Below are 72,089 nucleotides of genomic sequence, written 5' to 3'. Positions count from 1 at the left end.
GTCTGCCATTTTGTTTGGATTTGCTCCTCTTTTAACACCCCCGCTGCAGTGTCCATTTTCTAAGTCAGAGGGGAAATTAAAATTGTTCCTGGGTCTTGTTGCTGCTTTTGAACCTATTGCTAGGTGTGTAAGTCAAGTGCAGTTTGATTCACTCTTTGACTGTCCCCTCTTCCTCTGGGGAAACTCTTTGCTTCTTGCTGGATGCCTCTTCCAGTTAACCTGACTGAGATCAGGAACTCACTCTGCAGGATATTACAAAGGAGAACCTAAGTCCTGAATGAAACATTGTATTGTGTCTTTGGTTTCCCTCGCAATAAATGTTACACACAGCCTGTACTATTCTCAGAAGGAGAATTATATTTTTTCCGAGAAATATCTTCTTTTCCTGTCACGTGTTCTTTAATGGGTGTACATTCATTTGTAGCTCTTTCTATAAGTGACATCCTGACACTTGGCTTGCAGAAACTGTTCAGTAATGTAGTTAATGGTAGTTTGAACATGCTCAAGCTGCAGCCAGGCTTCTCCCAGATAAAGTACAAAAAAGAGGGATGATTATACAAGACACTTGGTGAATAAAATAAATTCTGACTGGCGTAGTGTCTTGAGTGTAATGCTATTGAGTATTTGACCTCATCAGAATTCATTGAATGCGTTGTAGCCTTATAATACACAGCCACTCATATTGTATAAAGAAAGATAAACTTTCCATCTCAAACCACCAACATAGAAACTGTCGCACTGTTTGAGGACATAGAGACCTAATAATCCAGTGCTTGAAATGAGTAGTTGATCCTTGGGAAAAAAAAAATCATCATCTTTTGCACAGTCATTCAGTTGTTTGATTCTTAATAGAAATCCAGCAGGATTTGTGGCTTTGGTAGTGTTGGGAATATTTATTTTAAGTCTTTATGTTTTCAAATTGTTGTGACAGCATTTTCATCAACTGAACTTAATGCATTCCCACAGTCTGTCGTAATTTATTGCACAAGACAATCCAAGCATTTTTTATTCAAACTTTGCTTTTAGCTGCAACAATATATCTGATTATTTAAAACAAAATTGCAAAGAAATATTGTAATCTACATGTATTGGTACCAATATGAACTCATCAAATATTGTAATGGTTTAGCTATTGGGATGATGTTGGATTCTCAGTAAATGATGAAAAGAAAGAATGAAACATTTGCATTCATATAGCACCTTATCATGTCTTTCAAAAACAAATTGCTTCGCAGTATGGAGTACTGCTTGGTCCGGACATTAGGGGAGCTCTTTGCCTTCTTCAAATACAGCCATGGGGTCTTTCACCAGAGCAGGCAGATGGGGCTTTGGTTCTGATCTTCGTATTATAGAAAGGATATAGAGGCATTGGAGAAAGTGCAAAGAAGTTTCACAAGGATGATACCAGAACTGAGAGGATATACTTAACAGTAAAGGCTGAACAGGCTGGGGCCCTTTTCTCTAGAAAAGTGAAGGCTGAGGGGTGACCTGATAGAGGTCTTCAAGATAATGAAAGAGTTTGATAGGGAAGACGTAGAAAAAATGTTTCCACTTGTGGGTAGTCCAAAACTAAAGGTCATAAATATAAAATCGTCGCTAATAAATCCAATAGGGAATTCAGGAGAAACTTCTTTACCCAAAGAGTGGTAAGAATGTGGATTGGGCTGCCACAAAGAGCAGTTGAGGCAGATAGCATAGATGCATTTAAGGGGAAGCTAGATAAGCACATGAGGGGAAAAGGAATAGAAGGTTATCCTGATAGGGTTAGATGAAGTAGAGAGGGAGGAGGCTCAGCATAAATGCTGGCATCGACCAGTTGGGCCAAATGGCCTGTTTCTTTGCTGTAGCTTTGATGTAACTTGATGTAAAGTTTCATCCAAAGGACACCTCCACCAACAATTCTGCCTTCTCTCAATATTGCATAAGAGTGCGAGCCTAAATTATGTGCTCAAGTCGTGGATGGGGTTTGAACCCATAATCTTCTGAGTCTGAGAAAACCTGTCTGAGCTCACACATGAAGACTGGTTACTTGAATGACATACCGGAAATGCCATCAGCATCCGTGAAGCTGAAACCTTGCACTAGTCAGTACCTTCAAAGGCAGAGGAGAGAAAAGGAATGAAAACTGGAAAAATAAAAAATATTTAAATATAAGAAAAAGAAAGTACTGGGATTCTGAAACAAAACCAGAAAATTTTGGAAACATGCAACAGGCCAATCAGTATCTATGGAGAGAATAGACCAGTTAATGTTTCAGGCTGCAGCCCTTCATTCGAATATCGGTGCTCTGGCCTGAAAGGTTAACTTCTCTCCACAGAGATGGAAACACCTGCTGTGTTTTTTCAACATTGTCTGTCTTTCCCCCCAAATATTTTAATATTTTGACTTTTACTTATTCATAGAAATGCATCTAAACTCTTGCTAAACATGTGGATCTTGTTATTGTAACTTTGATATTCAAATATTACTGATGTAAATACTTTATAATTTATATAAAAAAACTATTTTCCCCCCAATGTTATTTGATGGGGGTAGAATACATGGATTTGAAATAACAATTACCTTAATTATTGAGTATAACCTGTCATCTTTTTCAAAAAAATGTATTCATGCAGAGAGACTGAAGAGATTTTAAATGATGTAAGCAGTCAAAAAAGAGTTCAGCTATATGGAGGGTATACGCCTAAGTACGGCTTAGATTAATAAAACCATTAAATCATATAAATCAAAATGTAAATTTCTACATCACAACAGACTCCAGTGTTGTAAACTATATAAATAAATACACACTTGGCCCAACTCCAATTTAATTTCCTCAATTTATGGTTTTATTCCAGTAGTTTATACGGTTTAAATATATTTCTGAAAGCTCTGAACAGGGAGCAACTGCTCTCAGCTGTCTGGAATGACATTTAAAAAATGTATTTACTTTTTTTCCGTGCATAATGTCTGGAGTCAGAGACTCAAAAATGGTTTATGTGCACAAAATGTGCTGTAATAATGAATTTAGAAGCAAAAAGCTAAGTGTCATTACTCAGAAGTAGAATTAGTATAGATTTTCTGCTCTCTAAATTATGTAGAAGTCCATAAAACTTAAACACCCACACTCTATAGGAGGAGGACAAGCAAACATTTCTAAAAACCTTTTTGGTTGCATCAATCACATTTGAATAACTTAAAAGAACTAATGCCATTATGCAGCTGGAAGAGTTTCACATTAAATTTGGATTGTGGTTAAGCATACTTAAGTATCAACAGACTTCTTGTGCACCATTTTCTGTACTTTATTGGAATTCTTAAAAAGCAAGTTTGATCGAAGAAATGAAACATGATATTTTTACTTTTTTTACTATTAAGCTGCTTTGATATTAATGCTGTGTTACTTTGGATTGGGGAAGACGAGCATGTATGAGCCAGCTCCCAGCATTCACTCTTCTCAATCTGGCTGCCGTATCCCAGTGGCAAACGTGCGCACCTGGTTTTCTGACTTCTTGAATGTGCTGCTAGGATAAGGACGCTGGATTTAACAGTTTACGTGTTGGCTCCTGGATGCCACTCTTCCGGAACCTGATTTAAAATAGTGGCAATGTAATCGTAGCTTTAGATCTTAGTAGAAGCAGAAGATGCTGGAAATACACTGCAAATCCTTTTGCTTCGATAAAGAGACTCCACCCAAAATATAAATTTGTCTATTCCCTTTTTAATGCTTATTGATCTGTTATGTATTTCCAGCATTTTCTGATCTTGTTTCAGATATCCAACATTTGCAGTTATTTTTGCTTACTATGAAAAATCCTTCCTCAATTGGAATGGATCTGAATAAGCTCAATATGATATTTGAATTTGCCCAGTTTGTGACTTCAAAAAAAGTCCCCATGGAACAAAATTTTTACTTACTACCTTAGACGGCAAATGCTGCTGGGGGAAGTGGTGTCTGCCAGCGTTATATATGTCCAGTCTGTCATTGAGCTGCCTGTCTACAGACAGGCTGAGCTGTCATCCTGCCTATAGTAATTGGCGTTTAGATTTACTGGCTTGTCACAGAACATCTGTTGATGTTGGTGCTAATCTCAGACAGACTGGCAAAGTTACAATTGAAATTTTGCCGTAATTATACATGTGTGAGATTCATGCATATGCAGTGGTGTCAAAATTGTGTTTACATCTTTGGGGAAAATGAAGAAAACGCATCCATGTGGAATTCTCAGCTGCTACTAAATGTGCCTTTCACTATACATGGACCATATTTAGCACCACAGAAACTGGCACAATTAATGAGCTGATTCTATTGGAAGAGACGGAGTATGATAAAAAGGGTTAACAGCTCCTGACCTACAAATGCCATTGGAATAGACCTAGGGCTAGGTTGTCAAATCTTACTTGTGAATTGGGCAATGATGCATTATGTAAGGATCATAAAGATGGGAGATAATAGTGGGAAAAAGTTAGAATTTGCTCAGTAATATCAGCTCAAGTGGTATGATTATCTGGCTTCATGATAATGCTTGTCTTTTTTAACCTCAGGAGGAATTGAATAGACTGGAGAACACTCTGGAGCAAGTGCATGATGCAAAATATGTCGTTCAAAAGTGAGTACCTTAGAGATTGAAGCTACATATTCTAATAAATGCAAAATGTACAAAAAAAATGAAGATTTGCAAGAAAAGTTATTTACTGGAAATTATTAAAATCACAAAAGAAAGAATGCCCTGTCAATTCTCAGTAAATATCTGCAACAGATAGTTTGGCACTGAGTCACACAGACTGGGAAGGCGTCAAGTTCAGTCTTAGATTCGAGTTGAGTACAGCTGGCTTGGTGATGGGACACTATAATTGAAGGGGAAAACAAGACTACAACAACAATTTGCATTTATATAGCACCTTTAACATAGTAAAATGTCCCAAGGTGCTTCACGTGAGTCATTATCAAACAAAATCTGACACCGAGCAAGATACGAGAACAGGTGACCAAAAGTTTGGTCAAAGAAGTAGGTTTTAAGGAGCGTCTTAAAGGAAGATAGAGAGGTAGAGAGGCAAAGAGGTTTAGGGAGGTAATTCCAGAACTTAGGACCTAGGTAGCTGAAGGCACGGCCACCAATGATGGAGCGATTAAAATCAGGGATGTGCAAGAGGCAAGAATTGGAGGAGCGCAGAGATCTCGGATGGCTGTAGGGCTGGAGGAGGTTACAGAGATCGGGAGGGGCGAGGCCATGGAGGGATTTGAAAACAAGGATGAGAATTTTAAAATTGAGGTGTTCCTGGACCGGGAGCCTATGTAGGTCAGCGAGCACAGGGGTGATGGGAGAACTGGACTTGGTGCGAGTTAGGATACGAGCAGCATAGTTTTGGATGAGCCCAAGTTTATGGAGGGTGAAAGATGGGAGGCCGGCCAGGAGATCATTGAAATAGTCAAGTCTAGAGGTAACAAGGGCGTGGATGAGGGTTTCAGCAGTAGATGAGCTGAGGTGGGAGCGGAGACAGGCGATGTTACAGAGGTGGACGTAGGTTACCTGTTGATGGAGCAAATATGTGGTCGGAAGCTCATTTCAGGGTCAAATAGGACGCCAAGGTTGCGTCTGGGCAGGTTCAGCCTCAGACAGTGGCCAGGAAGAGGAAGGGAATCGATGGCGAGGGAACGGAGTTTGTGGCAGGGATCGAAGATGGTGGCTTCGGTCTTCTCAATATTTAGTTGGAGGAAATGTTTGCTCATCCAGTATTGGATGTCAGACAAGCTGTGTGACAAATCAGAGACAGTGGAGGGGTCGAGGGAGGTGATGATGAGGTGAGGTGAGGTGAGGTAGATCTGGGGTGCCGTCAATGTACGTGTGGAACTTGACATGTTTTCGGATGATGTGGCCCGGGGGCAGCATGTAAATGAGAAATAGGAAGCAGAGGGGAAAACAGATGGGGCACGGAGCGTAGGAAAGATTAAAAAAAAGGAAAGTAACAAATAACACATTAGAAGGTTGATTTAAAAAAGAGTAAGATTGCAAAATGGGCAGGTTTAAATTGTATGTACATAAATGCTCAAAGTATTCTGAATAACATTGGTGAGCTAGAGGCAGATAATGCGATGGGGACGCATGATAAAATAACATTACAAAGACATTATTGAGCCTATGGCAGGATTGGGAACGAAACATTGCTGATCACAAAATGTTCAGGAGCAAGAGAATAGGAAGAAAAGAAGGCAGGGTGTCAGTGTTAATCAAAGACTCCATTATAGCACTGGACCATGAGGTTCATATAGCGGATGGTGCAAAAGCTGAATCTATTTGGTGAGAGTTAAAGAATACAGCAGGAATTATTACTCTTCTATGAGTTAATTGTAGACCGAACCATGGCAGTGAGAGAGGAAGAGACATAGAAACAGCTTTGAGAAATATGCAGAAGTAACAGAGCTGTAATGGTGAATTTAATTATCCAAAGATACATTGTGGTAAAAGGAATGTAACTGAAAAAGATGGGCAGGGGTTTCTACACTGTATCCAGGACTGCTTTCCAGATCAGAATATTTTTAGTTTAGCAAGGAAGGAGACAGTGCTGGATTTAGTTGTAGGAAATAAAGTGCTGCGAGCAGGTAATGTAAGGGTAGGGGAACAGCCAGGAAAGATCGAATATAACATCATTAGAATGAATATAAAAAGTGAGGGAGCAACCACATATAATGTGGAAAGAAAAGGGATGAGGTCCTGTGGTCAGAGTTTTAGGAGCTAGTGAGGAAGTTAACATAGAAACATAGAAAATAGGAGCAAGAGTAGACCATTCGGCCCTTGAGGCCTGTTCCGCCATTCAAAGTGATCATGGCTGATCGTCTAACTCAGTACCCTGTTCCCGCTTTTTCCCCATATCCCTGTCAATTTTATATGTCTCCTTTTTGGATCTAATACTATCCCTAATTTCTTTTGTAAGCCACAGTTGAGCCACCTTTCCTGTTTTATTTTTGCGCTAGACAGGAATGAATAATTGTTACAATTCTTGCACACGTTCTTTAAATATTAGCCATTGCCTCTCCACCGTCATCCCTTTTAGTAAAGTTCCCCAATCTATCCTAGCCAACTCACACCTCATACTTCTGTAATTTCCTTTATTTAGATTCAGGACCCTAGTTTCGGATTCAACTACTTCACTCTCCATCTTAATGAGGAATTCTATCATGTTATGGTTGCTCTTCCCTAAGGGACCCCACATAACAAGATTGTTAATTAATCCTTTCTCATTGCACACTACCCAGTCTAGGATCGCCTGTTCTCTAATTGGTTCCTCAACGTATTGGTCTAGAAATCCATCACGTACAAACTCCAGGAATTCCTCCCCCACAGCATTATTGCTAATTTGGTTTGACCAATCTATATGTAAATTAAAGTCATCCATGATTATCGTTGTACCCTTCTTGCATGCGTCTCTAATTTCCTATTTAATGCCCTCCCCTCCATTTCCACTACTGTTTGGGGCCCTATAAACAACCCCCACCAACGTTTTCTGCCCCTTGGTGTTTCTTAGCTCCACCCATACAGATTCCACATCGTGATTTTCCGAGCCAATATCCTTCCTTACTATTGGATTGATTTGCTCCTTTACTAACAACGCTACCCCACCTCCTTTCCCTTTTTGCCTGTCCTTCCTAAATATTGAATACCCCTGGCTGTTTAGTTCCCATCCTTGGTCACTCTGCAGCCATGTCTCCGTAATCGCAACTATATCATACCCGTTAATATCTATCTGCGCTGTTAATTCATCTACCTTGTTGCGAATGCTCTGCGCATTAAGAGGCAATGCCTTTAGACTTGTCTTTTTAAGATTGCTAGTCATCTTAATATTATTTTGCACCTCTGGCCCTATTTGTTTTTCACCCTTGTTTTCTCTGCCTTCCACTATTGCTTCTTCCCTTACTGGCTTTTGTTTCTATCCTTGTTTCCCCCTCCTCTGTCTCCCAGCTCAGGTTCCCATCCCCCTGCCATTCTAGTTTAAACCTTCCCCAACAGCACTAGCAAACACCCCCACGAGGACATTGGTCCCGATCCTGCTCGGGTGTAACCCGTCCCGCTTGTACAGGTCCCACCTTTCCCAGAACCGGTCCCAATATCCCAGGAATCTAAATCCCTCCCTCCTACACCACCCCTACAGCCATGCATTCATCCGGTCTATTCTCCTGTTCCTATACTCACTAGCACGTGGCACTGGTAGTAATCCTGAGATCACTACCTTTGAGGTCCTGCTTTTTAATTTATCTCCTAACTCCTTAAATTCACCTTGCAGGACCTCATCCCTTTTTTTTTACCTATGTCGTTGGTACCGATATGGACCACGACTACTGGCTGTTCACCCTCCCCCTCCATAATGCCCTGCAGCCGCTCCGTGACATCCTTGACCCTAGCACCAGGGAGGCAACATACCATCCTGGAGTCACGTTTGCGGCCGCAGAAACGCCTATCTGTTCCCCTTACAATTGAATCCCCCATCAATATAGCCCTGCCACTCTTATTCCTCCTCTCCTGTGCAGCAGAGTCACCCGTGGTGCCCCGAACTTGGCTCTTATTGCTTTCCCCTGATAAGCCATCTCCCCCAACAGTATCCAAAGCGGTATATCTGTTTGAGAGGGAGATGGCCCCAGGGGACTCCTGCTCTACCTGCCTAGTCCTTTTACGCTGCCTGGCGGTCACCCATTTCCTTTCTGCCTGCGTAATCTTTACCTGCGGTGTGACCGTCTCACTCAACGTGCTATCCACGATAGTCTCAGTGTCGCGAATGCTCCACAGTGAATCCACCCGCAGCTCCAGCTCCAAAATACGGTTAGTCAGTAGCTGCAACTGGACACACTTCCTGCACACATGGTCGCCAGGGACACTGGTAATGTCCATGACTTCCCACATAGTGCAGGACGAGCATATCACGGGTGCGAGCTGTGCTGCCATGACTTGCCTTAGATTTACTCTGCGTTCACCTCTCAGACTCTCCTCTCGCTCTCGGTCTCTCCTTTTATACTGTGCTCACCTCTCGGACTCTCCTGCCTCACCTGTGATGTCGCACAGTATTTTCCTCTTGTTGCAGGTCTGCTGCTGTTTTTATCCCCACGCTCAGTCTTCTGCTGCTCAGGTCCGCCGCCGCTCAAACTCTCAGCTGTCCACTCAGTGCTCCGTTGCACTCAGAAAAGCATGACCTCAAAGGTAGTAATCTCTGGATTACTCCCAGTGCCATATACTAGTGAGTACAGAAATAGGAACATAAGGCAGGTTATTGCGTGGCTGGAGACATACTGCAAGAGGGGTCAGATTCTTGGGGCATTGTGAACAGTTCTGGGGCAGGAGGGACCTATTCAAGACGGACGGTTTGCACCCCAACAGAGCTGGGACCAATGTCCTCGCGGGGAGGTTCACTAGTGCTGTGGGGGAGGATTTAAACTAATTTGTCAGGGGGATGGGCACCAGGATGGAGCATTAGAAAGGAGAAACAAAGAATCGGGAGAGACAGATAGCACTAGAGTAAGAAATAGAACAGAATTAGGTGGGATCAGACCAAGAGAGAATACGAGAAGATCTAAGATAGATTTAGAGTGCATGTGTGTAAATGCACGAAGTGTGGTAAATAAGGTTGGTGCGATGCAGGCGCAAATAGCCACATGGGAATATGATGTAGTGGCGATAACGGAGACCTGGCTCAAAAAAGGGCAAGATCGGGTACTAAATATACCTGAATACAAGGTGTCCAGGAAAGATAGGGAAGGAAAAAAGTGTGTGTGGTGGGGGGGGGGGGGGGGGTGGGTGGCAGTATTGATTAAGGAGAATATTGCAGAGCTGGAGAGAGAGGATGTCCTTGAGGGGTCAAGGACAGAATCTATTTGGTTAGAGTTAAGAAACAATAGAGGTGCCATTATACTACTTGTTGTATTCTATAGGCCACCAACTAGTGAGAAGGATATAGACTGGCAGCTAACATAGAAGGAAATCCAAAAGTCTTCCAAAGGCATATAAATAGTAAACGGGTAGCCAGAGGAGGGGTGGGGCCAATTATAGACCAAAAAGGAGATCTACGCATGGAGGCAGAGGGCATGGCTGAGGTACTGAATGAATACTTTGCATCTGTCTTTACCAAGGAAGAAGATGCTGCCAAAGTGATAGAAAAAGAGGAGGTAGTTGAAATACTGGATTGGCTAAAAATTGATAAAGAGGAGGTACTAGAAAGACTGGCTGTACTTAAAGTAGATAAGTCACCCGGTCCAGTTGGGAGGCATCCTAGGTTGCTGAGGGAAGTAAGCATGGAAATTGCAGAGGTGCTGGTCATGATCTTCCAAACATCCTTAGATATGGGGGTGGTGCCAGAGGACTGGAGAATTGCAAATGTTACACCCTTGTTCAAAAATGGGTAAAAGGATAAACCTGGCAACTACAGGCCAGTCAGTTTAACCACGGTGGTGGGGAAGCTTTTAGGAACAATAATCTGCAACAAAATGAATAGTCACTTAGGCAAGCGTGGATTAATAACGGAAAGCCAGCATGGATTTGTTAAAGGCAAATCGTGTTTAACTAACTAGATTGAGTTTTTTGATAAGGTAACAGAGAGGGTTAATGAGGGCAATGTGGTTGATATTGTGTATATGGACTTTCAAAAGGCATTTGATAAAGTACCACATAATAGGCTTGTCAGCAAAATTGAAGCCCATGGAATAAAAGGGGCAGTGGCAGCATGATTACGAAATTGGCTAAGTGACAGAAAGCAGAGGGTTGTGGTGAACGGTTGTTTTTCGGATTTGAGGAAGGTATACAGTGGTGTTCCGCAGGGGTCGGTACTAGGACCACTGCTTTTTTTGATATATTTTAATGACTTGGACTTGGGTGTACAGAGCACAATTTCAAAATTTGCAGATGACACATAACTTGGAAGTGTTGTAAACAGTGAGGAGGATGGTAATAGACTTCAAGAGGACATAGACAGGCTGGTGGAATGGCGGACACATGGCAGGTGAAATTTAATGCAGAGAAGTGCGAAGTGATACATTTTGGCAGGAAGAATGAGGAGAGGCAATATAAACTAAATGGTACAATTCTAAAGGGGGTGCAGGAACAGAGAGATCTGGGGGTATATGTGCACAAATCTTTGAAGGTGGCAAGACAGGTTGAGAAAGCTGTTAAAAAAGCATACGGGATCCTGGGCTTTGAGGCATAGAGTACAAAAGCAAGGAAGTTATGTTGAATCTTTATAAAATACTGGTTCGGCCACAGCTGGAGTATTGTGTTCAATTCTGGGAGGATGTCAAGGCCTTAGAGAGGGTGCAGAAAAGATTTACTAGAATGGTACCAGGGATGAGGGACTTCAGTTATGTGGAGAGACCGGAGAAGCTGGGGTTGTTCTCCTTAGAGCAGAGAAGGTTAAGAGGAGATTTGATAGAGGTGTTCAAAATTATGAATGTTTTTGATATAGTGAATAAGGAAAAACTGTTTCTAGTGGCAGAAGGGTCGGTAACCAGAGGACACAGATTTAAGGTGATTGCAAAAGAACCAAAGGCGACATGAGGAAAAACTTCTTTAAGCAGCGAGTAGTTATGATCCGGAATGCGCTGCCTGAAAGGGTGGTGGAAGCAGATTCAATCATGGCTTTCAAAAAGGAATTGGATACTTGAAGGGAAAAGGTTTGCAGGGCTACGGGAAAGAGTGGGGGAATGGGACTAACTGGATTGCTCTTACAAAGAGCCTGCATGGGCTAGATGGGTCGTTTGGCCTCCTATGCTGTAACCATTCTATGATTCTTATGGTACTTGACTGAAAAAACAAAACAAATTTCAATCAAATTCCAAATAAATTGGAAAGGAAAATTGGCTGTTAAGACAATGGACAAACAATGGGAAACTTTCAAACAGGACATCATTAAGATACAAACTAATCATATTCCCAGAAGAAGCAAAAGCTGGAGTTCCTTGGATGAATGGAGAAATTAAAATTAAAATGAATCAACAAGAGACATTTGACAACTCTAGGGCTAATGATACAGAAAACAAATCAAGTGGAACATAGAAAATGTGGAGGGGAAGCAAAAAATATGACTAAGGCAAAGAAAGGATATGGAAAATGACTATCAGGTGACAAAGGAAATTGTAGAAAATCTTATAAACACATGAAATGTAAAAGAATCATTAAAGAAAAGGTAAGAACAATTAGAGACCAAAAAGGAAAGCTTCTCATGAAGGATGAATGAATGGCAAAGATACTAAATGAGTACTTGCTTCAGTTTTCACAGAAGAATGTGATAATAGGAATGAAAGGACATAAGACTAAGAAATGGAGTAATTAGATAGCATGACCATAGATGAGGAAGTAGTGTGAATGAAGTAGGTAGAACTCTAGATTTAAAAAGCAGGGGACCTGATGGCAAGTATGCTAGAAACCTGAGAGAAGTCAGAGAGAAGATAACAGAGGCTCTGATTGTAGCGCAGTTTGGTTGACGGGTGTGAATTTCTGAGAAGTGCCATGAGCCAGGTGTGCAGGGGGCAGCCCGGGTTCCCAAACAGTTAGCCTCCGACTTGCAGAGCGGCAAGAGTGGGAGAAATATTGGCTAGGACTATTAATGTGCGATACGGGGTTACGGGGGTGGGGGAGCAGGGATTGTTCATTTGCTGTTCAGTGAGCTGCTGCCAAAGAGCTCTGTCTGTAGGCTGGAGTTGGGGCCTTCCCATTGTCACCTTTGTCATCTTAATCATCTGGTTGAAGGTCCTGAACCAGGGGTGGCAGGGTGAAAGAATGGGGAGGATGGATGATTGGCACATTAAAGCTTACACAAACCCACATAATGTGCTGGTGGTAATCACACATCAGCTATACATTAATGTTATGGAAGCCTTTACAGTTCATGAAGAAAGTGGGATTGTTTGCAGAAGCCCTCAGGGTAATGTGTATGCAGTCAATGATGCCCTGGATTTGGGGGAAGCCTGAAATGTATGTGAAACCAAGAATCCTATCCTGCTGTTTCCAGTTGTTCATGGGGGAATATGATGAACTTGATTGTTTTAGCAGAGATGGCATCAGTCACTTGCTTAATGGAAGCACGAGCTGCAGATTGACTGATGTTGCTGATATCCCTTATTGCAGTCTGGAAGGAGCCAGGGACAAAAAAAATTGACACTGGGTTCTGGGTCTTGTTGCAAGATAACACAGGCTGACTGATTCCATAATGACATTGGAGTTCTAAATATATTGTAGGATCCAATTTTTATATATATATATATGTATATCTACGCATGGGGGCTCCTCCCTGTTTCCGGTGGGACTACTGGCCAACTAAATCAAGGGCCACTTGAAAATCACATTGGGCAGGGTTTGGGCTGTAAATCAGCGTGTATGTTGCTATTTTTAACCCATTACTGGCCATTCACACTGAAAAACGTGAAGGATGGGAGGCAAAAATTGGGGCCCAACTGTTCATAGTCTATGGAAAGGAAATATCTGCCTGGGTTCCCACAAGTGATTGTTATCTATTGACTAGAACTAGAAAGTGCTTGGATTGATATCAGGTAAGAACATGATTGGGGTTGCCTGTGACGCCTCTCCTGGTCAAGTAGCCTGCCAACACTATCTAGGCTCATGGAGAATGATTATTTCGATGAGGTGCCCATGGATCCACACTGCAACATAAATCACCACTTTGAGGAGAGGAGAATTAGATTTTTAAAAGACCACAAAACCTGCATGGCATCATTAAGTGCGGAGAATGTAATAAGTTTCATTGTTAAAATAAATATGTAATTTTTTTTTAGCAGCCAACAACTTCCAATGGACTTTGAAAACAATATTGATAAGTGTCAAATCAGCAGAGGGGTGCCAGAGTCCAAAGTGATAATGTAAGTAACAAGATTGGGTATAATTACCATGATTTGTTTGAGTGTTGTGTGGCAAAATTTAGAATATTAGTTAGTCTATGTACTTTTAATAGGAAGACCTATTGGAGCAAAAAAAATCTTTCTTCATTCTTTGTTATTAAGCCAACGTCATAAAAAATTTGTATATTGCTTCTTGTTGGCAATAGCATCTCTGTTGGTGCCAAAAATGAAAGTAGTTAGCCCATCTCCAACGGCATGCTTGCATTAGATAAGAATGCCAAAAGTTTACCAGAGCTGCCTCTTTTGTGTGGCATGGATAAGAGAATACATAAAGCTGATTTGGACTATTGTATCAATACGGCATCAGTCCCAGTCTAAAAATTGTGCCCTAAATTCAACAGCTTTCATTTGAGTTCATAGGAAATTAATTAATGCCTAAATAAATCTTCCTTTTGAAAAATATCCCATTGATAGAGTTTCAATACTCAGTGTGTTCTTTATCTATAATAGTGGCCCTTTTTAATTTGGAACTGGGCGGGATAAATAAGGAGAAAATAAGTGTACAGGGAAATGCTTTTTATCTAAAGTATTTTCCGTCTTCCAATCTCATCTTCAAATCTCTCCATGGCCTTTCCCACTCTATCTTTGCAAATTCCTTCAGCCTTGTGTCATCTTCCACAATCTTTGGTCCTCCAATTCTGGGCATCAATACTTTTCGGCCCTTCTTTCACCTCTGTTGAAAGATAGTCCAGATGCCTCTGCCCAATTCTCTGGAATTCTCTCCCTAAACAGCTTCGCCTCTCTATTTCTCCTTAGAGCAGAAAAGGCGAAGAGGAGATTTGATAGAAGTGTTCAAAATCATGAAGGCTTTAGATATAGTGAATAAAGAGAAACTGTTCCCATTGATAGAAAGGTCGAGAACCAGAGGACACAAATTTAAGGTAGAATCATAGAATCATAGAAGTTTACAACATGGAAACAGGCCCTTCGGCCCAACATGTCCATGTCGCCCAGTTTATACCACTAAGCTAGTCCCAATTGCCTGCACTTGGCCCATATCCCTCTATACCCATCTTACCCATGTAACTGTCCAAATGCTTTTTAAAAGACAAAATTGTACCCGCCTCTACTACTGCCTCTGGCAGCTCGTTCCAGACACTCACCACCCTTTGCGTGAAAAAAAAAATTGCCCCTCTGGACCCTTTTGTATCTCTCCCCTCTCACCTTAAATCTATGCCCCCTCGTTATAGACTCCCCTACCTTTGGGAAAAGATTTTGACTATCTACCTTATCTATGCCCCTCATTATTTTATAGACTTCTATAAGATCACCCCTAAACCTATAAGATCACCCCTAAACCTCCTACTCTCCAGGGAAAAAAAGTCTCAGTCTATCCAACCTCTCCCTATAAGTCAAACGATCAAGTCCCGGTAGCATCCTAGTAAATCTTTTCTGCACTCTTTCTAGTTTAATAATATCCTTTCTATAATAGGGTGACCAGAACTGTACACAGTATTCCAAGTGTGGCCTTACTAATGTCTTGTACAACTTCAACAAGACATCCCAACTCCTGTATTCATTGTTCTGACCAATGAAAGCAAGCATGCTGAATGCCTTCTTCACCACCCTATCCACCTGTGACTCCACTTTCAAGGAGCTATGAACCTGTACTCCTAGATCTCTTTGTTCTATAACTGTCCCCAACGCCCTACCATTAACGGAGTAGGTCCTGGCCCGATTCGATCTACCAAAATGCATCACCTCACACTTATCCAAATTAAACTCCATCTGCCATTCATCGGCCCACTGGCCCAATTTATCAAGATCCCGTTGCAATCCTAGATAACCTTCTTCACTGTCCACAATGCCACCAATCTTGGTGTCATCTGCAAACTTACTAACCATGCCTCCTAAATTCTCATCCAAATCATTAATATAAATAACAAATAACAGCGGACCCAGCACCGATCCCTGAGGCACACCGCTGGTCACAGGCCTCCAATTTGAAAAACAACCCTCTACAACCACCCTCTGTCTTCTGTCGTCAATCCAATTTTGTATCCAATTGGCTACCTCACCTTGGATCCCGTGAGATTTAACCTTATGTAACAACCTACCATGCGGTACCTTGTCAAAGGCGTTGCTAAAGTCCATGTAGACCACGTCTACTGCACAGCCCTCATCTATCTTCTTGGTTACCCCTTCAAAAAACTCAATCAAATTCGTGAGACATGATTTTCCTCTCACAAAACCATGCTGACTGTTCCTAATCAGTCCCTGCCCCTCCAAATGCCTGTAGATCCTGTCTCTCAGAATACCCTCTAACAACTTACCCACTACAGATGTCAGGCTCACCGGTCTGTAGTTCCCAGGCTTTTCCCTGCCGCCCTTCTTAAACAAAGGCACAACATTTGCTACCCTCCAATCTTCAGGCACCTCACCTGTAGTTGTCGATGATTCAAATATCTCTGCTAGGGGACCCGCAATTTCCTCCCTAACCTCCCATAATGTCCTGGGATACATTTCATCAGGTCCCGGAGATTTATCTACCTTGATGCGCTTTAAGACTTCCAGCACCTCCCTCTCTGTAATATGTGCACTCCTCAAGACATCACTATTTATTTCCCCAAGTTCCCTAACATCCATGCCTTTCTCAACCGTAAATACCGATGTGAAATATTCATTTAGGATCTCACCCCTCTCTTGTGGTTCCGCACATAGATGACCTTGTTGATCCTTAAGAGGCCCTACTCTCTTTTGTCCTTTGTTTATTTGTAGAAGCTCAAGGTGATCGGCTAAAGAACCAAAGGTGACATGAGGAAAAACTTTTTTATGTAGTGAGTAGTTATGTTCTGGAATGGAAGGGTGGTGGAAGCAGATTCAATCATGGCTTCCAAAAAGGAATTCGATAAATACTTGAAGGGAAAACATTTGCAGGGCTATGGGGAAAAAGCAGGGGAATGGGACTAACTGGATTGCTCTTACAAAGAGCCTGCATGGGCTCGATGGGCTGAATGGTCTCCTTCTGTGCTGTAACCATTCTATTATTCCATGAAAAGCCTTTTTAAAACTCGTCTTTTTGACTAATCTTTTGGTCAGCTCTCCTATCTGTCCAACTATAGCCTGGTGTTCATTCTTTCCTTTATTTTTTCTCTATGATGCACATTTGGACTCTTTTCTGTGTTAAAAACATTATATAAATGCCAGTTTTTGAATAGTAAAAATATTTGCTTAATAATTCTCTCACTGAAAGAATTGTATTGAATCCACCAGTTACATGTTATAGAAGAATTTAAATAGTACATTCAGCTACAGAAAGAGCTCCAATTGCTCAATGGGGATTTATGTACATATTTCCAGCTGAGATATTACACATCTGCCTTTGGGCATGGAAAAAAATATTCAAACACTTTCAGGTTTGAGGGTATGCTTGTGACTGATTTCCCCCTTCCCGTCTCTCTGTCTCCCATTGTGGCATTCTCATGTGATTTGTCTTGAGAAAGGATGAGAAGTGCTTATAAATAGCTTGGAAAAAGGATCTGGGTAGGAACATGGGGAGGATGAATGGGTGAGCCAAACGTGCATCTATAAACTCACTGAAGGAGATATTTCCACTGTGTGTTAAATTTAATGAAAAGGCAGAGGTTAATATCCGGGAGTAAACTGTAGAAAGTAGTAATGGATTTTTTGTCCATCTGCACCACTACTCAAAGTTTGGCTCTTAACTTAAAATGTGTTCACAAAAATTAGCACGAAAAACAATATTTGCTTGTTAAGGCTTTATTAAGGCTACTGCTGTTAACAAAAGATAACATTTAGAAATATCATGGAATGTGGGATCCTTGGCTTTATTAATAGAGACACAGAGTACAAAAGCAAGGGTGTTATGCTAAACTTTTATAAATCACTGGTTCGGCCTCAGCTGGAGTATTGTGTTCAGTTCTGGGCACCACACTTTAGGAAGGATGTCAAGGCTTTAGAGAGGGTGCAGTGGAGATTTACTAGAATGGTTCCAGAGATGAGGGTCTTCAGTTATGTGGAGAGACTGGAGAAGCTGTTCTCCTTAGAGCAAAGAAGGTTAAGAGGAGATTTGATAGAAGTTCAAAATTATTAACGGTTTTGATAGAGTAAATAAGGAAAAACTGTTTCTAGTGGCAGAAGGGTCGGTAACCGGAGGACACAGATTTGGCAAAAGAACCAGAGGCGAGATGAGGAAACATTTTTTTACGCAGCGAGTTGTTCTGATCTGGAATGTACTGCCTGAAAGGGTGCTGGAAACAGATTTGATTGTAACTTTCAAAAGGGAATTAGATAAATACTTCATAGTATCATAGCAGGTACAGCACAAGAGGAGGCCATTTGGCCCATCATGTCTGTGCCGGCTCTTTGAAAGAGCTGTCCAATTAGTCCCATTCTCTTGCTCTTTCCACATAGCCCTGCAAATATTTTCCCTTCAAGTATTGATCTAATTCGCTTTTGTCGGCAAATGGCAATACCGTTGACGTACTTGAAGTGGCCACATGGAAATTGAAGCAGAGTTGAGCAGGCTTTTTGACGCTGATGTCATTTATCTATTGAAGGGGAAACATTTACAGGGCTATGGGGAAAGAGCAGAGCCGTGGGACTATTTGGATAGCTCTTTCAAGGAGGCGGCACGGGCACAATGGGCCGAATGGCCCCCTTCTGTGCTGTACCATACTTTGATACTATGATACTATCACTACCAGCACTATCCTTTTATCATTAGTAGTAAGCATTGAATGGAAAGAAGTGCAGCTGCAGGTACTTCGAAATCATTAATACAAAAATTTAATTTTCATTAACAGTATGCATTGTACATGTGTCTTTTAAAAAAAAAATCAAAATGTTGGAAGCAGGCGTTTGTATGAGAGCATAAATCTTTAAATAGTTGGTCGGGTTGAAACAGTGACAGGTCAGTCTTGAAAATAAAATACAAGATTTTTAATTTGCTGAGTTTCAACAGAAAATTAATCTGCATAAAATAAATTCTAAAAGTAAAAGAATATGCGTGCATCTGTGTCGGTTGTAAATGTCAAAAATTTTAGAATCCATTATTGTGGAAAGGGCGCAATTGCCCTTTTCGAACGTCCAATACATTTACTGCTTTTAATATTGATGTACTCCTCAAGATCTGGAGAAATGTTATGAACTGCATTTGGCATGTAATTTAATACACCTCCAGTTTGTTTTACCAAGATATTGTGTAATAATTATTAATACTTATTTTTCAAAGCAGTAAAAAGCATGAGATCTTTAATATTCAATATAAAAGAGATAAGGTATATGTTTGTGAAAGAATTCATGTAAATTGAATAAAAATTCTGTAAAGATTCTCCAGAGTCAGTTTAGAAATGTATGAGAGCTGTAAATCTTTATATAAATTATTTACATTTTTAATATTATTCTTGCAAGAAATAGCAACAGAATTTTTAAGTGAAATCCTATATGTATGGGAAAGAGAGCTCGCCAAAAGCACACTGCAAATCAGAGAAGTTATATTATTTATCTTCGTGGAAAAGTTATGAATAGAAATTTAGATTTCCTCCCCTCTATTTGGCTATTTATTCCTAGTAATATATTTCTAAATGTAAATTTAAGCAATGTGATTTTTTACCATGTTACTTTTATGTAATTTTTCATCTCGAATTCTATAAGAAAATTTAATACAAAACTAAATACTTCCATGTTAATTTGAAAATATTGGGATAGATTTTCCAATTTTGACCTCCATTCAGACATTATTTGGGTGATTATTGGCACGTGCCTGACAGTTAATGTACTGACCTTGTCTGATTTTGTGGGGTCAGCAACATTTACATAATATGGATGAGCTCCTGACCTACACTGGGCCTTAAGGGATTGCTTATGGGAGGTGATGGGTAAATTTAAAGGGATGCAGCCACTTAAAGGTAAGTGGTCATATATGACAAAAGATATTGGTAGCCTTTCCAAAGGCTGCTAATTTTTTTAATATGTATTTCAGCCTTGAAAAAAAGTTATTTGGTAACAAAAATGCCTGGCACAGCCCAGTGCTGGCATTATAAATATGGAAGCAGGAAACCGAGTTTGTGGCCTAGCAATGGAACGGTGAAACATTTCAACCATTTTTGTCTGGAGAAGTGGAAATAATTCAGAGTGAAGTGATAGAGAGGATAGTGGTCCTACTTACCATTCCGTGGCAGCCATTCCGTAGGACAGTGTAGCAGTAATGCCTAGAAGGAGGCAAAGTAAGAGGACTTAAGGGTCCAGCTGACCATTACAGCCATGAGCAGTGTGAACTCTGTGGTATACATTAGCTGTAGGTCTCCTTGTAACAGATGACATGGTTCTGTCTGCTGACCCAGACCATGGCCATGATTTTATCTCCGAAGTTTGGGGGCGGGGGGGCAAACAAAATCGGGGATTTCCGGAGCGGGAAGAAATCCTGGCTCCAACCTGCCGAAAATAGCACACGACCCAGACCCATCTCTACCACTGAAAGTATTTTCCAAGCAATTTATTTTAACCTATTAAATTCAAGGAATAAATGGCCCTGTCGGCATTGAGTGTCATGAGTGGGTTAGAGAATTGGGATTACAGTGTTATAACTCGAAGTAAACTCTCATCTGATGAGGGGCTGCATTATCATTGGAACCATGTAATTTTTCCCTATGAATAGGGACAATAGTATAACCAAAGTAATCATGGAGGATCAGTCATTTAGACAAGTAATTTCATGATCCAGCTATCTGCTGCAGGAATGACAGCCTTGCTTGTTTCAGAAGTAGAATGCTACTTTATTAAGGAAAGAATACTCTCATATTTCCATACTGTACCAAAATTTAAGGTCTGCCTTTCTTTGCTAGAATCAAAGAAAATTACAGCTATCCAGCCCATCACACTTATGCTGGCTCTCTGAAGGAGCTATCCACTTAATCCTGTTCCCCTGCCCTATCCCCATATACCCTTTAAAATGTTCCTTTTTCAAATATTTATCCATTTCCCTTTTAAAAACTATTACAAATTCTGCTTTCACCACTGTCTACCACTGTTCCAGGGAGGCATTCCATGTCTTAACAATGCTCTGCATTATAACAAAAAATCTCCTAACTCCCTTCATTCTTCTGGTGATGAAGTTAATTTTATGTCCTCGAATTACCGACTAACTAGCCAATCCCACCCTATTTGGTTTACCAAAATTTTTCATAATTCTGAACACTTTGATCAGATTTCTTCTTAACTTTCTCGGCTTTAATAAAAGAGCCCAGGTTTCTCGGACAAAAAGCAAAAAAACTGCAGGTGCTGGAAATCTGATATAAAAATGGAAAATGCTGTGAACACTCACCATTTGGACAAAGGGTCTGCACCCAAAGTGTTAACTTGTCTGTTCTCTTCACGGATGCTGACTGTCCTGAGTTTTTCCATCATTTTCTGTTTATATTCCAGGTTTCTCTCTATCTTTGCTCATAACTAAAACCTTTCATCCTTAGCATCATTTTCTGCACCCTGTCCAGTGACCTTGACTTTCTTCCAAAATAGGGTACCTAAAACTGGACAAAATATTGTAACTGCAACCTAACCTATGATTTGTATAGGTTTAGCATTATCTCAAAATGTAATTATGTTGGAATGCAGACTGCCATGATTTTGGATTTCAGTGAAGGCTACTGATGGGTGCTTGGTCCTTATTAAGTAAGTTCATAAAGTAAACTTAAATATAACACCAGTTCTCAAGCTTATAGTTCGAGTGTAGGATGAAAACGTTGCTTTGAATAGACTTACGTGTCATTCCTCCAGACCTGTGCCTCTGTTAATCAATCAAAAATATATTTGAACAAATCGCACAAGATACTTGTATTTGAATTGAAACACTTGACTTCTCCTTCAGGCAACTGCCTAACAACAAATGGACTAATGGTTGCAAAAATACATCAAGTTAAGCTGGGGCACATATTTTCTGCGAGTGAAGCTGGTTTTTAACCCCTCATATACCACGACAATGAAAGAAGTCAATGCCATGTTAAATCTTAGACAAAAATGCTTCCAATTTATCACAGTGATGAATACTTGGACTAGGCTCAAGCATGTGCTTGACAGTGTAGTGGCAATACAGTGTTACCCTTTCACTTTCACTTAACATTTTTGTCTGAATTTGTGGTTATGTTTACTCTGGATTCTGATCCAATAGACCGCCCCCCCCTCCCACTTACTACTTTGAGATAGTTGTCCATTGCAAAAACAAACCAGTGAATTAGGGGGAAAGATCAAACTTATTAATAATGAATCTAATATCAGAATCAGTATTTTTTAAATGCTGGTCACTTTATTCGATGCAATGCTACCAACATTACCAACGAACAATTACTTTTTAAAATTCGTTCATGGGATGTGGGTGTCGCTGGTGAGGCCGGCATTTATTGCCCATCCCTAATTGCTCTCGAGAAGGCGGTGGTGAGCCGCCACCTTGAACCGCTGCAGTCCGTGTGGTGAAGGTTCTCCCACAGTGCTGTTAGGAAGGGAGTTCCAGGATTTTGACCCAGCAACGATGAAGGAACGGTGATATATTTCCAAGTCGGGATTGTGTGTGACTTGGAGGGGAACGTGCAGGAGGTGTTGTTCCCATGTGCCTGCTGCCCTTGTCCTTCTAGGTGGTAGAGGTCACGGGTTTGGGTGGTGCTGTCGAAGAAGCCTTGGCGAGTTGCTGCAGTGCATCCTGTGGATGGTACACACTGCAGCCACAGTGCGCCGGTGGTGAAGGGAGTGAATGTTTAGGGTGTTGGATGGGGTGCCAATCAAGCGGGCTGCTTTGTCCTGGATGGTGTCGAGCTTCTTGAGTGTTGTTGGAGCTGCACTCATCCAGGCAAATGGAGAGTATTCCATCACACTCCTGACTTGTGCCTTGTAGATGGCGGAAAGGCTTTGGGGAGTCAGGAAATGAGTCACTTACCACAGAATACCCAGCCTCTGACCTGCTCTTGTAGCCACAGTATTTATGTGGCTGGTCCAGTTAAGTTTCTGGTCAATGGTGACCCCCAGGATGTTGATGGTGGGGGATTTGGTGATGGTAATGCCGTTGAATGTCAAGGGGAGGTGGTTGGACTCTCTCTTGTTGGAGATGGGCATTGCCTGGCACTTGTCTGGCGCGAATGTTACTTGCCACTTATCAGCCCAAGCCTGGATGTTGTCCAGATCTTGCTGTTTGCGGGCTCGGACTGCTTCATTATCTGAGGGATTGTGAATGGAACTGAACACTGTGCAATCATCAGCGAACATCCCCATTTCTGACCTTATGATGGAGGGAAGGTCATTGGTGAAGCAGCTGAAGGTGGTTGGGCCGAGGACATTGCCCTGAGGAACTCCTGCAGCAATGTCCTGGGGCTGAGATGATTGGCCTCCAACAACCATTACCATCTTCCTTTGTGCTAGGTATGACTCCAGCCACTGGAGAGTTTTCCCCCTGATTCCCATTGACTTCAATTTTACTGGTGTTCCTTGGTGCCACACTCGGTCAAATGCTGCTTTGATATCAAGGGCAGTCACTCTCACCTTACCTCTGGAATTCAGCTCTTTTGTCCATGTTTGGACCAAGGCTGTAATGAGGTCTGGAGCCGAGTGGTCCTGGCGGAACCCAAACTGAGCATCAGTGAGCAGGTTATTGGTGAGTAAATGCCGCTTGATAGCACTGTCGACGACACCTTCCATCACTTTGCTGATGATTGAAAGTAGACTGATGGGGTGGTAATTGGCCGGATTGGATTTGTCCTGCTTTTTGTGGACAGAACATACCTTGTCAATTTTCCACATTGTCGGGTAGATGCCAGTGTTGTAGCTGTACTGGAACAGTTTGGCTAGAGGCACAGCTAGTTCTGGAGCACAAGTCTTCAGCACTACAGCCGGGATGTTGTCAGGGCCCATAGCCTTTGCTCTCAGCCGTTTCTTGATATCACGTTGAGTGAATCGAGTAGGCTGAAGACTGGCTTCTGTGATGGTGGGGACATCGGGAGGAGGCTAAGATGGATCATCCACTCGGCACTTCTGGCTAAAGATGGTTGCAAACGCTTCAGCCTTGTCTTTTGCACTCACGTGCTGGACTCCGCCGTCATTGAGGATGGGGATGTTTTTAGTGCCTCCTCCTCCCGTTAGTTGTTTAATTGTCCACCACCATTCACGACTGGATGTGGCAGGACTGCAGAGTTTTGATCTGATCCGTTGGTTGTGGAATCGCTTAGCTCTGTCTACAGCAAGTTGCTTCCGCTGTTTAGCATGCATGTAGTCCTGAGTTGTATCTTCACCAGGTTGGCACCTCATTTTTAGGTACGCCTGGTGCTGCTCCTGGCATGCTCTTCTACACTCCTCAATGAACCAGGGTTGATCCCCTAACATGTTGGTAACGGTAGAGTGAGGAATATGCCGGGCCATGAGGTTACAGATTGTGCTGGAATACAATTCTGCTGCTGCTGATGGCCCACAGCGCCTCATGGAATGCCCAGTTTTGAGCTGCTAGATCTGTTCTGAATCTATCCCATTTAGCACGGTGATAGTGCCACACAACACGTTGGATGGTGTCCTCAGTGCGAAGGTGCGACTTCATCTCCACGAGGACTGTGCAGTGATCACTCCTGTCAATACTGTCATGGACAGATGCATTTGCGAATGGTAGATTGGTGAGGACGAGGTCAAGTAGGTTTTTCCCTCGTGTTGGTTTGCTCACCACCTGCCGCAGGCCCAGTCTGGCAGCTATGTCCTTCAAGACTCAGCCAGCTTGGTCAGTAGTGGTGCTACCAAGCCACTCTTGGTGATGGACATTGAAGTCCCCCACCCAGAGTACATTCTGTGCTCTTGCTACGCTCAACATGGAGGAGGACTGATTCATCAGCTGAGGGAGGGCGATAGGTGGTAATCAGCAGGAGATTTCCTTGCCCATCTTTGACCTGATGCCATGAGATTTCTTGGCTTCCAGAGTCAATATTGACGATTTCCAGGGCTACTCCCTCCTAGACTGTATATCACTGTACCGCCACCTCTGGTGGGTCTGTCCTGCCGGTGGGACAGGACATATCAGGGATGGTGATGGAAGAGTCTGGGACGTTGGCTGAAAGGTATGATTCTGTGAGTTTGGCTGTCAGACTGTTGCTTGACTAGTCTTTGGGACAGCTCTTCCAATTTTGGCACAAGTACCCAGATGTTAGTGAGGAGAACTTTGCAGGGTCAACTTGGCTTGGTTTGCCGTTGTCGTGTCCGGTGCCTAGTGGTCCTTCTAGTTTTATTCTTATTATGACTTTTGTTTCGCGAGATTGTGCAACTGAGTGGCTTGCTGCGCCATTTCAGAGGGCAATTAAGAATCAACCACATTGCTGTGGGTCTGTCGTCACATATAGACCAGACCGGGTAAGGACAGCAGGTTTCCTTCCCTAAAGGACATTAGTGAACCAGATGGGTTTTTACGACAATCCGGTAGTTTCAGGGCCACCATTACTAATACTAGTTTTTTTCAAATTTCAGATTTTATTTAATTAATTGAATTTAAATTCCCCAGCTGCCGTGGTGGGAGTTGATCTCATCACTCCGGATTATTAGTCCAGGCCTCTGGATTACTAGTCCAGTAACATAACCACTATGCTACCGTACCCGAGAAGTACTGAAAGCATTGCTATGAGGCCTACCACAGATTCTGCTATCTTGTTGCTGATTCCATCCCATTTCCTGGCTATTCTCTCGGGTTGAACCATGCCATTCTTTATCTGGGTGTAATATTCAATACAAAACTGAGCTTTAAACTCCACACCTTATTCACCTTGCTACTTACTTCCACCTCTACAACATTTCCCGTCTCCACTTCTACCTCAGACCCTGCACCACTGAACCCCTATACCTTTTGTCACTTTCAGACTTGACGATTCCAATGACCTCTGCACTGGTTTCCCATCACCTTCCCTTCATAAACCTGAAATAGTCCAAAGCTCTGCCACTTGTCACCTGTCCTGCAGTAAGCCTCATTCACCCAACAGCCCTCATCCTCACTGATCTTGGCCAGCTCCCCATCCTGAAAGTATGAAATTGAAAATCTTTATGCGTGTTTATAAATCCCTTCCTGGCCTTGCCCTCCTCTCCCTCTGCAAACTCTTTCAATCCAATAACCCATGCCGAATCCTCTGTTGCTCTGATTGTTTTATTCATCTTCCTGCCCTCCCTTCATCCCACCGTTGGTGGTAGAGGCTTCAGTTGCTGTGATCCTGGAACTCTCTCCCTCGATCTTCATCTCTTCGCCTCTCTTTTTATCTTTAAAATCTTCTATCTCTAAAACTATCTCTTCAGTCTCATCTCCTAATCTCTCTTTTCTGGGTTCACTGTCCATTCCTGATGCCCATCTGTGATGTGTCTTGGGAAGTTTTTTTTTACATTAAAGGTACACAAACTGTATACCAAAGGTATACAAAATACAAATTCAAATTGTTATTTCTGTTACAGCTCTTGACAAAAATCCATTTTAGACAATTTTTGTCTGATTCATAACAGTATAAATTTTCTGTGGCAATTATGAAGTTCTGCAGCATTTGCTATGGAGTTCTGGATAGCAACTCCATAGCAGTTGGAAAGATGAATACAGTTGACATAAGCTGGGCTGAGGAAATATTGGCATAGCATGTACTAACATTTTCAAATCATTACTTGTTATGCATTAATTTATCTGCATGAAATATTAAAGTAAATCAATAAAAATGTCATTCAAGTGATTTCCTCAGAACAAGCTTGTGTTTCATAAGATAAAAGATAAAGGTAAGATAAACATGAACAAACTGTATCTAATTTGTGGTAATAAGCTTTAAATTGCAAAGTGTAGATTTCTCACAGCTTAAATCTAATAAACTGGTATCATCTTTTTGGTTGTTGAGCCCTCTTTTACAATACCTTTGGGTCTTTACACAAAGACCGACTTACAGGATGAAAGTGTTTAGAGAAGCTGGTTAAAGTGACCTGGTTATATACTGATGACTGTGGCAAACTCATTCTTTGAATTGATTCCATAGTGAGTGGTAATCAGATTTGAGATAGATAGCAAACTTTTTGATACATAGGGCCCGATTTTACCAGGGGTGCGGGTTCTCGGCGGGTGGTCATTCGGGCACGTGAAAAACGCGCCGTCCGAATTGAGTGGGTTGCGCGCGCGATCGCGGGATAATTGAGGCAATTAGCCGGCAGTTACGGGTTCTCTGCTTCTCAGCTGCGCGCCGGCGGGCTGCGCATGCGCAGTGACGTCTGAGCGATGGTGGAGCTCCATTTAAAGGGGCAGTCCACCAAAGCCCCTCCAGTCACAATCAAGAGTCCAGGCAACATGGAGGAGGGCAGGGGTAAGGCTGCTCCCCGATTTACGGACCACGCCCTCCAGGTGCTGCTGGACGGGGTCCGGATGAGGAGGGAGATGCTGTTCCCGAGTGATGGAAGGAGGTGCCTTGGCTCCGCCACCAAGAAGGCATGGGAGGAGGTGACGTCGGAGGTCACCAGCAGGGGCAACACCACCCGAACTTGGATGCAGTGTCGGAAGAGATTCAATGACCTCACCAGGTCCGGGAAAGTGAGTACACTAACACACTCTGCGTCACTCCGTCTTCCACATCACCTCAAACACCTCACAACCCCATCTCCACTGACAGCACAGCGCTCCCGCACCAATCCTCACAGCCACCCTACTATCATCCTCACAGTGCCTGCACGTACCCATCGTCCACTACCACACACCCCAATGCCCAAACAATGGGATGGCCATGTGGCACACGCATCCTCCCATCCATCTGCCACACGCTCAACCCACTCACACCAATGCTTGAAGCGTCTCACAATGCAATCATCACTCAATAACGTTTTTGTGTTTTGCCCTCACAGGAGAAGAGTTGCAAGAACGCCCGGGAAAGGGCCCGCACCGGAGGGGGCCCGCCACACGAGGTGGCTCTGACAGACGCCGAGGTGGAGGCGTTGGAGATCAGCCACACGCTACATTGCCTGTCCGTGGCGGATGGCGAGGCTGGGTCTGGCGAAACGGCCGGTAAGGGAAAGCTGACACTCAGCACTCACGATCGCGAATGATCTTAGCATCACATGGCATATGCCGCACCGCCACATTTGGTCACATGCCTGATATTTCCCTCTGTTCTCTTGCAGGACCGTCTGCGAGCGCCGTATCCGTTGAGGGAGATTCCTGAGGACCTGCCGGTCTCTGAGGGTGCATCGTCACACATGAGCCAAGCATGCACCAGCGCAGATACACACACCTCGGTGGGTCCCCCCCCTCAGTTAGTTGGGATTGCACATGGTGAGTCACCGCGCACACGTGAGCATGAGCAGACCCTGGTGGCAGGGTCAGCCGCGGAGGGTCCGCGTCGGTGGGAGCACTCTTCTCCAGGCTCTGCTCAGCCGGACCCAGATGCTGAACCCAGGGGGCCACCAGTCAAAAGGAGAGTCGTCGAGGGGCACCAGAACATTGCTGAGGTACTGGGAGAGGTGCCACGCGCACTCTCCACAATCGCACGGAGGATGGAGGAGTCCAACTCCTGCATGAGGGGAATGGTGGCACAGGTGCAGGAGGGTATCGCCAAGATAGTGTCGCAGGGACGTGAAGGCATCTCTGAGATAGTGTCGCGGGTAGGTGCGGGAATGTCTGCGGTGGAGGACAGGCTAGCCTCCCTCGAGCGTCACGCACAGCTCAACAATGAGTCCATCCAGGCCCTGACAACGGCCGTTCGGATTCAGGGTGAGCAACATTCTGCTGCCATAAACAGGTTGACAGATACATTGGAGGTGGCCTTGCAAGGTCTCACACACGTCATCCAAACTGCCGTCCAGCAGGGTGGAAGGGGTGATGTGGGCCTAGGCCATGAGAGGGAAGATGGTGAACGGGGACATGGAAGTGTGGACACTACTCAAGGTGCCCCCACGTCTCACCCGTTGCCCCCCTCTGAACCAGTGCCCGCAATAGTCCCTCCTCTCCAGGTGGCCGAGTCTGCCCCTGCACAGGTGCAGGAGGAGCAGTCTGTGGAGGTGCCCTCACGGGCACCGAAACCCAGGGGGCGTCGGCCCAAAGCATCTACCCGGTCAGGGCACGAACAGGAGCAACCTGCCACCACCTCTGCTGGAGCCACAGGGGTAGCACCACGTAGGGGTTCCAGAAAAAGAAAACCCAAGGTTCTGTGAACACACAGGGATTGCACCAGGGTGTTTGACGATTTGTTATCTTTTTATTTCTAGTCCTTGATTGGCACCACACAATAAACTCAATTTTTCTCACCAATGCTGCCACCTCTTGTCCATTATTCTGCGGCTTGTGCAATATGTCCCTTCCGTGCGCCTCACCATAACGACGAACACCCGGTCCCACCCATTGGGCATAATACAGTGGGTGCAGGTGTACAGGCACCACTCTTCTGTGGAGGGAGCCTGTATGGACCCTCGTCTGTGCACGTTATGATATGTGAACGCCTCACACAGTGTGATGTTAGGAGAACCGTTGGCATATGAGCGCCTCCCTGGCCTGACGAGCACGAAGGTGAGCCGGTGTTCAGCCCATGGGTTGTTCCTCCTCCTCTCGCTCGTACTCCTCCTCTTCTTCCTCCTCCTCCTCCTCCTCCTCATCATCGTCCTCAATGTGGGTGGCGGGTGTGCATGGGGCCTCCTCCAGCGGCACCCCTCTCTGTTGTGCCATGTTGTGCAGGGCACAGCAGACAACTATAATTCGTCCCACTCGGAGTGGCGTGTATTGGAGCGCTCCCCCGGAATGATCAAGGCACCTGAAGCGCATCTTGAGCAGCCCTATAGCCTGCTCAATTGTAGACCTGATAGCAATGTGGCTGTCATTATATCTACGCTGCGGCTTGGTGATGGGGTTCCTCAGAGGTGTCATAAGCCACGTGTGCAGGGGATATCCCTTGTCACCGAGGATCCAGCCGTTGCCGGTGTTGGGTGCGTGGAATAGGGGCGGGACGGTGGACTCCCTGAGGACGAAGGCATCGTGGCAGCTGCCAGGGTATCTGGCGCACACGTGTAGGAATCTCTGGCGGTGGTCATAAATGAGCTGGGCGTTCATGGAGTGATACCCCTTCCTGTTGATGAACAGCCCTGGCTCATGTGGAGGTGCCCGTATTGCTATGTGGGTGCAATCGATTACACCCTGCACCCGTGGGAAGCCAGCCACATCATGGAATCCAACTGCCCTCTCCGTCTGGCTGCGCTCATCCATGGAGAAGTTGATGTGGTTCGAGGCCCTGCGGAACAACCCATCGGTGACCTGCCTTATGCACTTGTGTGCAGACGACTGAGAGACCCCGGTGATGTCCCCCGTGGCACCCTGGAAGGATCCGGAGGCGAAGAAGTTGAGGGCAGTGGTGACTTTGACGGCGACGGGTAAGAAGATGCTGCTTGGTCCATCCGGGAGCAGCTCGTCATTAAGGAGGCTGCAGATGTCGGCGACTACCTGGCGAGTGACTCTGAGCCTACGTATGCACTGCTGCTCAGAGAGGTCCATGAAGCTGAGCCTCGGTCTGTAGACCCTTTGCGGAGGGTAGTGCCTCCTGCGACGCATCTCTCTCTGCGGTTGCCCTCCATCCTGCTGTGTAGGTGGATGTGCCACAGCACCGTGTTGTGGGGATCCACGTCTCTGAGGCGGACGGCGTGGACTGCGAGGCTGCTGAGGCTGGTCATGCTGTTCGTCCTCCGAGGATGTCAACGCAGCACCCATCTGGCAGGTGTAGGTCTGAGGGGTTGTGCACCGTAGAAAAGTGTGTCCTCGCACAGGGGTTCGGTTCCACGCCGGTGAATCTTCTTGCTTGGAGGAGGGTGGTGGAGGGCAAGCGTTGCCCAATGTTACGGAGTGTCCTCCTGCATTGGTGAAGGCTCTCCCCCCCCACCTGTGGAATGCACCTTGGCAGCTGCCACAGGTTGCTGGCTGCAACACGTCCGTTGGGAGTGTGAGTGTTTCCCCCAGTATGGGAAACAGTCTCAGTTCAACGTAAAATCCCACACTTGGTAAAAAAACACCTCAATCAGGTCAGTTAATGACCTGAAATAGCTACATAAATACTCTCAAGTGGAACCCCGCTGGCTTTAAGTGCCTGCGGGATTCCCACCTGCGGGGTCTGCGCGCGCACGCCGGCGCCTCGGCGTGGAACCCGGAAGTGGGCGGGATCGAGGCGGGATCCTGTCAGGGTCGTCCTTTTTCCGATTTTCGAGGCCCCCCCACCGAGAACGCACCCGGGAGCGGGTGCTAAAATTGGGCCCATAGAATCAGACAGCAGAGAAGGAGGCCATTTGGCCCATCGTATCTGTGCCAGCTCTTTCACAGACCTATTCAATTAGTCCACTCATCTGCTCTTTCCCCATAACCCTGCAAATTTCTCCTTTTTAAGTACATATCCAATTCACTTTTGAAAGTTATTATTGAATCTGCTTCCACCTGCTTCAGGTAGTGCATTCCAGATCGTAACAATTCGCTGTGCAAATTTTTTTCCCTTCATTTCCCCTCTGGATTTTTTGCCAATTATCCTTCGATCTGTATCCTCTGGCTACCGACCCTCCTGCCAGTGGAAACATATCTCTCTCCCTCCTCTTTCAAAACCCCTCATAATTTTGAACACCTCTATTAAATCTCCCCTTAACCTTCTCTGCTCTAAGGAGATCAATCCCAGCTTCTCCAGTCCTTCCACATAACTGAAGTGTCTCAAACCTGGTACCATTCTAGTAAATCTCCTCTGCACCCTCTCCAAGGCTTTGACATCCTTCCTAAAGTGTGGTGCCTAGAATTGGACACAATACTTTAGCTTAGGCCTGAACAGTGATTTATAAAGTTTTACCATAACTTCCTTGCTTTTGTACTCGATACCTCTATTGTCCTGTATGCTTTTTTAACAGCTTTATCAACTTGTCCTGCCACCTTCAAAGATTTGTGTATGTGAACTCCCAGGTCTCTGTTTCTGCACCCCCTTTAAAATTGTACCATTTAATTTGTTTGCCTCTCATTTTCCTTCCAAAATGCATCACTTCACATTTCTCTGCATTAAATTTCATCCGCCATGTGTCTGCCCATTACGCCAGTCTGTCTATGTCCTCCTGAAGTCTGCTACTATCCTTCTCACTGTTTACTATATTTCCAAGCTTTGTGTCATCTGCAAACTTTGAAATTATGCCCCCTATGCCCAAGTCCAGGTCATTAATGTATATCAAAGAGTACAGTGCTCCTAATACTGACCTCTGGGGGACACCACTCTACTCTTTCCTCCAGTCTGATAAACAACCATTCACCATTGCTCTCTGCTTTCTTTCTCTTAGTAAATTTCGTATCCACACTGCAACTGTCCCTTTAATCCTATGGGCTTCAATTTTGCTAACAAGTCTATCCTGTGGCACTTTATCAAATACCTTCTGAAAGTCCATATACACACCATCAACTGCACTACCCTCATCAACCCTCTCAGTTATTTCATTGAAGAACTCAATACATAAGTATCTGAAAAAAAATTGTTTTACTATGTTAAAGGCACTTTCTAAATGCAAGTTGCTGTTGCCGTGCTAAAGCCATGCCATTTTAGCTTTTTTTGACGTATAAGAAGTCTGGTTCAATCCATTAATATGGGAGAATCGGGATAGTGAGCTGTAGTGAAGACATTGGGCCAGAAATTGTGCAGAGTGGTGAGGCAATGCTCACTGCAGCTCCTGCGAATTTAATTAACGAAAATACTTACTGCGGGCTCTGTGGCGTTGAATTGCTTGAATTTGAACTTGAAACAAAATGTGCGCTATCGACCCAGCCTCTGAGCAGCGTCAGTTGCCGCTCAGCTGGAAATGTCTGTGAGGAGAAGACACACCCACAAAATCTGTCAGGAAGAGAAGTCACGCCCACAGATTCAGGCCACATTCCTCAAGCAGACAAGCAGACTTCATTCATTTAAAGTTATTATTCTGTGTGTCATTGTAAATAAAACATTTTTTTAATAGAGCCAAAAAAATAATTGAATTAAATTAAAGAGACAGATTGGAAAAGTTTTAAAAAACAATTACATTTTAAAAATTTTTTTTTTTAGTGACCAAAAACTATTAAAATAAGGAGTAATATGAGACTCCACATTTTAAAAAGTTAATTTTTAGTAGTTTGGTAGTCATTAAGACTAACCGCGCTTCTAAAACTTAGTTTAGACCTGGTATTTTTAAACGTACCTGTTTGGTAGCGTAATTAGTTACTTTCCAGCTGGGCAGATAAGCAAGTTGGAGTTTTTTCAATGATTTCTCTGATTGCAGCGTGCGATGTCCCTTTAATTCGAAGCTGTCATATCGCTGGTGAACCACTAGGAGCAAGTTCACGATTTCTGCACTTTACTGCACATGTGCAAAAGGGAGAACTTGCTCCTTTAATTCACCACTAAAAGCTGAGAGCGCTGTTAAGCTCCTCTGTTATATCAGGAGCGATTTCTCGCCCATTGGTTTTCACAGGCACTGTCGAAACCATCCCTGTTGTCAATGTCATCTGCACGTCAGAGTCCAGCAGGTGGCATAATTTGGCTACTGTCTACCTGATGAATGGGAGCCTGCGAAGGCCGTTGTCCTCAGGCATTCCCAGGTAGGTGTGTTACGATCTGTACACAGAGCTGTGTGGGTAAGAGTCGGCATGGGTGTTCTGCCTCTTGTGCAAACAAGACTGCCGTGCATCCTCTTCTTTCATCCTTTCGTCCTTTCATCCTCTTCTTCCCTCTTAAAAAATTCAAATAGAGAGGAATACTCAATGCAACACCCGTTTTATACCTGTGTTCTTCATTGCTGCATCCTTTTAAGAATTTAGATTGCAGCATTGACAATCCTGATTGAAAATACAATACAACTTTAAATACTCACCATGTGCCTGCCGTTTATTGCCCCTTTATAGAGGTAAGCTGAGTGCACAGCCCATTCATGGCAAGGAAATAAGGAAATCTCATGTTCAGGTAATTGCCCTTCATTTGTACCCATGCCTTTTCTGAAATTGTCACACAATTTGTGTGAGTACTTTAAGCTAGTCTAAAATATTAGCTGGAAGATCAGGTATCATGTGAATCCAGTAAAGGAGAGTCCTTGCCAGATTTTCTGATGCTTATGTGTACATTCTTCACTGGTGGGACAGATTCTGCCAACTGGAAAATTTTGCATCCTGTGTTTTAAGGAACGTAATAGTCCCCCTGTGAGAGAAAAGACACATCTCAGACCACTTCACTGCAATTCAGTGTTTTATGAACAATATTTCCAGGCTGTTTGGTTTGTTGTCTTGAGGCTTCTGATGAGGTTCCAACCAAACTGACTTATTCTAAGGGCCATTTAATAGTCGTCTTCTTAGCAATCCGGAGTCAAGAGGTGTTCTTTTCTGAAGTCATAACCTTGGTGCCTGGTTTAATTGTTGACCTGTTGTGGATTCCCAGTCTTTGATTAGATGAGTTCTTTTGAATAAGCTCTCTAATTTTGGCCCATGGTTCCTGTTTTGGCTGTTTGTTGTTTTGTATTAGCTGCTTTAGACAAATGTTGAAGGTCGAGTGCTGTGGGCACTCCAAATTTTGAATATGCTCCTGCTTATGTTGCAGTAGTTAAAGGAGATCATTGAAGGCCATCATAATCCAACTGTGTCATTGAACCCACCAGAGAGCTGAGGAAAATTTGAGGCAGAGTGTCCAAATGTTATGGAAGAATTTTCAGAAAGCATTGCAGACAGAAATAAGTTTGAAACTCAATTAAAAATCAATTTGTCATTCTTGCAGTACAGCTTTTAGAATGGTGTAAACAAAACCATTCTCTATACACTGGGAAAGAGGTGACAAATCAGGATAATGTTCAATTATAATTTTTTGAAATGTATAAATGATTGCTGTAATGATAAGGTAGGACAGACATTTAGCATTTTTGAACTCCTGCTATTGAGTATGGGGAAATCAAAGTTTTTTTTTACAAAATAGGAAGTGTAGACGCCTGAAATTTAAAATAGCAATTAATATATAATGAATTAACCATAAGTAGGAGTGTAGCCTAAATTTTGTGAGTCCGTACTGGCAGCGAAATATCTCATCCATTGCTAGCATGTATTGAAAAGTTGCTGGCCATGAACTTGTGATTTTCCGATATGCGTTAGCAATGGGTGAGATACCTTGCCGCTGGCAGGTACCTCACCCGTCAGAACCTTTACTCCAATGACTCCATCTAGTGGCCTTGAGTCACTCAATCCTGAACTGTCCTGGCGCTGTCTCTTAATTGGCAGTAGAACCTTATGTACAGTTATGGGTAGCACAGATTTATAGCTGCAACTGACTGTGACCAGGGATTTAGCAGTTGTCATGTGTAAATCAGGCCTTCATTGAGCTTGTAGCACCCCCGAGATTGCAATATGGACGAGTTGAATATGCTGGGTCTGAAATTCCTTGAACCTTCCACTGCCGCAGGAAGTGCGCCCATACTAACCTGGGGGTCATTTGCATGCAGGGACGAGCACCCACACATGCAGCGCCCATGGGCGTCCACCCCACGGGAGACCAGGAATATCAGAGGGACACGTTGCTGTACCAACAGGAGAAGGTGGAACATTCAGATTAAAGATTGAAGATTTTTTAAAAAAAGATAAAGCGCCATTTCACTTTTATTATTAGGAAACCAGTCCTTTTTCCAACTGCCTGTTTTAAGTATACCTACATCATGCTGGTGTACTTTCCATGGGGTGCAAGTGAATTAGAACTGGTGGGATTTCTGGCAGGCGATGTCAACCGTCCAGTCCTGTCTCCTCTTCTGAATTTCATATTGTTGGCAAAAAGGGACGGACACCTGGTGGAACCAGGCCCTGCCCCAAATACCCACCCTCCTGCCTCTGGTGTATGCTCAGGTAGTGCCCTCCCAAGTGTCTAATGTCAGCTTTGGCTCAGTGGTAGCACACTCACCTCTGAGTCAGCAGGTTGTGGATTCAAGCCCCACTCCAGAGCCTTGAGCACATAATTCAGGCTGACACTTCAGTGCAGTACTGAAGGAGTGATGCGCTGGCAGAGATCCCATCTTTTTGATGAGACGTTAAACCGAGGTCCCATCTGCCCTCTCGGGTGGATGTAAAAGATCCCATGATACTATTTGAAGAAGAGCAGGAGATTTCTCCCAGTGTCCTAACCAACATTTATTCCACAACCAACATCACTAAATCTGATGATCTCTTCATTTCTTTCATTGCTGTTTGTGGGAGCTTGCTCTGTGTAAAATTGTCTGACGTCTTTGCCTACATCACAATAGCATTTCAAAAGGACTTCATTGACTGTAAAGTGCTTTGGGACATCTTGAGGTCATGAAAGGTGCTTTTTAAAAACAAATTTGTTTTTCCTTCTTTCTTCCAGGTGCAGGAAATTCTGGGCCCATTAACTAAGTAGATAATACTGAAGCTAACTTGAACTGTATAATTTATTGATTGACTGGATCAGAGTATATAATACTTAACAATTGGCATTGTAATCCAATAATCAGTCTAAGGTTTAAAAAAGCTGACCTGTTGGACGATGCTGTGATATGGTCACGTGTTAAAAAAGCTGGGGGATTTGGAACATGGAAGCATCAGGAAAGATTGGTGGCACCCATTTTCTACTTGTGTCAAAGGTGTTCTCCCTTGTGGGTAAATGGAGTTAGGATACAGATCAGCCATGATCTCATTGAATGGCGGAACAGGTTTAAGGGGCTGAATGGCCTACGCCTGTTCCCATGTTCCTACTTTATCAAAAATAGCTGAAAAATGAGAAATCAGTGAGAATCCTCCAGACAGCTCATCCCTTTATTGCCAATTTCAGTGTTCTAAAAACCCTATATGTCTTGCCTGATTGCGGAGAGAACCCATCTTTTGTTTTAGGACCCAGTACAGTCCAAAATCATTCAGAACAGGTCAGGATGGGGATTTCTCACTCTGTGCTATAGTCTGTCATCTATAACATTGGAGAGGTATGGGTAGGCTGTTGGTCTGTTACATAAGAACATGAGAAATAGGAGCAGGAGTAGGCCATATGGCCCCTCAAGCCTGCACCGCCATTCATTAAGATCATGGCTGATCTTCGATCTCAACTCCACTTTCCCGCCCGACCCCCATATCCCTTGGTTCCCTTGGTGTCCAAAAATCTATCGATCTCAGTCTTGAATATACTCAATGACTGAGCATCCACAGCCCCCTGGGGTAGAGAATTCCAAATATTCACGACCCTCTGAGTGAAGAAATTCCTCCTTATCTCAGTCTCAAATGTCCGGCCCCTTATCCTGAGACTATGTCCCGTAGTTCTAGACTCTCCAGCCAGGGAAACAACCTGTCAGCATTTACCCTGTCAAAAGCCCTCTTAGAATTTCATATGTTTCAATGAGATCACCTCTCATTCTTCTAAACTCCAGAGAATATGGGCCCATTGTACTCAATATTTCCTCATAGGACAACCCTCTCATCCCAGGAATCAATCTAGTAACTTACGACAAATGGCACAGTATTACGAGAGTTGCTAATGTTGAGGCCAGGTCTTCATATCGTGCATGGAATACAACAGTTGCCGCAACTTCACCTATATTCTGTATCAATCTAGAGACTGCACAGAATACCTGCAGTGAAGCTTCATACACCAATTTCCCTGTCTCTGGATCTGCCTCCCAGACACTGCATGTGGAAGTTTCAATGCAGAGTCGTCTTTGTCAATTTTTTCTTCTGAAAGCCCTGACTAATGCTTAGTATGTTCCATAAGCACAAGTAGCCCTCTATCAGTGGCCATTCTACATGTGTGAGCCTAGATGGTGATTGTCAATAGTTGATCTTCTAGGGAATCACAGCTGAGGCCAGATGTGCCCTCACTCATTACAATCACCTGCACTTTCTAGTAATGATCACAAAAGAAAAATCATTTCTGTAGCTCTTGGTCCTTTTTGGTTTCACTCCTCCCTACATTGTCTGCAACATTTATCACTTTGCTTCATGCCACAAACTTCTCAGGATCATCATAATGAATGCTATGAATTTTTGCAATACTCCTTCCCTCAACTTCCTGGACCTATCTGAGTGCGCCATATGTATGATTCTCTCATGCAGTTGGACAAAAACAGTTGCATTTAGCTACCAGGTCACTTACCAATGTTAAATGTAATGATTTTAAAATCAAAATAATTCCTTTTCCTTGTTCTAGTGAGAGCAAGCTGACATGGTTGAAATTACTCAGCGGTTTAAGCCAACATTGCAAGCGTGGTATAATGACATGTCTGGTCCCATTTTAGCATCATTATTAAAAGCTGTTACATTAGCATTTATTATGAGTAGGAGCAATTTCTTTCAGTCATGGTCATGGTCAGCACAAATATAAATGGAAAGTATGTATTTATGGTTGTACCTTTTTATCTTTTTTGCCCTAATATTTAGTGCAATCAGATACTGCCACCCACTGGTATGTCTCTTAATATACAGATGACCAATGAGCACTCTAGCTTCAGTTGGATTCTCCTCCTCGGGGTAAAGTTCGGGAACTTCCACCCACCCTCCGAGCCTGCCCTCAGCCAGACTTGTTTTCCGAGGTTGGGGGTTGTTTGATATTGATGGAGGCCTTCCAGTGGGAATTCCGCTACCAAGGGGGAGTGTGCCAGTGTCCAATCGCAAAATCCTGTGTTGCTGCTGGGGACAATTGCAGAAAGTTCAGTTGTTAGATTTCCATAGCTATCTTATGCAATGAATATGGAACTGATTTGGTTAACCTGATGAACTGCATACCTCTAAACCATTCAGTGAAATGGTTCCTCCTCCAGAAAGGACGTCAAGGCCTTGGAGAGGGTGCAGAGGAGATTTACCATTATGGTACCAGGGATGAGGGACTTCAGGTATGTGGAGAGACTAGAAATACGGGGATTGTTCTCCTTACAGCGGTGAAGGTTAAGGGGAGATTTGATAAAGGTGTTCAAAATAATGAGGTGTTTTGATGGAGTAAATAGAGAGAAACTGTTTCCACTGGTAGGAGGGTCGGTAACCAGAGGTACCACAGATTTAAGATAATTGGCAAAACACCCAGGGGAGAAATTAGGGGAATTTTTTTAACGCAGCGAGTTACTATGATCTGAAATGTACTACCTGAAAAGGTGGTGGAAGCAGATTCAGTAGTAACTTTCAAAAGGGAATTGGATATATACTTGAAAAGGAGCAACTTACAGGGCTATGGCACAGAGCAGGGAAGTGGGACTAATTGGATCGCTGTTACTAAAAGTCGGCACAGACATGATGGACAGAATGGCCTCCTTCTGTGCTATATGATTCTATGAAATGCAAATGTAGGTGATAATGGATACTAGAAGTTGAAAGTCTGAATGACTTAACGATAGTGCAGATTTATATAACACAATCACTGTGAGAATGGCTTTGAAGTTGTTTTGGCTTTTCAATTTATTTCCATTATTTATACGCTGCACATGGTTATCCTTTGTTGGTTCAGACTCCAACCATGGGGTCTCCAAACACCTATAGTTCCCATTGATGGAAAGTGTAAATTAGCAATTTAACTTACCATTATAGCGACATCATCCGAAACAAAACATAAGGTTCCACATGTACGCTGACAACACGCAGCTCTACCTCACCACCACCTCCCTCGACCCCTCCACTGTCTCTGACTTGTCACACTGCTTGTCCGACATCCAGTACTGGATAAGCAAAAATTTCCTCCAACTAAACATTGGGAAGACGGAAGCTATTGTCTTTTGGTCCCCGCCACAAACTCCATTCCCTAGCCACTGACTCCAGCCTTCTCCCTGGCCACTGACTGAGGCTGAACCAGACCGTTTGCAACCTTGGCGTTCTACTTGACCCTGAGATGAGCTTTCAATCAGACTTGACTATTCCAATGCTCTCCTGGCTGGCGATCCATCTTCTACCCTCCGTAAACTTGAGCTCATCCAAAACTCTGCTGCCCATATCCTAACTCGCACCAAGTCCCATTCACCCATCACCCCTGTGCTCGCTGACCTACCTTGGCTCCCAGTCCGAGAATGCCTTGATTTTAAAATTCTCATCCTTGTTTTCAAATCCCTCTTGTCCTCGCCCCTCCCTATCTCTGTAACCTCCTCCAGCCCTACAACCCTCCGAGATCTCTGCACTCCTCCAATTCTTGCCTCCGGCGCATCCCTGATTTTAATTGCTCCACCATTGGCGGCCGTGCCTTCTGTTGCCTAGAACCTAAGCTCTGGAATTCCTTCCCTGAATATCTCCGCCTCTCCACCTCTCCTCCTTTAACCCACTCCTTAAAACCTACCTCTTTGACCAAGCTTTTGGTCACCCGTCCTAATATCTCGTTATGTGGCTTGGTGTCAAATTTTGTTTGAAAATGCTCCTGTGAAGCCCCCAGGACGTTTTACTACGTTAAAGGCACTATATAGCTGCAAATTGTTGTTGTATTCTTCAAACCATTTGTACAGATTAATGGACACAGAAACTTACAGATTCATGTGTCAAACTTAGTGACACCCAGCAAGGCAAAATCATAGTTTTTGAATTACCTGAGCCTACAGTACCCCATGAAACAATGCCACAAAATATATCAAACATAAACAGAAATGCTCACCACCACCCATGGAACTGTACTCCAGTACAAGGCAGGAGAAGAGGAGTAAGGAGGAAATAATTGGAGGGAATACATCACTGACTCTAAAACACAATTAGGGTAATTCTGGTGAAATATTCAATGTAAACCATACCCATTTAAACCACACATACACTGAAAAGAATAAGATGGCAATAGATTATGGATTCATCATCAGTAGTGTTTCTCTATATTCCCTATTTATTACTTGATTGGTTTAAGTCTTGGTGTATGCTTTTTCCTAATCTGAGTAAACTCATTCATTTAAGCTAGCCCATTAGACTGACCATCTCCCACTGAACAGATTTGTATACAAAACAGTACTGTATTCAAAATTAACTAAGGTACTTGACAACAAGACCATCTGACTATTCACAGATTGCAGTACATTATCTGAGTGCTAATAATGTATTGCTCTGGTCAATAAATTAGACTTTGCACCAAGGAACAGTATAACAGGAGGTGTTTACAGAAAGCTGTAATCAGTGTTCATTATTTCTAATAATACACAAAAGAATACATTGAAACCATTGGGGCTAATTTTACTGACTTCAACTCTGCTGAACCCTGCTAGATTTCTGGGGGTTCGGCTATTTTAAATATCTGCCCATATTTTGAGAGAGTGGAATCTGAGACAGTAGTCCTTACTGGCACCCATGAGAATTTTGCACCTGTGACTTGTTTCTGTTGGCAGCAACCCCCACCCCCCCACCTCCACAGTGCACCAATACTACAACAAACAATTTTTAAAATTGTTGGCCTGTTTAAAGCTCCTCCAATCTCCAGGTGTAACCTAGCAAACACCTACCGCCCAATTTTTATGGACACCCTTTAAACCAACCATCTGCCCAACACTTGGTCCAGGAAATGATGTGTAAGGTGTTGTGACTGCATCATTTAAGTCTAAATGGTCTTACCTGTTTCACCTTGGTACTTCCCGCCCCTGCTCATTTGGGCCGTAGAGAAGTGCATCATGAGCAACAAGGTTTGGCATCACACAAGAAGTGTTACTGTTGCAACGTTAGCCATTGATTTCAATGAACCTCGTGGCATTACAGTGTTGTCAACTCAAAGATGTCGTGCAGTATCTGCTATGCCTGGAGATGGTGCTGTGATAGGTATTTACAGTTAAAATCATGAAATGGGTGGTGGTCGAAAACAAGGTTCAAGGTAGGTTTTGAGGGGGTTTTTGAAGGAGGGAAGAGTGGCAGCCAGCTGAAAGGGTTTAGAGAGTTCTGGAGTGTGCAACCAAAATGGTTGAAGGCTCCGCAGTTAAAAGTGTAACTAAGAGAAGTGGAGATGCAAAGGAGGTCAGAATGAGAAGAATAGTAGGTGCATACAGGAGCATAGGACTGAATATGGTTGCAGAGGTACAAAGGGATGAGGCGATGGAGAGATTTTTAAAAGAGGTGAAGGATAGGGAGCCGGTGAAGATTGGCGAGTCAGGGGTCAGAGGGAAACAGGACTCAGCGGATGCAAGAAATAGGCAGCGGTTGCAATTTGTGAAGGGCAGAACCTGGGAGGCAGAAAAGGAGCATGTTGGAGATTTTAAAGATCTTATAGGAAGAACAAAGAGGTGCAGAGGGGGCCAAAGCAGGAGGGGAGATTGTAAACAAGAAAAATGAGGGGAAACTCATTTTCAGGGCAGCAGCAATAATGTTCATGCAATGGACATGGAGAAATGGCTGTAGAATACATCTGCAAATGGGGTGAATTTTTTTTATTCGTTCATGGGATGTGGGTGTCGCTGGCAAGGCCAGCATTTATTTCCCATCTCCAATTGCCCTTGAGAAGGTGGTGGTGAGCCGCCTTCTTGAACCGCTGCAGTCCGTGTGGTGACGGTTCTCCCACAGTGCTGTTAGGTAGGGAGTTCCAGGATTTTGACCCAGCGACGATGAAGGAACGGCGATATATTTCCAAGTCGGGATGGTGTGTGACTTGGAGGGGAACGTGCAGGTGGTTTGGTTCTCATGTGCCTGCTGCCCTTGTCCTTCTAGGTCGCGGGTTTGGGAGGTGCTGTGGAAGAAGCTTTGGCGAGTTGCTGCAGTGCATCCTGTAGATGGTACACAATGCAGCCATGGTGCGCCGGTGGTGAAGGGAGTGAATGTTCAGAGTGGTGGATGGGGTACCAATCAAGCGGGCTGCTTTGTCCTGGATGGTGTCGAGCTTCTTGAGTGTTGTTGGAGCTGCAGTCATCCAGGCAAATGGAGGGTATTCCATCACACTCCTGATTTGTACCTTGTAGATGGTGGAAAGGCTCTGGGGAGTCAGGAGGTGAGTCACTCGCCGCAAAATACCCAGCCTCTGACTTGCCCTTGTAGCCACAGTATTTATGTGGCTGGTCCAGTTAAGTTTCTGGTCAATGGTGACCCCAGGATGTTAATGGTGGGGGATTCGGCGATGGTAATGCTGTTGAATGTCAAGGGGAGGTGGTTAGACTCTCTCTTGTTGGAGATGGTCATTGCCTGGCACTTGTCTGGCGCAAATGTTACTTGCCACTTATGAGCCCAAGCCTGGATGTTGTCAAATCATGCTGCTTGCGGGCACGGACTGCTTCATTTTCTGAGGAGTTGTGAATGGAAATAAACACTGTGCAATCGTCAGTGAACATCCCTATTTCTGACCTTATGATAGAGGGAAGTTCATTAATGAAGCAGCTGAAGATGTTTCGGCCTAGGACACTGCCCTGAGAAACTCCTGCAGCAATGTCCTGGGGCTGAGATGATTGGCCTCCAACAACCACTACCATCTTCCTTTGTGCTAGTTATGACTCCAGCCACTGGAGAGTTTTCTCCCTGATTCCCATTGACTTCAATTTTACTGGTGCTCCTTGGTGCCACACTCGGTCAAATGCTGCCTTGATGTCAAGGGCAGTCACTCTCACCTCACCTCTGGAGTTCAACTCTTTTGTCCATGTTTGGACCAAGGCTGTAATGAGGTCTGGAGCCGAGTGGTCCTGGCGGAACCCAAACTCAGCATCGGTGAGCAGATTATTGGTGAGTAAGTGCCGCTTGATAGCACTGTCGACGATACCTTCCATCACTTTGCTGATGATTGAGAGTAGACTGATGGGGCAGTAATTGGCCGGATTGGATTTGTCCTGCTATTTGTGGACAGGACATACCTTGTCAATTTTCCACGTTGTCGGGTAGATGCCAGTGTTGTAGCTGTACTGGAACAGTTTGGCTAGAGGCGTGGCTAGTTCTGGAGCACAAGTCTTCAGCACTACAGCCAGGATGTTGTTGGGGCCCATAGCCTTTGCTGTATCCAGTGCATTCAGCTGTTTCTTGATATCACGTGGAGTGAATCGAATTGGCTGAAGACTGGCTTCTGTGATGGTGGGAATATCGGAAGGAGGCCCAGATGGATCATCCACTCGGCACTTCTGGCTGAAGATGGTTGCAAACGCTTCACCCTTGTCTTTTGCACTCACGTGCTGGACTCTGTCATCATCGAGGATGGGGATGTTCATGGAGCCTCCTCCTCCTGTTAGTTGTTTAATTGTCCACCACCATTCACGACTGGATGTGGCAGGACTGCAGAGCTTTGATCTGATCCGTTGGTTGTGGAATCGCTTAGCTCTGTCTATAGCATGTTGCTTCCGCTGTTTAGCATGCATGTAGTCCTGAGTTGTAGCTTCACCAGGTTGGCACCTCATTTTTAGGTACACCTGGTGCTGCTCCTGGCATGCTCTTCTATGCTCCTCATTGAACCAGGGTTGATCCCCTGGCTTGTTGGTAATGGTAGAGTGAGGAATATGCTGGACCATGAGGTTACAGATTGTGCTCGAATACAATTCTGCTGCTGATGGCCCACAGTGCCTCATGGATGCCCAGTTTTGAGTTGCTAGATCTGTTCTGAATCTATCCCATTTAGCACGGTGGTAGTGCCACACAACACGTTAGATGGTGTCCTCAGTGCGAAGATGGGACTTCATCTCCACGAGGACTGTGCGGTGATCACTCCTGTCAATACTGTCATGGACAGATGCATCTGTGACAGGTAGATTGGTGAGGACGAGGTCAAGTGGGTTTTTCCCACGTGTTGGTTCACTCACCACCTGCCGCCGGCCCAGTCTGGCAGCTATGTCCTTCAGGACTTGACCAACTCGGTCAGTAGTGGTGCTACCAAGCCATTCTTGGTGATGGACATTGAAGTCCCCCACTGAGAGTACATTCTATGCCCTTGCGACCCTCAGTGCTTGCTCCAAGTGGTGCTCAACGTGTAGGAGGACGGTAGGTGGTAATCAGCAGGAGGTTTCCTTGCCCATGTCTAAGCTGATGCCATGAGATTCCATGGGGTCCGGAGTCAATGTTGAGGACTCTCAGGGCCACTCCCTTCTGACTGTATATCACTGTATGACCACCTCTGGTGGGTCTGCCCTGCCAGTGGGATAGGACATACCCGGGGATGGTGATGCACGAGTCTGGGACGGTGGCTGAAAGGGAGGATTCTGTAAGTGTGGCTATGTCAGTTTGTTGTCTGTGGGACAGCTCTCCCAACTTTGGCACAAGTCCCCAGATGTTAGTGAGGAGGACTTTGCAGGGTCGACTGGGCTTGGTTTGCCTTTGTCGTGTCCGCTGCCTCGTGGTCTGATGCCAGGTGGTCCATCCGGTTTTTTTCTTATTATGACTTTTTTTTAGCAAGATTGTACAACTGAGTGGCTTGCTGGGCCGTTTCAGAGGGCGATTAAGAATCAACAACATTGCTGTGGGTCTGGAGTAATATATAGGCCAGACCGGGTAAGGATGGCAGGTTTCCTTCCCTAAAGGATATTAGTGAGCCAGATGGATTTTTATGACAATCCAGTAGTTTCATGGCCATCATTACTGATACTAGTTTTTTTATTCCAGATTTTATTTAATTGAATTTAAATTCCCCAGCTGCAGTGGTGGGATTTGAACTCATGGGGGCCGATTTTAGCACCCGCTCTCGGGTGCGTTCTCGGCGGGGGGGGCCTCGAAAATCCCGAAATGGAGGAGCGGGACCGGATCGCGCCTCGATCCCGCCCACTTCCGGGTTCCGCGCTGACGTGCGGGGGTGCGTGCGCAGCCCCCGCTGGTGGGAATCCCGCAGGCAATTAAAGCCAGCGGGATGCCAATTGAGTGTATTTACTTTGGTTGTTCAGGTCATTAACTGACCTGATTAAGGGACTGTGTGAGATTTTGGATCAACATGGGACTGTTTCACACACTGGGGCAAACAGTCCCAGTTGAAATGGACGTGTTGCAACCGTCAGCCTGTGGCAGCTGCAAAGGTCCATTTGACAGGTGGTGGGGGGAGACCCTCAGCCATTGCAGGAGGCCGCTCTGTCACCTGGGACAAAGTTTGGCCTCCACCACCCTCCTCCTGATGGTCGAAGTCACCAACCTGCACACTTACCCCGGGGTCCGGAGACATGTACCTACCTTGCGGACCCCATCAGATGTACATCTTGCGGATGGGGGCCGCCGTAGCTGCAGTCATGACCTCCTCGGAGGACGAACAGCATCACCAGCCTCACCAGCCTCGCCATCCACGCCGTCCACCTCTGACACGTGGAGCTCCACAACAGAGTGCTGTGACACATCCACCTGTACAGCAGGAGGGAGGGCTACCGCAGAGAGAGACGCGTCGCAGAGGGCACTACCCTCGCCACACGTTCCACAGACCGAGGCTCAGCCTCCTGGACCTCTCTGAGCAGCAGTGCACACGGAGGCTCAGAGTCACTCGACATGTAGTCGTGGACATCTGCAGCCTCTTTCATGCCGAGCTGCTCCTGGCTGGCCTGTGCACCATCTTCCTACCTGTCGCTGTCAAAGTCACCACTGCCCTCCCGAACTTCTGCTCCACAGCCTTCTAGGCTGCAACCGGGGACATCCCCGATGTCTCTCAGTCGTCTGCGCAGAAGAGCCCTGCAAATACACCTACACCCACTCTGCAGTGAAACACTGGGTGGCATCAGTGGTGGGTCCTCATAGGGATACCCAGGAGCGGGCATTATTCCACAAACCAGACAGGATTCGCGAAGACATGGCAGTATTGGTGCCAATATAATGTGTGATGTGAGTTGTTCTTTAAGTCAATAGATGTAAGAACCATGACAAACCCTCAAACACCCTTGTGCATCCCCTTCATGCTCACGACACGTTTGCCTTACGCTGCCTACTGCACATATGTGATGCATGCCCTGTGGCTGCAGCACAGGTGGTGGCAGGTTGAGTGAGGCTGGCCGTGAGAGAGATGCACGAGAGGGTGAGTATGGGATAGAGCCATGAGATTGTATGAGGATTGGGTTGCGTGGTAGTGGCGGGGTGAGTACTCGCGAGGTGAGTAAGTGCAGGTAAGATGAGGATGGGGTTTGAGTGGGTATGAGGGGTGATGTGACAGAGTAGTGTTGGCAGTGCTGAAGGAGATGTGGGGTGGGGGCAGTGTTGTGGCAGACGGAGTGTAGGGGAATGAGTAAGTGTTCTCACTGTGGCTGACCTACTGAGGTCATTGGAGCGCCTCCTGCACTGTATGCAGGTGGGCGATATGTTGGTGGCGCAGGTGACCTCCTCTGCCACCTCGAGCCAGGCCTTCTTGGTGGCAGAGGCAGGCCGCTTCCTCCCGCCCGCCGGGGAGAAGATCTCTGTCCTCCCCCTCCTCCTCACCCCATCTAATGATACTTGGGGTGAGGCATCATTAACCTGGGAGCAGCCTTCCCCCTGGGCTGCTCCATGCTGTAATTTTTGCTGTTTGTGGCAGCATCTGTCAGTGGAGGACTGCCACTTTAAATAGAGCGCCTCCAGCTGACAGATCTTACTGCGCATGCGCAGCCCGCCCAATGCGCAGATCAGCATCGGGGAACCCGGTGAGCACGTAAGTGGATCCAATTAGTGTGTTGCCTGCTGCGATCGCGCGGGCAACCCACTAATTTCACCGGGCGCGTTGAAAACGCGCCCGCTGGCCCACCCGCCCAGAACCCGCACCCCTGGTAAAATCGGGCCCATGATTCCAGATTATTTGTCCAGGCCTCTGGATTACTAGTCCAGTAACATAACTACTATGCTACCGTACCCAGTATGCGCAACTATGTACCTGTGATTCAGTGTATCGCACAAGTGCGAGGGGGTGTATAATGCTGTGACTGGCAGTAGAGTTGCTTTTCTTTTACTATGAATGTAATGAGAAATAACGCTTTGTTTTAGTTTTCTTAGGATTTTTAAACAAATTGTCCCCTCCTGCTTTGACTCCCTCTCTGTCTCCCCATTCCATCTTCAAGACTCTCCTTAAAACCCATCTCTTTGACCAAGCTTCTGGGAACCCCTCCTAATCCTTCTTTATAATTGCTTTCGATACAGTTCCCGTGTTGATATTCATACTTTTTTTTAAAATGCAGCATTCAGCGAGCCTGGCGTGAGTATTTGCAGCGCCAAGAACCCCTCCGGCATAGCTGCATGGCGAAACGGAGTCCATCGCCACCCTCTCTTTCATCGGGAAAGATGAGCTCTTCTATCAGCATGAACACTCTCTCTGATGGCAGCACTCCTGTAAGTAACGACATTTTCCTTTGTTTTACTCTGCCACCTGCTGGATATGGTTAGTAAATAGCTGAGAACCGGAAAATTGAACAGAAGGTGTTTGCACTGATTACCTTTTTTACCTAATTACCGTTTTTAGATTTTCTTGATTTATTCTTTTCTGTAGGACTGAAACTCGTGCTGATTTGCTGCCTGTAACTTCTGTAGGGTGCAAGCCACTAAAGGCTGTTTGGAAAAGAAATGTTCGTAATTTATTAAACTCCAGAAAATTTCAGAATCTTTTTAGTTCTTCAGTTTAATGTTGAAAATGGTTGTGAATATTCTGTAAACCAAGGTTGATTCAGTAAATGTCATTCACTGTCATGAATACCTGTTAAGCTTTGATGTATAGTTTGATGTTGAAATCAACAGCAAAGCAAAATCGTAACCATTTCTTCCTGTGAGCAAGGTGATTGTACTGATACAAAATGTGATTAGAGATCAGTCTTTCTGGAACTGCATAAGGAACCTCTGCCTAAATTAAAACGGATACAGTTGTACATATTTCTAATTATATCTAGACTTAATTAGGTAGATTTTCAACTTGCTGCCTGGACGTAAAACTCACATTGTGGTTTGGCCGACCGTTGTCGAAGCTGTCTGATTTTTTTCATTTCTATTGATTTCAATGGGAAAAGACTGAGGCGGATAAAAATGTATCTTGTGTGAGGATTAAGTGCAAAAAAAGATATTGGCCCTGAATTTCAGCTTTAGGCGCAGTCGGCAGTTGGGGGCAAATTGAGCCTGAAAATTGCGCTGGCTGGGTTTTATTGTGAGTTTCTGCTAAAATGCATTAACATAATCACAAATGTAAAATCTTCCATGAATCAGCACAGTCTGGCAGCTTAACAGAGCGTAATTATTTTTTTGCAATAAAAAATATTCATTGACATATTCAAGAGTGGTAACCTGGTGCAGTTTTATTAATGCAGTTGAAAATGGGTTTATCCCAAACAATAAGCATTTTTAATAAGACTGTCTAATCCTCCACCTGTGAGTAACCTGATTTTAAATCACTGAAAATGACTTAAATAAAACAATATTTAACCATTGACTACTTTCATTGGTGTACACTAGTCAGTTTCTTAATAAATTAAATATTTTTAAATATTTAAAAAAGTTTAAAACCTGCCTACTCGTGCCTGTGCGCCTAAGAAAACTAACTTAATTTTAACACCCTCCTTGAACGGGCACAATTGGCGGAAACTCACCATCCTCATTGTTTCGATCAGGGGCGTGGCCATGCTTTGTGGGCGAGGCCAGCTTAATCGAAACTTTTTTTTGAGCCAGTGCAAAGCATCGCGGTAACTCGAATTTAAATCGAAATTCCTCGATGTTTTGTGCTGATTCGGCTGGATTGCGCTGAAAAAGCCAATGCAATCTATCGGAAACTCAAGGCCATCATTCCTAAAAAAAAATAAAGCTACAGGTAGTACGATGGACGGAGATGAATATTAAAAACAAGGTGAAGAATATTGAGAAACTGGTCAGCAGAGCTAAAATAGAAAGTGAGGTTAGGATAGCGGAGATTATTAAAAGAAATGTCAAGCATTTCAATAAATATATCTCTAGGTAGCAGGTAAAAAAGGAAAAGGTAGGGGCAATTGAATGATACCGAAGGTGGCATATCATTACGTGATGCTTCCTGCCTGCCATATTGGGGCATTAGTAGTGTGAGTAGTGCCTGAAAAACAGGTGCTGCACAGACCAATTTCTAGGCCTGAGACTCTAAACTCAGGGGTAGAAATTGGATCTCCATGCCCGTTTCAAGGATTGAGGTCCTGTGCTCCAAGGACGCCTGAAATGCATCTGACCCAATATCAGGTCAGGCTATTTTTCAGGTGTTCCAGGCAGCTGCCTAAAATAGACATCAGGCCTCTTTACGTACATACGTAAATGAGGGGCCTAATACCTGTTTTAGGTTCCCTCTGTGAAATTGGATTCCAATGAGTGGAGCAGGCTCTGGGCCTGCACCGTTCATGATTCTTCAGCGCAGCGACTGCCACCAAAAGGTTTTTAAAAAAGTTCATTGCTGCGGAGCCAGGAGGAGAAGGAGATCTCCCCCGATTCCACAGTACTCACAACGCCCCCACCCCCGCCCCCCTTTTGCCACTCCGCTCCCCCTCCTTGGACTCCTCTGGCCTAAAAACACAAAAGGAAAAGCGGCCCAACCATGGCTAACAAAAGAAATCAAGGATAGTAATAGATCCAAAGAGGAGTCATATAAAGTTGCCAGAAAAAGTAGCAAGCCTGAAGATTGGGAGCAGTTTAGAATTCAGCAGAAAAGGACCAAGAGATTGATTAAGAGGGGAAAAATAGAGTATGAGAGTAAACTTGCAAGGAACATAAAAGTGGACTGTAAAAGCTTCTACAATTTTGTAAAAAGAAAAAGATTAGTGAAGACAAATGTAGGTCCCCTACAGTCAGAAACGGGAGAATTTATAATGGGGAACAAAGAAATGGCAGAGCAATTAAACAAATACTTTGGTCTGTCTTCACGGAAGAGGACACAAATAACTTCCCAGAAATGCTAGGGAACCAAGGGTCTTGTGAGAAGGAGGAATTAAAGGAAATTAGTATTAGTAAAAAAAAATAGTGCTGGAGAAATTAATGGGACTGAAAGCCGATAAATCCCCAGGGCCTGATAATCTGCATCCCAGAGTACTAAAAGAGGTAGCCACGGAAATAGTGGATGCATTGGTTATCATCTTCCAAAATTCTATAGATTATGGAACAGTTCCTGCAGATTGGAGGGCGGCAAATGTAACCCCACTATTTAAAAAAGGAGGGAGAGAGAAAACAGGGAACTACAGACTGCTTAGCCTAACATCAGTAGTAGGGAAAATGCGAGGGTCTATTATAAAGGATGTGATAACAGGACACTTAGAATATCAACAGGATTAGACAAAGTCAGCATGGATTTATGAAAGGGAAATTGTGTTTGACAAACCTACTGGAGTTTTTTGAGGATATAACTGGTAGAATAGATCAGGGAGAACCAGTGGATGTGGTTTATTTGGATTTTCAGAAGGCCTTTGATAAAGTCCCACATAAGAGGTTAATGTGCAAAATTAAAGCACATGGGATTGGTGGTAGTCTACTGGCATGGATTGAAAATTGGTTAACAGATAGGAAACAGAGTGTAGGAATAAATGGGTCTTTTTCGGGTGGCAGGCAGTGACTAGTGGGGTACCGCATGGATCAGTGCTTGGGCCCCAGCTATTCACAATATATATCAATGATTTGGATGAGGGAACCAAATGTAATATTTCCAAGTTTGCTGACAACACAAAACTAGGTGGGATCGTGAGTTGTGAGGAGGATGCAAAGAGACTTCAAGGCGATTTAGACAAGATGAGTGAGTGGGCAAATACATGGTAGATACAGTATAATGTGGATAAATGTGAAGTTATCCACTTCGGAAGGAAAAACAGAAAGGCAGAGTATTATTTAAAAGGTAATAGATTGGGAAATGTTGATGTACAAAGGGACCTGGGTGTCTTTGTACACCAGTCACTGAAAGCAAACATGCAGGTGCAGCAAGCAGTTAGGAAGGCAAATGGTATGTTGGCCTCCATTGCAAGAGGATTTGAGCACAGGAGCAAGGATGTCTTACCGCAGTTATACAGGGCCTTGGTGAGACCACACCTGGAGTATTGTGTGCAAATTTGGTCTCCTTACTTAAGAAAGGATATACTTGCCATAGAGGGAGTGCAGCAAAGGTTCACCAGACTGATTCCTGGGATGGCAGGACTGTCATATGAGGAGAGATTGGGTCGACTCGGCCTATATTCACTCGAGTTTAGAAGAATGAGAGGGGATCTCATTGAAACATATAAAATTCTGACAGGAATAGACAGACTGGATGCAGGGAGGATGTTTCCCCTGGCTGGGGGGTCCAGAACGAGGAGTCACAGTCTCAGGATACAAGGTAGGCCATTTAGGACTGAGATGAGGAGGAATTTCTTCACTCGGAGGGTGGTGAACCTGTGAAATTCTCTACCACAGAATGCTGCGGAGGCCAAGTCACTGAATATATTTAAGAAGGAGCTAGATAGATTTCTAGGCATCAAGGGGTTCCACAATAGTCGTGCCCATTTTGATCTGAACCAGATATTTGTGTTTTTCACAAGTACCCTCACATATCTGTCCAATCTTTACAAAGTCAGACCGAGCAAACAATTGGTGAGATGAGGCCAGCTATGAATCAATAAGCTGCTTAATTTCACAGTACGGTGAACGTACAGAAGAACTGTATGATTGGACTCACTTAATTCAATCAATACAACTTATCGTTGTGTATTTATATAAAATAAAGAACATGCAATACTTACCCACTTAAACAAGATAACTTCTAAACATCACCAACATTTCTAACTTCTTTGCCTCAACTTTTGCTGGACCCAAGGCATTGAAGTGAAAACAATAAAGTGCTTTCATATATTAATATTAAAATTAAATTAATGCCTTCTATCTAATGCCAGTTCAGACAAAAAAGCATCTCTTAACTGTGGGTTTTATTAGTTTTTGTCAGATTTAGTCAGCAGATGTTATAATTTTGTTTTTTAGGTACAAATAATTTTTTTCTAATTTTTTGAGCATCAATGTACCCTTAACTACTATCTGATATATTATCCATATATTTGTAAATATGCATCAGGTTGTCATTTTCTTATCTTATAATTGTGGGGAATTTTTTTAAAAATTCTAAATTCTTCTATTAAAATAAGCCACCTGCCCCAAGGTGGAATAATCCATTATTGGGGTGAAATACTGATAATAGGGCCCATGTGTTTCCTTGTGATTATGCAACAACTCACAACTTGGGTCTATGTACACAATTATAATTCCCCTTCCACAGCTATTCAGTATCAAATGCAAAGGTCCATGTATCTTCATTTGAGTTGAGAGTTTTAAAAAAAAATTGATTTTGATTGAGGGGAGAATCTAGAGCGAGGCTAACATATTTGATAGTATTCATGTGTCTAATCTGTAATTAGAAAAAGACAGGTGCATTTTTCTTCAGTCGTTGATGTGAATGAAAACATCATTTGGTGTGTAAAGTGGGTATTCACGCTGACGTTTTCACTAACATTAGTGACTGGAGGAAAATATAACCCTCTGTGTATGTCTGCTGGGAGAGTGAAGAGACCTGGGAGTACAAACTTCCATTTAACTCCTCATTGACAGCAGGCATTGATTCAAAGTAGCAGCTGTGGCACAAGAGGAGTGCTCATTTTCATTCCATGTTCTGTATGAACATCTTAAACAGATTAAAAGGTGACTTATTTTTACAAATCATCATGCAAGACCTAAATACGAATGGCACCATGATTGCCAATCCTCGTCTTCAGTCACAGGTGGATGATCAGCAGGAGTTACTAGACTGCATGTCTTGGCAGTCAACCTTCTGTTTTCATTCCAAATGAGCAATAATAAGTAATAATAAATAATGCATGTCAAAAAGAAAAATTAGCACACTTGCGGCAGTATGAAGATAACTATTCCACATTTTAAATAGGTTAATTTAGGGCTGATTTTGCCGATCTCTTAATTTCCATACACCTCTATGTCCTTCATTTTTCATAGAACAAAAGATAAGTTTTTATCCTATCCGCTTGATTCTGCTCACTGCATTTTTCAGCATAATATTTAAGCTGCAATAGCTGTATTTAGTGATGTCCACTGACTAATTATGCTTCAAAATAATTAAGGTTTAAGCTTACTCAGAGACCCACCTCATTATGCCCCACTGGCAAATATGAATGATATTGTGGAGTTACTCTCTGTCTGTCTATTGGTAATTGGATAATTTCTTAGAGAACATAAATCACTATATAATGAAATTTTCATGTGTGAGAATCTATAAAGATTTTTTTTAGGAACATTTTTAGAAAGGCTGGTTGTAATTTAACCTTCATACTTTATTAACAAACATCTTATAAATGTTGATAATTCATTCACTGTGCAAACCCATTGTGATGCATCTCTTCAGGACCAAGGCCTACTCTTGTAGTTAGGTCAATTTACTTGTGTTTTACTGCCCATGACTCACCTCTTGAGCAGGTGTCCAGTTTTGAGAATCTAACCTACAGAGGCAGTTTGAGACAAATGAAGGAATATAAAAAGGGAACCTAGTGAAAGCTCTTTTATAGAGGAATGAATAGCAACTGAGTGTGGAATTCAGACAACATTCTATTTCCATGGTGACCAGTCCACAAAGTAACTTGTCCATGGCTTGTGCTGTGATAGAATATTTTCTAGTTCCAAGGTTATGTACCACATTCTGTGTCCCCCATGATAATGTTGAGAAACTGGAACGCTGCATTTTTTTGGCATATTTTTTAAGGTATCTATTAGAACTGATTTGCAGTCCAGGCTTTTCTGCCTAACTGTTGAAGCACAGCTAAACAACATAGCAGCGAACTGACTTCCAGGGATTAGTTCATTTGAATAATTATTCATACTTTCCTGTGCAGTTTTTGGTCATATAAAGGGAGCTAGCATAATGGGGGATGTGTGCACAATCTGGTCAGCAGGTCAAATATAAAGGGATGTGTACACTTAAATATAAGTGGCTACAAATGAGGACAAATATTGTTTCAGCCTTTAGAAAGCTTCAAAATGAATCAAGGCTGGGGGAAGAAGAGGGGGTGAGGGGGTTGCGGGGAAGTGAACGGAAACCCAATGTGAAAGCACGGAACAGATTCTGTGGGCAAGTGACAGACAAGTACAGCATCTGAACCCATGTTTCATGGGTGGCAAAATGGATGTGCTGCTGCATGAGGTGGGTGTGTGGAGGGTTGCCCTGTTTGGCGCTTCAGGGCACCCTCCCCAGAAGACAGCAGTGCACTATTCCTGGCAGCAAGCCTCAACCAGGCTTAATGCGGGAAATGCTACCTGCAAGACCTGGGAGCAGAGGCAGAAGATGGCATCTTTTAAGCAATCTACCAAGGTAAGACTGCATAACAGTACCGTGCATCAAAGAGTTCAAGATTGCATGCCACAAAGTGCTGCCGATCACCATGTTCCACATTTAATGCTCACCTAGGCCAAGTCTTCACATAAACTTCCATTGCATCTCATGCATTCCCATATCTCAATGCGGCACACATTCAAGGTGCCTTTTCACACTCACATCTTTCAAGGACCTCAAGTCATTGTAAAACAGCCTAACTGTATGATAATGACGACACGGCTGGCCTGCCGGTTGTGGAGGTGACTGTGATTGTGCATGTTCTCCTTCAGCTTTCAGCATCCGAAGGCAATTTTCCTGCTTGTACTACAAAATGGCACATCAAGGGCATGATCTGGACCCGGAGAAAGGTTTCCCTGATGAAACATAAGTGGCAAAGGCACTTCTTCTCTGATATAACCAAGTAGCTTTGGCAGAGACTATGGACCCAGATATTTGGCTGCCTCAAGTGCAGGGAGACATCCTCCTGATCGTTGCTCAGTACTTCCTCCTTGTCCGCAAGCTCCCTGTAACACTTTAGTGTGCTTAAAATGAATTTTAAGCTCCATGAAATGTTAATAACATGAAATAACAAATGAACCGAAAAAAATGAGTCAGAAACAAAAGAATAAACAAATACAAAAAAGGACCTAAAAATTAAAGATGAATTTATCTGCTAAGCAAACCTCAACCAGCAGAACCCTGATTTAAGGGGGGACCCTTCAATGGCAGGAAGAGCATTCAATTGCAATCAGTTATGGAGGGCCTAGAGTGCTGCTTGTGCATTTCCCATGCAAAGCTCAAGAAATCATGAGCCAAGTAAATTTAAATAACTTTTGGTGCTTAATGAGTCTCATGCTTGCCATCAGTGAGAACCTTCAGTGATCGCAGTGCAACCCTTTGGCCTTAATATTAGCTTTAATAACTTCAAATCTTCCAACTAGTTTTTCTTTGCCAGTAAATGCTAGTGGTGCGTCTCCTAATTCACACCATGGCTCGTTCACCCATCACCCCTGTGCCCGTTGACCTACAGTGGCTTCTGGTTCGGCAATGCCTCGAATTTAAAATTCACATTCTTGTATTCAATTCCTTCCATGGCCTCATCCCTCCCTATCTCTGTAATCTCCTCCAGCCCTACAACCCTCCTGTGCTCCTCCAATTCTGGCCTCCTGAGCATCCTCAATTCCCATCGCCCCACCATTTACGGCTGTGCCTTCAGCTGCCTAGGCCCTAAGCACTGACATTCCCTCCCTTACACCTCTCTGTCTTATCTCTCTCTCCTCCTTTAAAGCACTCCTTAAAACCTACCTCTTTGACCAAGCTTTTGGTCTCTTGTCCAAAGATCTCTTTATGTGGCTCAGTGTCAAATTTTGTCTGATAACACTCCTGTGAAGTGCTTTGGGACATTTTACTATGTTAATGGCACTGTCTACATGCATGTTGTTGTTGTTGGATGGATGTGCCTTCATTTCGGGGTGGGGGGTTGGAGGGTGGGTTGATGCTTTGGACGGACTCCGAACCATCCACCTTACTCCCTACTGCCTCAGCTACTGACACGTTCTCTGTGTCTTGTAAATGTCTTTAATTTCACTCATCATGCCTTCTATTGTCTTATGTTAACTATTTGACCATAACCTGTTTTTCATTTAAGCATTTCTCGTGCGTGTGTGTGTGTGTCTCTCTCCCTCCCCTTCTCTTTATTTTGTTCCTTTTCAATACCCTTCACTTTTAATTACTTCCAGTTCTGACAAACGGTCCACCCCTGAAACTATCTGTTCTCTCCACAAATGCTGACTGACCTGCTGAGTATTTGCACCATTTTCTGTTTCTTCAGTTAATTCTGTGTCCTCATCTCAAGCATTCTTCCTGTCAACCCATTCCAGCTGTTGATCAATCTCTGGGTAAATAAATATTTCCTGACATCTGTCCAAATTTGCACTTTATTACCCTGAACATCTGCCCTCTTGCTGTTGTTTGGAGTTTACTTTATTTATCCCATTAACTGTCCTGTCTAAACTCTTCGATGGAGTTATACCCCACATGGTGCTAAACCCAAGTAGCGTGAGAAGGCCACCTGATGAGGGTCTCGCAGAGCTTGCCTTAAGCACTTTTAGGAATCAGAACAGGCCCTGAATCCAGAGTTATGCTGCCACTTTTATGTCAGTTTGCACCCAAACTACATTGCACGGATGCAAAAGCAGTAATATAGCTACCAATCTTAAATTGATATATGTAAGTGGAATTGGTACATTCCAGAAGTATTACTGTGGGATAATACAAAATATAAAGAAATTCAATTTTTGAAGCAATCTGAGTGTTGGTATTTTAGGCCTTAAGGTTTTGGCTGTAATATTTTAAAAATCTTAGTAGATACCCTCAGAGGTTTATGCGATCTCTAAAAATGCTTTTGTATGTTGGAGACACATCTAGTATTTGACATCTTTCAATCCTTTTCTAGCTGGAGACTATTTTAGTGCTGGAGATGTTTTTGTCTGTTTCAATACCTGCTCAGTTACATCATCCTTAGCTTGTGATACTTGAATGGAAGCAGCAGATGGCGCTCTTGTTTCTTCACATGCACAGTACCAAGCGAATTCAAGCATCGGATTATCAGTATTTTCATTACCTGTGCTGGCTGTTTACCATTATAATCACATAGCTTGAACAATCAAGGTTGTACTGGTCAGTTCCTTTCACAGGCTAATGTCAATACTATCCTCTTTTATTTTTCAAAAAACACCCTGCTATTTTTCAGGAAGATGCTAACTCTTCTTTATTCACAAGCTCACGTGATAGGTTTGGATGAAAAAGGCCTTTCAGCTCATTTTATTTCATAATTCTACAAGCAGCAGGCTATTGACAGCTAAATGGCCCCACGGCCAAAGGATCAGAGCAACTTTCTGTAGCCCTACTACATCCAATCAAGAATGGTGGTGGACAATTAGGCGACTAAGTAGAATGTTTCCACAATGTTCAGCTCCATTCACAACTTCTCTGATTAAAAATAAGCAGCCTGTGCCAGCCTACAGCACGACCTGGATAACATCCAGGCTTGGGCTGACACATGGCAAGTAACAGTCACACTACATCACTGTCAGAGAATGATCATCTCCAACATGAAAAAACCTACTCATTGCCTCCTGACCTTCAAGTGCACTACCACTGATGAGTCCCCAACTATCAACATCTTGGAGGTCACCATTGACCAGAACCTTATCAACACTGTGTTAACAAAGCAGGGCAGAGGCTGGGTACTCTATGATGAGTGATTCACCTTCTGATTCCTCAAAGCCTCTTTACCATCTTTCTACAAGGCTCAAGTCAGCAATGTGATGGAATACTCGCAACTGGCCTGGATTGATGAACTGCCACAATATTCAAGAAGCTCAACACCATCCAGAAAAGTGAATAGTTTACTTGACTGGTGCTCCTGCCACTGGACTCAATATCCACCATCATTGACGCATTGTGGCTGCAGTTTTTACTTCATATAGGATGCACTATAGCAACTCAGCAAGCTTACTTCGGCAGCACCTTCCAGCCCTGCATCCTCTTTAACCAAGAAGGACGAAAGGAGCAACGTTAAGGGAACACCATCACCTCCAAGTCACACAATCTCCTGACTTGGACATATATTTCTGTTCCTTCATCATTGCTGGGTCAATATCCTGGAATTCCTTACCTAACACCATCTTGGAGCACCGTCATCACTATGACTGCAGCAGTTCAAGGAGAAGGCCTTCTCAGGGCAATTGGAGATGGATAATAAATGTGGCCACGCAAGCGTCACTCACATCCTGAGAACATATTAACCCTGTCGTCTTGAGTCCAGTGTCCTGAGCTTAATCATTCTCCCTTGCAAGCCATTCCAGCTGTTGATCACATTCTGTGTAAAGAAAGAGTTCCTAACATCCTTTTAAAATTTTTCCTTCGCAGTCCTGAACCTGTGCTTTCTTTCCTGCTATGCTGGTGTATCTGAGAACATTGTTCTGGGTATATTTTCTTTGTCTTGTGAAGTAATTTATATACGTCTGTAAGGTCACATCTGAGATGTCTTTTGGAGATGAAGAGCTCAAGTTTATCACGTTGTTCCTCATAGATCTTCCCTGTGACACTGAATGTCATCTTCGTTGTTCCCTGCACTGCCTCCAGGGTTAGGACAACTCTTTTATGTTGTGATGACCAGAATTATAAGCATTAGTTTAATTGCAGCCTGATTAAGGCACTGTACAGCTTCACCATTCATCAGGAAAGGGAATAGTGCCAGAGGACTAGCAGTCAGCTAATGTTATTCCTATATTTAAAAAGGGAGATCGAACAAGTCTAGGGAACTATAGGCCAGTTAGCTTAACATTGGTAGTAGGAAAGATAATGGACTCTTTACTCTAAGATGTAATAAAAAAAATCTAGAAAATGAAAATATAATAAAGAATAGTCAGCATGGATTCAGAAGGGAAAGTCATGCTTGACTAACCTTATTGAATACTTTGAAGAAGTAACAGAAAGAGTAGACAAGGGTAATGCAGTAGACGTAATATATTTGGATTTTCAAAAGGCCTCGATAAGGTACCACATTGTAGACTCATGACTAAAGTCAGAGCATGTGGAGTCAGAGGACAGGTAGCAGAATGGATAGCAAGCTGGCTACAAAACAGAAAAAAGAGAGTAGGGATTAAGGTAACTACTCAGACTGGCAAAAGGTAGGAAGTGATGTTCCACAGGGATCGGTGCTGGGATCACTGTTGTTCACAATTTACATCAACGATTTGATCTCAGGAATCGGAAATACAATTTCAAAATTTGCGGAAGACACAAAATTGGGGTGTGTAGACAAAGGAAGAATGTGCAAAATGCAAGAAGACATTAATAAACTTGCAGAATGGGCGTGTAATTGGCAAATTAATTTCAATATAGATAAGTGTGAGGTGGTGCATATTGGTAGGAAGAATAAGGAGACCACATATTGCTTGGATAATAAGAGTAAAATTGGGGTAGAGAAGCAAAGGGATCTTGTGGTGCAGATACACAAATCACTAAAAGTAGCGACGCAGGTTAATAAGGCCATAAAAAGGCAATCCAAGGGCAAGGGTTCATTTCTAGAGGGACAGAATTGAAAAGCAGAGAAACATTGAACCTTGGTTACATCACACTTGGAGTACCACGGACAGTTCTGCTCTCCATATTGTATTATTATAAAAAGGATATAGAGGCATTGGAGAAGGTGCAAAAGGGATTCACAAGGATGATACCAGAACTGAGAGGATATACTTATCAGGCTGGGGCTCTTTTCTCTAGAAAAGAGATGACTGAGGGTGACCTAATAGAGGTCTTTAAGATAATGAAAGGGTTTGATAGGGTAGATGTAGAGAAAATGGTTTCAACTAGAGGCCATCAATATAAGATAGTCATTAATAAAGCCAATAGGGAATTCAGGAGAAACTTCTTTACCTAAAGATTGGTAAGAATGTGGAACGTGCTACCACAAGGAGTAGTTGAGGCAAATAACATAGATGCATTTAAGGGGACGCTAGATAAGCACACAAAGGAAAAAGGAATAAAAGGGTATGCTGATAGGGGTAGATGAAATAGGGAGGGAGGAGACTCGTGTGGAACATAAACGCCGGCGTTAACCAGTTGGGCCGAATGGCCTGTTTCTGTGCTGTAGACTCTATGTAGCATAATCTCGGGAATTTGAATGGAACTACTTTGGCAGTTAAACCCAGAATTCTATTTGCTTCATTTCTTACCATCTCACCATTAGATACGATGAATAATGAGTCAACTAACACCCCTAGATCACTTTCAACTTCCCCTTTTGTAGTTTCTGTTTAACCCATGGAGTACATGTGCCTCCAATTTTTAGATCCAATATATACAGTACCTAGAATTTTTTGATATTGAACTTCACTTGCTTCTAATTAGCCCAGGTGCAAACGTTTTTTTGTGAGACCTGGGCTGTGTCTGTGGGCCTGAAATTCGGTTTGGACGGCAGCGGAAAACGGGCAGTAGCTCATCAGCAGCTTGTTCTACTCTTCGCCCAATGTTCTTTTCCGCAATTCACCCAAGATTAATTTCACCCCTTATATTCCACACCAGCTTTCAAATATATCTACCATACATTGAGAGTGCAATTCCAAGGCATTTAGGTTTATCAGGGACAAGGAGGGTGCCAGCTCAGTTTGTTTCTACTGGTGCAGCAGAAACTTTCCTTGTTTCTTCTCACCTCCCAACTCACCATGTTGGATACCACTTGCAGTTTATGAATATATGTGCATGAAACAGGAGTAAATAGACAATATTATACTGACTGGTGTAGCAATTTTATTCAATAATTTGTTGTACAGTACAATATTATTTACTTTTACGATAATTTGGTGTGTACTGTATATAACAGACAAATCAGTACAAGCAGATTAAAATGTTTCAATTTAATTTAACTGACAGGCTGGCCTAAAAATACCAGTGAAATGTAATGAATATTTCACTTTCATTTTAATACAAATATGTTTACTTTGTAAGCCAACGTCCAACTGAATTTTACACAGCATTGCTTGCATTGCATGCCAATGCAAGCAGTGATTTACTGACATTCTAATGCTCTCATTATATATAATCTGGTGGTGTGCGTAAGACACGTTGAATAATGTCAGCCAATTTACATCACACACAGTTGGGTGTTCTGGCCTCCTACTCAGCACCATTGCCCATGCTCAGGCATGCACACATTGTCTCAAGCATCACTTGTACGTGCGTAAAGGTACCTTTTAATTTTTGAGGAAAGTATCAAGCTGTGTGTCTCATGTACTCTGGTTACATTTAAATGCTACCTGCCGAGCAGTGCATCATCTACTAAACTGAACTTGGACTCATACCAGCAGTGGGTGTTGGGCACTCCATGTATTGACATCATGATATTTCACCACAAATTGGATTCTGCGGCATTTTGCTAGCTCCAATTATTACATATTATTCCATTGCTGGACCACCATCTTGGGTGGATCTTAGTGTAGGTGACATAGTTGGGATGGATTCAAGTTTGGCAGCTCTGCACTGTGACTTCTGACACAAATTTACACCAGTGTAAATTCACTCAAAGTGATGGTAAGTGAAGGGTACAAGGTAATCTACCCTCAGAATTAAAAGCGTATACTTACTGCGCTGAATATTTAAATACAATTCACATTTCCTGAAAAGCCATTTATTTAATGTTCTTGAGAGAATTTGTGCACTATTGCTTTAACTGGTACTTGGTCTAAATGATTTTTTGAGTGCTGTTTAAATTAGTCCATGTTGAATAAATATGCTAATAACTAATTTACCTGTTCAACAACAGTTTATTAATTTGGACTGAATGTTAGCCCAGGGGTACAGGATTGTTTCACTTTGTTGGTGTTTTTCAAACTTTTCTGTAGGGGAGGGTTTCCTGCAAATATTGATACACTCTGGGGACACCCCGTCTTCTGAAAGCTACCAAAAGGAAAAGGGTGCTCTCATTGCAGAAAACTTTTTTTTAGCGCACAAAAGAATGAATGTGTTCGTAAGTCAATGAGTACAGAGAACTGGCTATTCTCTGGGATCTCCTGGCAGACCCTCTAAGGTTGAAAATCCATGCTTCAAAATGATGTATTATTCTTTTAAGAAACATAGGGAGTGTTTTTCAACTGTAATGGAAATCAGGCAGGTGGTGGGTGGAATGTCTGTTACGCCTGTTCTGTGGCACCACTAGGAGGCCTGGACATTTTCATGGTCTGACCTTATCTGCATAATATTGGCGAGCTGCTAATGCTCAACAAGCACTGACAAGCAGCTCGCTGATTGAGGAGAGGCAAGAAGTTTGGAAGCTGCATGGAACCTGCCTAGGACTGCAGTTTAAATATTTTAATAAGGCTCCCAGCTTTTTTGGTCAGGAACACTGGCCGCCCATGTCGAGGCCCGCCCAAAAATCGAGTCGGGTTGGCCTCCGGCAGCCTTCGAGCGGTTTTAAGTTTTGTCTGCCTACTGCCCCCTTTTTCAAAGTCAATGGGGTGGTAGGCAGATGGAAATCATCCCCATAGAATTTTACAACACAGGAAGAGCCTGTTTGGTCCATTGTACTTTCCAAGTCACAAATCAGATGTGGTTGGATTGGGGTGGGTACAGTGTAGGATTACAGTTCCAGTTCTGAAGTCTCCATTTCTGCTAGTGATGATTTACCGAACAGTTTAAGATGATTATATATAATCCTTCACATTGTGAGACACAGAAGGAAATGGAAAAACTGGACTTTTTAAATTCCTAGGTAAAAGCCCTCATGTTAATCTACAGATTTGGATGGTCCAGTAATCTAAATTAATTTGGATGGTTTTAGTGAATCAGGCTAAAACCACATTTTGATCAATTCAAGTTCTGATAAATACGGATTTTTTTTTAATGTTGCAGAATGGCACATCAGTAAATCGAAAAGCTCTGCACATGACCTTTACTAATCTCCCTCCTGATCTCAATTACATTGACATAGTGATTTTTGTGCAATGTTCAGTGTTATGTGTGCTTTGCTATTGGACTGATATATAAGATTAACTCTGCAGGAGATTCACATCCTATACTGATAATTTTGGCAGTCATATTGCTACATTTAATTGGCTCCAGTGAGAGTTATCTATACCAAGGAATGAAGATATTGGCCCAGATACGGTGATATTGGCCATAAGTTAGGCCATTGTGAACCCTGAATGTCCAGTGGAAAATTTACACCAAAATTTGCTGGAAAACTGGTTAAAATAAGGTACAGTGCGCATAGTGGAGAATCAGGAAGTACGTGGCCATTGGCCAAAGTAAAAGCCCATTGCGATTTGATGCTACTCAAACCTGAGGGTGTTTATAATAGATGTTTAAAGGTTGATTGATGAGCAGAACATAGGAACAGGAGGAAGCATTCAGCCCCTCAAGCCTGTTCCGCCGTTCAACGAGATCATGGCTGATCTGTATCCTAACTCCATCCACCTTGGCTCCATATCCCTGAATGTCGTTTTCTAGTAAAAATCTATTGATCCCAGATTTAAAATGATTAATTGAGCTAGCATCAACTGCTTTTTGTGGGAGAAAGTTCCACACTTCTACCAGCCTTTGTATGAAGAAGTGTTTCCTAACTTCTCTCCTGAATGGCTTGGCTCTGATTTTAAGGTTATGTCCTTTCTCCTGGACTCCCCCACCAGCGGAAAAGGTTTCTCCCTGTCTACCCTAGCAATTCCTTTCAAAATCCGAAAAACCTCAATCAAATCACCCCTTAACCATCTATATTCCAGGGAATACAAGCCTAGTTTATGTAATCTCTCCTCATAATCTAACCCTTGGAACCCTGGTAACATTCTGGTGAATCTGCGCTGCACTCCTTCCAAGGCCCATACATCCTTTCTAAGGTGCAATGGCCAGAACTGTACACAGTACTCCAGATGTGGCTTTGTAGAGCTGTAGCAAAATTTCCTCCCCTTTATATTCTAGCCTTCTAGTTATAAAGGCTCACATCAAGCAACAGCCTGACATAGCCATACTTACAGAATCATATCTTTCAGCCAACGTCCCAGACTCTTCCATCACCATCCCTGGGTATGTCCTGTCCCACCGGCAGGACAGACCCACCAGAGGTGGCGGTACGGTGATATACAGTCAGGAGGGAGTGGCCCTGGGAGTCCTCAACATTGACTCTGGACCCCATGAAATCTCATGGCATCAGGTCAAACATGGGCAAGGAAACCTCCTGCTGATTACCACCTACCGTCCTCCCTCAGCTGATGAATCAGTCCTCCTCCATGTTGAACACCACTTGGAGGAAGCACTGAGGGTAGCAAGGGCACAAAATGTACTCTGGGTGGGGGACTTCAATGTCCATCACCAAGAGTGGCTCGGTAGCACCACTACTGACCGAGCTGGCCGAGTCCTGAAGGACATAGCTGCTAGACTGGGCCTGCGGCAGGTGGTGAGCGAACCAACACGAGGGAAAAACTTACTTGACCTCGTCCTCACCAATCTACCTGTCGCAAATGCATCTGTCCATGACAGTATTGTTAGGAGTGACCACCGCACAGTCCTCATGGAGATGAAATCCCGTCTTCGCACTGAGGACACCATCCAACGTGTTGTGTGGCACTACCACCGTGCTAAATGGGATAGATTCAGAACAGATCTAGCAGCTCAAAACTGGGCATCCATGAGGTGCTGTGGGCCATCAGCAGCAGCAGAATTGTATTCCAGCACAATCTGTAACCTCATGGCCCGGCATATTCCTCACTCTACCATTACCAACAAGCCAGGGGATCAACCCTGGTTCAATGAGGAGTGTAGAAGAGCATGCCAGGAGCAGCACCAGGCGTACCGAAAAATGAGGTGCCAACCTGGTGAAGCTACAACTCAGGACTACATGCATGCTAAACAGCGGAAGCAACATGCTATAGACAGAGCTAAGCGATTCCACAACCAACGGATCAGATCAAAGCTCTGCAGTCCTGCCACATCCAGTCGTGAATGGTGGTGGACAATTAAACAACTAACGGGAGGAGGAGGCTCTGCAAACATCCCCATTCTCAATGATAGCGGAGTCCAGCACGTGAGTGCAAAAGACAAGGCTGAAGCGTTTGCAACCATCTTCAGCCAGAAGTGCCGAGTGGATAATCCATCTCAGCCTCCTCCCGATATCCCCACCATCACGGAAGCCAGTCTTCGGCCAATTCGATTCACTCCACGTGATATCAAGAAACGGCTGAGTGCACTGGATACAGCAAAGGCTATGGGCCCCGACAACATCCCAGCTGTAGTGCTGAAGACTTGTGCTCCAGAACTAGCTGTGCCTCTAGCCAAACTGTTCCAGTACAGCTACAACACTGGCATCCACCCGACAATGTGGAAAATTGCCCAGGTATGTCCTGTCCACAAAAAGCAGGACAAATCCAATCCGGCCAATTACCGCCCCATCAGTCTACTCTCAATCATCAGCAAAGTGATGGAAGGTGTCGTCGACAGTGCTATCAAGCGGCACTTACTCACCAATAACCTGCTCACCGATGCTCAGTTTGGGTTCCGCCAGGACCACTCGGCTCCAGACCTCATTACAGCCTTGGTCCAAACATGGACAAAAGAGCTGAATTCCAGAGGTGAGGTGAGAGTGACTGCCCTTGACATCAAGGCAGCATTTGACCGAGTGTGGCACCAAGGAGCCCTAGTAAAATTGAAGTCAATGGGAATTAGGGGGAAAACTCTCCAGTGGCTGGAGTCATACCTAGCACAAAGGAAGATGGTAGTGGTTGTTGGAGGCCAATCATCTCAGCCCCAGGGCATTGCTGCAGGAGTTCCTCAGGGCAGTGTCCTAGGCCCAACCATCTTCAGCTGCTTCATCAATGACCTTCCCTCCATCATAAGGTCAGAAATGGGGATGTTCGCTGATGACTGCACAGTGTTCAGTAACATTCGCAACCCCTCAGATAATGAAGCAGTCCGAGCCTGCATGCAGCAAGACCTGGACAACATCCAGGCTTGGGCTAATAGTGGCAAGTAACATTCGCGCCAGATAAGTGCCAGGCAATGACCATCTCCAACAAGAGAGAGTCTAACCACCTCCCCTTGACATTCAACGGCATTACCATCGCCGAATCCCCCACCATCAACATCCTGGGGGTCACCATTGACCAGAAACTTAACTGGACCAGCCATATAAATACTGTGGCTACGAGAGCAGGTCAGAGGCTGGGTACTCTGCGGCGAGTGACTCACCTCCTGACTCCCCAAAGCCTTTCCACCATCTACAAGGCACAAGTCAGGAGTGTGATGGAATACTCTCCACTTGCCTGGATGAGTGCAGCTCCAACAACACTCAAGAAGCTCGACACCATCCAAGATAAAGCAGCCCGCTTGATTGGCACCCCATCCACCACCCTAAACATTCACTCCCTTCACCACCGGCGCACTGTGGCTGCAGTGTGCACCATCCACAGGATGCACTGCAGCAACTCGCCAAGGCTTCTTCGACAGCACCTCCCAAACCAGCGACCTCTACCACCTAGAAGGACAAGGGCAGCAGGCGCATGGGAACAACACCACCTGCACGTTCCCGTCCAAGTCACACACCATCCTGACTTGGAAATATATCGCCGTTCCTTCATTGTCGCTGGGTCAAAATCCTGGAACTCCCTTCCTAACAGCACTGTGGGAGAACCGTCACCACACGGACTGCAGCGGTTCAAGAAGGCGGCTCACCACCACCTTTTCGAGGGCAATTAGGGATGGGCAATAAATGCCAGCCTTGCCAGCGACGCCCACATCCCGTGAACGAATAAAAAAAAAACATTCCATCAGCCTTTTAAATTTTTTTTTGTACTTGACTACTACATTTCAGTGATCTGTGTACATGGACCCCTAAATCCCTTTGGACCTCCACTGTTCCTCGCTTTTCACCATTTAAAAAATACTCGGATCTATCCTTTTTTGGTCCAAAATGGATGACCTCACACTTACCTGTGTTGAAATCCATCTGCCACAGTTTTGCCCACTCAGTTAATCTGTTAATGTCTCTTTGTAATTTTATGCTCCTGTCTAGACTACTTTCTATGCCATTAGTCTTTGTATCATCGGAAAACTTGAATATATGGCTCTCTATTATGTTATCTAAGTCATTAATAAATGTAGTGAATAGTTGAAGCCCCAGCACAGATCCTTGTGGGACAACACTAGTTACTTCCTTCCAATTCGAGTACATACCCATTATCCCTACTCTCTGTCTTCTACCGCCTAACCAATGTCCTAACCCGGTCAATAATTTGCCTTCAATTCCACAAGCTTTCATTTTAGCCAACAATGGAAACTCATCAAATGCCTTCTGGAAGTCCATATAAACTACATCAATAAACAGTCTCCTGTCTACTACTTTAGTAACTTCCTCAAAAAATTCAATTCGGTTCTTTAGACATGACCTACCCTTTACAAATCCATGTTGGCTCTCTCTAATCAGCTCAAATTTCTCTAAGTACTTAGTCACCCTGTCTTTAATTATAGATTCCAATTATAGATTCCAATAACTGCCCCACAACAGATGTTAGACTAACATGTTTATAATTTCCTGGTTTCCCTCTTGCACTTTTCTTAAATAATAGTTATATTTGCAATTTTCCAATCTAAAGGAACAATCCCTGAATTGAGAGAGCTTTGGATGATTATGGCTAAATCATCTACAATTTCCTCACCTACTTCCTTTGAACCCCTGGGGTGGAAACCATGAGGTCCTGGGGATTTTTCAGTGTTTAATGCCATTATTTTTTTCTAATACTGTTTTCTTGCTTACGTTAACTTTAATGAGTCTCAGCCCTTGATTCATTATTAGTATCCTTGGAATGTCAGGTATATTATCCTCCTTCTATACTGTGAACACTGACGCAAAGTAATTATTCAACAAGACTGCCATTTCCTTATTTTCATTTGCAATATTACCCGCATCTGTTTTTAAAGGGCCCACATTACCCTTGACTACCCTTTTTCTTCTAATATAATTGTAAAAACATTTTGTGTTAATCTCGATATCCCTCACAAGTTTCTTTTCATATTCCTTTTCAGCAGTTCTTACTTTCTTTTTGTCTTCCTTTGCTGTTCTTTATATCTCTCAGTCCCGTGGATCGACACTATTCTTTACACTTGATATGCTCTTTCCTTTACTTTTATGTTAACTCTCACCTCTTTTGTCGATCATGGCTGTTTTATTTGGTAAGTAGAGCTCTTGCCCCTTAGGGGTATATACTGGTCCTGTATTAAGCTAAATTCTTTTTTGAACACCTCCCACTGTTCATGTATAGTTTTACCCGATAACAGTTTTGACCAGTTTGCTGTCATCGGTCTCTGTCTCATCCCGTTAAAGTTAGCCTTTCCAAAATCTAGAATCTTAGCAACAGTGTTAAGTTACTCCTTTTCAAACCTAACATTGAATTCAATTGTATTATGATCACTATTAGATGATTAACTAATTCTGGCTCATTACTCATTACTAAATCAAGTGTGGCCTGCCTTCTTGTTGGTTCTAGAGCACATTGCTCCAGAAAACTATCTTGAATGCATAAGAACATAAGAAATAGGAGCAGGAGTAGGCTATACGGCCTGTCGAGCCTGCTCCGCCATTCAATCTTTCCAAATTGCTTGCTGTACCTGCATGCTAATTTTTTGTGTTTCTTGTGCAAGGACACCCAAGTCTCTCTGAACACCAACTTTTAAGTTTCTCACCAATTAAATTTAAATTGTTTTTCAATTCTTACTACCATAGTGAATAACCTCACATTTCCCCACATTATACTCCATCTGCCACCTTCTTGCCCACTCACTTAACCTGTCTATATCCCTTTGCAGACTCTTTGTGTCCTCCTCACTGCTTACTTTCTCACCTAGCTTTGCATCATCAGCAAACTTGGATACATTATACTCGGGCCCTTCATCCATGTCATCAATATAGACTGTAAATAGCTGGGGCCCAAGCACCGATCTTTGCGGCACCCCACTAGTTACAGCCTCCCAACCTGAAAGTGACCTGTTTATCCCTACTTTCTGTTTTCTATCCATTAACCCATCCTTTATCCATGCTAATATGTTACCCCCAATCCCATGAGCCCTTATCTTGCATAACAACCTTTTATGTGGCACCTTCTCGAATGTCTTTTGAAAATTCAAATATACAACATCCACTGGTTCCCTTTTATCTACCCTGCTAGTTCCATCCTCAAAAAACTCTAATGAATTCGTCAAACGCAATTTCCCTTTCATAAAACCATGTTGACTGTGCCTAATCATGTGATGATTTTCTAAGTGCCCTGTTACCACTTCCTTAACAATGGATTCCAGCATTTCCCGACGACTGATGTCAGGTTAACTGGCCTGTAGTTTCCTGTTTTCTTTCTCCCTCCTTTCTTGAATAGCAGGTTTACATTTACTATCTTCCAGTCCACTGGGACCGTTCTAGAATCTAGGGAATTTTGGAAGATCACCGATGCACTCAAGAAATTCACTACTTTTCTCTACTCTGCTACTCTGCTCTTCCCAATCTATATGAAAATTGAAGTCTCCTATTAAAACAACTCTGCTTTTGCTACAAGCCTCTCTAATCTCTGAATTAATGCATTCTGCCACTTCACTGCTGCTATCAGGAGCCCTGTAGACAACTCCCATTACAGTTTTAAGTCCTCTTTTATTCCTCAATTCTAACCATAGAGTCTCCATTGATTGCTTTCCCTTACCTAGATCATCTCATACTAATGTTGTAATAGTATCTTTAATCAATAAGACTACCCATCCTTCTCTTTCAGTTTCTCTATCCTTTCTAAAGATCTTATAACCTGGAATATTTAACTCCCAATTATGACCAACTTGCAGCCATGTCTCAGTAATAGCCACCATGTCATACCCTCTAGGCTGTTTGAGCCTCTAATTCATTCAATTTATTTCTTATGCTCCGTGCATTGGTATATAAAACTCTTATTTGGGCAAGCAACCCTAACCTGTCCTTCTGCCTTGATGCTGTCTTTCACACACCGTTTAACTTAACCCGTTTCTTATTTGTCACTCCTGCTGTAACTATGATGTGGAGATGCCGGTGATGGACTGGGGTTGACAATTGTAAACAATTTTACAACACCAAGTTATAGTCCAACAAATTTATTTTAAATTCCACAAGCTTTCGGAGGCTTCCTCCTTCGTCAGGTGAACAGTGTGGAAACTGCTGCTGTAACTACTTCAGTTATTTTAGTATTCCCTTCACCTGGAGTATCTATATCACTATATCATCCTCAGCCATTTCTGCCACCTCCAGTGCGATCCCACCACCAAACACATCGTCCCCTCCCCTTTCAGCATTCCGAAGGGAACGTTCCCTCCGCAACACCCTGGTCCACTCTTCCCAACATCCGCTGTCCTCCCCACGGCACCTTTCTGTGCGAGCGCAGGAACACCTACCCTTTCATCTCCTCCCTTCCCACCATCCAGGGCCCCAAACACTCCTTTCAGGTGAAACAGTGATTTGCTTGTACTTCTTTCAATTTAGTATACTGTATTCGCTGCTCACAATGCGGTCTCCTCTACACTGGGGAGACCAAACGCAGATTGGGTGATTGCTTTTCCGAACACCTCCGTTCAGTCCGCAAGCATGACCCTGACCTTCTGGTCGCTTGCTATTTTAATTCTCCATCCCACTCCTGCTTTGACCTCTCTGTCCTCGGCCTCCTACGCTGTTCCAATGAAGCTCAACAGAAGCTCGAGGAACAGCACCTCATCTTTCGGTTAGGCACTTTACAACTTTCCGGACTCAACATTGATTTCAGTAACTTCAGACCACCACCACTGCTCCCATTTTTTCGGACAGCGGGTGCTGGTAATGGTTCTGCTGTTGCCATTTACAGCTCCTCTGGACCCACCTTTTGTTTCTTTACTTGTCCCATTACCACTCTCCTTGCCTTCCGCCATCATCCCTTTTGTCATTTAATCATTCCTGCCCTCCACCCTATCACAGACCTTCCCTTTTGTTCTTCCCCCCTCGCCTTCCTTCCCTCTCCACTTTTCCCTGGCTCTGTACTTGCTTAAAAACTATTATATCTTCAACTTCCAGTTCTGACAAAAGGTCTTCGACCTGAAACATTAACTGTTTCTTTCTCCACAGATGTTGCCTGACTTGCTGAGTATTTCCAGCATTTTCTATTTTTATAAAAATATCACTGTGACCTGAACTCTGCTCTTATCCCTTTTTAAAATCTTTAAACTATCATTTTTACTGATATTTCTGACTGAGACCTCCCCCCAATTTAAACAAGCACCAATTCAAATTGTAGATCGCTGATTCGCTTTAGGGACTGATTTTATATTTATCTGGTTAGTTCAATAGATGGAACAGTGACCCCTCTCCCTCTTCCCATTGGTGCTGTGAGAATAATATGGAAACCAGAGGCTTTTAGTCTTCAGATACTCACGCAGTCTATAATCCCTGAACTACGTCCAATTTGCTACTTGGATTGTAACAAAGTGTAAATGGTCACATTGTGATCACTGACGACCACATTTACAACACATAAGATTAACAATCTGAATTACATGTTAGAAAAAAGTCACATTCAGATGGTACTTTAAGGCTGGGGAATAGCAAACCGCCCCTGCAGATATAGACAATTTCAGTTGCTTAGCACTTTGCACCAGTAACC

This window comes from Heptranchias perlo, chromosome 13 (assembly GCF_035084215.1).
Source record: "Heptranchias perlo isolate sHepPer1 chromosome 13, sHepPer1.hap1, whole genome shotgun sequence".
NCBI classification, from domain to species: Eukaryota; Metazoa; Chordata; class Chondrichthyes; order Hexanchiformes; family Hexanchidae; genus Heptranchias; species Heptranchias perlo.
Note: the sequence above shows the minus strand (reverse complement) of the source record.